The sequence below is a fragment of the Ischnura elegans genome, chromosome 10 (genome assembly GCF_921293095.1).
Source record: "Ischnura elegans chromosome 10, ioIscEleg1.1, whole genome shotgun sequence".
Taxonomy (NCBI): Eukaryota; Metazoa; Arthropoda; class Insecta; order Odonata; family Coenagrionidae; genus Ischnura; species Ischnura elegans.
The window spans coordinates 104,041,471-104,113,559 of record NC_060255.1 but is presented as its reverse complement, the minus strand read 5'-3'; the positions used below and the strand labels follow the sequence as shown (position 1 = coordinate 104,113,559).

The 72,089-nt window shown below is 41.2% G+C and overlaps 2 protein-coding genes across 3 annotated transcripts; one reads left to right on the top strand and one right to left on the bottom strand.

Annotated features, from left to right (window-relative positions):
• The first annotated feature begins 30,363 nt into the window (after positions 1–30,363).
• On the top strand, positions 30,364–32,945 carry LOC124167057. Of its 2 annotated transcripts, XM_046544836.1 has the most exons (3): positions 30,364–30,625; positions 30,985–31,313; positions 32,508–32,945. In XM_046544836.1, exons 1-3 carry the CDS (start codon positions 30,385–30,387, stop codon positions 32,526–32,528), a joined length of 591 nt encoding a protein of 196 aa, XP_046400792.1. In that variant the 5' UTR covers positions 30,364–30,384; the 3' UTR covers positions 32,529–32,945. The 2 variants fall into 2 exon arrangements, with proteins under 2 accessions (XP_046400792.1, XP_046400791.1); XM_046544835.1 differs by lacking the exon at positions 32,508–32,945 and having other exon boundaries at positions 30,985–32,062.
• Positions 32,946–34,151: 1,206 nt separating this feature from the next.
• Positions 34,152–36,611, bottom strand: LOC124166500 (putative nuclease HARBI1). The gene is made up of 6 exons (XM_046544030.1): positions 36,351–36,611; positions 36,211–36,267; positions 35,889–36,107; positions 35,504–35,712; positions 35,112–35,403; positions 34,152–34,747 (listed from the first exon to the last, which is right to left on the bottom strand). Exons 1-6 carry the CDS (start codon positions 36,609–36,611, stop codon positions 34,715–34,717), a joined length of 1,071 nt encoding a protein of 356 aa, XP_046399986.1. The 3' UTR covers positions 34,152–34,714.
• Positions 36,612–72,089: the final 35,478 nt, after the last annotated feature.

Genomic DNA, 72,089 nt, shown 5'->3' with positions numbered 1-72,089 from the left:
AGATTCAGCAGTAAGAACAAGAAGAGAATCGCGCTAGCAACGGAGGCGTTTATGAACAGGAAGGAGCTCATGAGAGGATCGTTATGTAATAATTAAAAGGAAAGATTATGGATACTGAAGTGTAGTGCTTTACGGCGCGGAAACATAAGACTCTTAGGAAGGAGGACGAGAGGCGTTCGAGACGTGGGTGTGGAAAAGAATGGAGAAAGTGAAATGGACGGAGAGGACGAGGAACGAAGAAGTGCAGGACATGGTGGGTGAGGAAAGGCAGCTTCTTGGTGAGACATGTAGGAGACAGAAAGTAATACAGTGAGATACGGAGGAGACAGGAGGTATGTTTGGTGGGAGTACTTAGCGGGGAGGGGATGTTGAAAATGGTGTTAGAGGGTAGAATGTTTGGTAAACGAGGGAGGGGAAGTAAGGGGAAGGGGTAATTAGATAGAATGAAAGGTTGCTAGCCCTAGGGATTCAGTCCTGTGCATAGAAGGGACATGTCTAATTAATTCGTAGAATGTTCCGCGTAAACTCATCTTAACTGGCGAAATACTTTAATAATTGGATGATGACTTCGCATAAGTGGAGAATTAACTTGGTATCGATATGATAAAAAATAACAATGCTCAAAAGGCATTTACTATGTGATCAATAATTTACAAGTAAATTTTGGTGTTATCTACGTTCTATATACGACTTTGAAGATGGATGCATATTTGTGAGAAATATCCGAGAATCCTAATCTCCGATTCGGATGGATTTAAGTAGGCACATCAATCTATCGCGGTATCTATTCTCGCGTGATAGGTCGACACTGGAGGAGCACTGAGCGAGTGAGTGTGTCTGCGGATTCGTGTGCAGTTTGAGTCGAAGAGCAATTAGGCGTCTGGGCGATTACCACAACCCCTCTTCAACCCCCTCCCCCTCCCAATTCCCCCACCCCCGAGTGCTGCCGAGGGGAGCGAATGCGATTTAATGTTCCTTAAAGAAATGCGCATAAAAAGAGGCGGGGGTCTTTTTTTATGGACAATGTGATTCAGGAGGGAACTCCCCTTAGCCCTGGACACTCCCCCTCTCCTCCTATGTCTCTCTAGTCTCGTCTATCTCTCTATTTTAAATCTACGTGATACCCCGCGAGTCGCCTCGGCCGGCGTTTGGCGGGAGGTCCTTCCGAAGTGATTTACCTCGATGCACGGAATGGGAGGTTGTGATTTCACACTTGTTTTCTGTCCGCGGAGTAAACGCCCTCATGCGCTGTTTTCGAGCATTTGAAAATAAGCAATTGAGCGAAAATTTGGTGGCGTTGTGAGGAGATTGGACGGCCTGTTTTCGGTTTACATATTGATCGGCATTCGTTAATGTCATCAATTGTTCTAGGAAAATGGCAGCTACACGTGGCTCAAATGCCACAAGGTATTAGACTGAACTCTGAACGATAAGAAATAAAGTTGTGCGTACTTGTTGAACGCGCTTTCTAATTAAAGCTTTGAAATGCTTTAAGGCTTTAAAATGCGCCACAAATTAAGCGACTCCCATGATATAATCTCTTCGGTATTGATAAAACTGTTTTTCTGAATGTTTTAAGTATATATTCATTGATTATGCATCCCAGAAGTTTCTATGATTCTATCTACAGTCAACATTTGCTTGCGTTGAGCGTTTTGATGCTCTGTGAGCTTTCTATGACGATGGTTGCTAATGCACTGCATCACCTCCAAGGGTATTTTTTCAACGAAATCGCAGAATCCGCGTGATTTGTTCTTTATGAGAATTTTAGCGAATACCTACTTTTATCGCCTGAAAAATCTCAACTCCATCAAATCGGAGAATCTCTGAAACAATGACAGTAAATTGCAATTTTAACTGAGTCGCACATTTAATTTTATGGTACAAAAATTCTATGACTTCTTTAAGTCAATAATTAAAATATTTTGACGATTGTGTCATTGTTGATGATTTGCATTTTGTAGCGACTTGGACTCACCTCAAGTGAAAGATTTTTTTCCATTCAAAGTGAATTTGCATTAGATTTAATTTAAAATGGTGACGCAAATGGTTATTTAGGTAATAATTATTACAATTTAAAATATCTGGTGCATCTGATTATTTTTGGACCTCTTAATACGATATTTTTTTAATACATTGGTTCTTGATCATGCCAGTCACAAATTATTTTCTTTTTCGGAGCTATAATGTGTTAAATTTAAAATGTGAAAGTTTTTTTCAGTTATAACGGAGCCTCCGGCCATGTACGATGATCGCTTAACGGAAAAATGGCATTAATTTGACCTACCAGTTTTCCTCCCCAAAGATAAAAGTAGTCTTAGATGTTATCGGACCAAGCGAACTCATGACTAGGTGATATTTCCCTCCTTAAAGAAGTACTCTTAACTTCAGGAGATAAATGATAATTTAAAATGTGAAGGAACGTGTTGTGCTGCACCTCATAAGTATATACACTCGCACGCGCTGTCGTATGGAGAAAGTTGGTAGATGGTGTGGGGAATTGAAGAAAGGGAGGCTATGAGTAGATGAGGCAGTCTGTGTTTCATGGAACGCTGGTTAGCAAAGCGTACTCGGTGCGGCCAGGGACAGGATTTGCAGGAAGACGGGAAGAATGGACAGCAGCATTAACAGTCATTTAAAGGTAGTGTTGTAATATTGTCTCCCAACTGTTCAGGGAAATCCAAGATCTTCCCCCAACCCCTTTCCTTACGTGTACCCCACAATCCTTCAGATATTGTCCGTAAGAAGCAACCGTGTCAACGTCTGCGCGGAGCACCCCGGGCGGAATGGAAAGGTTACTTAGTTAACTCGAATGCAAGGCGAATAGTTGATTGCGTTGGTGGTACTTCAATTTGATGTAATATATTGTCCCTCGGCAACATCTGGGCCGCACATCACTTGAGATTGAATTGACGACAGTAGCCAATATTATGCTTTAAATTATATATTAATGTGTGCAAGGAGTGCTTTATATTGTGATACTTGTCCTTCAATTCATCAAAACGATTGCTGATGACAATTATGTCTTTCCAATCCGGGGTATCGATGACAGCAAAGAACGATAAAAGCGGCTGATTGATGAATCTGCGAAATACTAGGCCAGATGATCAGTCTTTCACTCAAAAATATGATTATTTTGAGAACAATTCAGAAAAGCTGTTAAATAGGTAACGAGGTTGTTCGCTTTGTTCACTTGCGGCTAAAAATGGACATTCCCACGAACCTCGTCTAAAATCATGTGTTGTTCGTCATTTGTTATTTTAAGGCACAGAAACGAATTTAGTTTTCATCGCACATCTTAAAAGCATAAAAAACTTGTCATTGTTTCAATAGAACTCAGGTGTTCATAAAAATATGAAAAACAAAAGGTTATCTCATAAGTGAGAATCTCTTCGTAGCTACCCATCCCACTCTCCCTCAACCTAAGGGTTTCTGTCAAGAAACCAGCAATTCCCATTGGTTGTATGCCCAGATGATCGAATCCATTGACGAGAGTCAAATGCTTCGCCTGTGGACTCGAGGCGACAGTCCGGCCGCCCCGTTTGACGGTCGGCCACCACCTCAGACCGAACGAAGAGCAATGGAACATTCAGAATTGCCCTCAGCACTATATTTGCGGCGGAATCCCTTGGGCTCATTTCACGATTCGCTGTCATAATTCGTGAGCAATGAAAGTGCCTCCATTGAAGTTCTACCTTTCGCTACGAGTTGGCGGCACTGCTCAGACTGGAGGTGGAGTGATCCTCAGGAAGAGCGCCCGCGATTCGACGCCGGGACCTCCGATGGCGGCGTATCAGCAGTGCTTCCCAGGTCGAGCCTCGTTCTTCCCCTATGCCGAGGTCAGAGGTCACGTGAGTGCCCCGCGCATGCGCAGGCTCTGCAATGGCATCACCCTTGGCCATGGGACCGATGAAAATATTTCGCTTTAAAGGGAAAACCGTGTCCCGTCGTTTTTATAGGGCCCGGACTCGCCCCCCCTTCCATAGCTATCGCAGTTTCCGTTTCCGTATGACAAGGAGAATAATGTAATATAGGAGCACATCCACTTTGCTCCAACGACCTCCCTCCCTCCCCCCATCCAAGGGAGGAATATTAAAAAGAGGGCCCATCGCATCATCCCCCCCCCATAGCAGTCTGCCGATTATTATTTCTCGGAACAAGTGAAGCGCGCCGGGCCAAGCACCACTCTCTGCTGATGCGAGTGCCTCCTAGCGGGAGAGCTGATTTACGGGCGCCAGAGGGAGCCCACGCCGAAGAGATGGGCTCGCCGCCATTCCGGAAGTGCGCGGGATCACTAATCGCGGAGCACTGACTTTCGGCGCCGAAGAGGACATTATTTCCATTGAAAATTGGCATAAGTGGTAGTGGTACTAATTTCAATGGTCTTCACGGAGTAAATAAAGCTGCGAGATTCGCCAAAAACTTCTAAGAACGGACAGAAAGTTTTTCACGGCTTTTGCGTGAATTAGGCTGGATGCCGCAAGAGAATCGGAGGCTGCGCGCTGGCCTTAAATTGCTTGAGAAACTGAGAATAGATATCTTTCAGAGAGACGGGGAGAATATCATCTTAGAGCCTCGCTTCATTTCCCGGTCAGACTGGAACGATAAACTAAGAGAGGAATTTTACCGAACAAAGAGATAAGGGAATCCCTTGTCCCTTCGAACACCAAGGACGACTTTGGGCGTAAGAGTCTAATTTCACCGAAATCTCCTCTTCTCCTTTTTTTACGTTTCTTTCGTTGATGGCCGCTGACCTAACACCCTCCTTCACTCACCAATTTGTTCGGGGTAGTTTTTGCATGTAGAGGAATGTCTGGTCTAAAATGGCACGTGATCCAGGGGACGGACGTCATGAGACGTGAGCCTTAATGCATTGCTTATCTCAAATGCAAGCCTTTCGAAAAAGATTCCAAATGAAAGCTTGGACGGTAACAGTTGTATTCCGATAACATGTTTCGCAGTCGGTACTTGTATTTTCGTTGAGTTTTTTTCTTTTTTTTCAAAATTTATGCATCCAAATTTTACGATTGACTTATTTTACTCCTCTATGACTCTGCCCTCTCTATGACTCAGTAACAAAATATTCAATTTTTGGAACCAGATTAAGCGACTTGGGACCAGCGAAGTAATGATGACATCCGATGCCAAAGAGAACTCACAATGGAGATTTTTCCATTGAGGGGTAGTTACCTACGTGCATTTGCACTAATTGTAAGTGTCATTAGTGGCACCAAGCCTTCTTAATTCCAATGGGACGTGATCCATAAGACGGATGCCAGAAGATGTGATCCTTAATTGACTGCTAATCTCCGGTGGGAGACCTAAGCCTTGGCACAAAAATTTGTCGAACAAATATGGAAGAGTGGAACTCTGATTAAATGTATGCCGCTCGAAACGTCCGTTTGTTGTCATCCTGTTCTTCTCGCTCTCTACTGACGTTCCCTGTTTTTTATTTTCCAAATATTATATAATTTCAAACGCAAAATGCGCCTACTTTTTAAATATTTTCAACCTCGTCGAGCGAGATGGGACAAGGAAGGCTGGTGCAGTTATGTCATCTAAAGAGTAAATTCGTTTTCCAAAACTCACCGTTTCACCAGAGTGCGTATAGTGGCTTCACGCCTGCCTCACCAGCGACAAACGTCTACGTTTACAAGTAATAATAGCCTGCTGCAGTGAGCCACCTGTAGGATGTGTGGCAGGGGATGAGTAGTACTTGCACTCAGCTGCGTTAGTGTGCTACAACAATTGCACGTGGAAGGGCGTGGCCAAGTATGTATGTGTCACTCATTCATTGCGCTGCCAACGATAACACTTGGGCTCACAAGGACGTGCATCTGATGCTTAGTTCATTTTCTTTGTTCTCTAAAAAATCTATCCATCCCGAAGACGTCCTGAATCACTCTCCTGCTAAAAGACAAATGTCAACGAGAAGTACCCCTTAAAGTCTTCAATGGACCAGAACACTCACGCATCGCAAGTTCTTCGCCGTCATGGTAGCGAACGAGGTACCAAAGGATTTAAAGGACTAGCATTCAACCTGTATTCAATCAAATACAAATATTTTGTCCTTATATTCAGCCAAAAATGCTATTAATAATTAGTGTTAAGCAGAAAAGTTATCTGTTTTTGTTCTGACGATGCTATGGAATCGGTTTTCCTAACTTTTCCACAGTGACATTTAAATGCGCAATATTTGTCCAGTGATTGTACATTTTCACACAAATGCTCTATTTATAGGGTAATTATGCAATTTAATTGTATCTATGGTATTACTGTAGCTATGTCTGATGAATTGTACCTTCCTTTAAGGTTTTTTAATCTAAAGGTATGAAGACTTCATCAGCAGTTATCAGTCCTAGTATTGGTCTTCACTCAATTCTTCAATCCGCTAATCTTAGATCACCAACATAGTTCTTCTTTTAAAAATCCTTTATAACCTAGTATATATATCTCATACGAGGCGTACCCTTGCTGTTCTTTCCTTCCACCCGTCTTCAATAGAATACATAAAAGAGGATGTCTGTTTGTCTGTCCGCTATGCATTTCCATACGGCTGTAAGGATTGCAGCCAAAGTTATGCCATATATGTATATCAAGCTCCCAAAGCCCTTAGTACCACTTTAGGTTGTGTCCGACGTGTCCTTCCCGTCGTTTTTTCAACACCGTTTTTACTACACGTCATACAACTTCTGCAGTTAGGCATCCTGCCAGGTAGGCACACCTCTTGACACGCTCAATGCGAAACCATAGTTCAAAGTATTCTACACTTAACTACAAGTCCTCTCGGTGCAATCCTTTTCACTTGGTTAATGCGTTCACAGGACGTTTGTGGTCTGCGCACGTATGGACGCACATGACGACGACCAGTGTTGTACCCGGGTGCGGAAATAATATTTTCTATTTTTTACTGTTTCGTATGCATACCTGCTTAGTTCCTTTACCTAAAAATCCTGACCATGAATTCCTAGTAACAAGCTTCCTACTTACCTGGGTACTATCCTTCCCGAGCAACGCCGGGAGGCCTGCTAGTTCAATGATCATTTCCTTCAGATAAGTTGTATCTCATGTTCACTGTGTCACGAAGTTCTTCTTTCCAAAGTTTCCAAGACTCTCCTCTCGTCCCCCTTTCAGAACTTCCACATTACTCGCACGATCTATCCATTCGATTTTCATCATTCTTCTGTGACACCGCATTTCTAAACCTTCCTACCGCTGATTTCACCGCTGCTCTCATGCCATTTAGAACCATGTTCCAAATCTAAGTCCTGTAATATTATTCAAAACTTAAGGCATTCAAGAGAAGCTGCGTTCAAGCAACAAATCGCAAGTGGCAGTCCCCCTGCATCTCTTCTTTATGGTTATTTCTCTCTTTTAAGTCTGCTTTCGATGGAAATACCGCCCTCTTCTCGAGACTCCTTCGCTCCAATGATGTTTGACGCTCCGTCGAATCTCTCCCCAGCACCCTTCGTTTTATGGCCACCAGCCGACTACGAATGATGATCGCATCGCATCCATTCATGCCCAGTCAAAATGCGGCATGGGCCGTGGTTTATTCGATTGAATTCTGCGTGAATTCGAAGGGAAAATCGTGCAATTGGTGGCGCGCGCTTGTATTGTTATTGTGCGACAACAACCATCGCCGCGAAAACGGTAGAACGTTGAACTTTAAGCATTTGAATGGAATTCTGCCGAAGCTCCAGCTGGGGGGGGGGGGGGGGGGCGTAATATATCGTTTCACTCATTGTTCATTCGACTACAGCAACGAATCATTAAATATTGTTTAAAAGTAAATGTTTAGCTTCTAGGGTCAAAAGAGTGAAGGTGAACACGCGAAAAACTATGAAAACGGCGAAAAGGTCGTCTTCTTGATCATGGGCTTCCATCATCTTAGTACTCATGGGAGAAATATTTGATTCGTGCATTTTATCGTATTTAATATAGAGAGGGCGACATCTTCGCATTACAATTAGCTTTCAAAATTAAATTTTACCCATTCTTTGAATTTTTAAATGGCCAAAAGATAGTTTTCATTTTCCCAAGATGTAGAAAAGTACATGAATATCGAAGTTACGTGTGCTATATGGAAAATATATTTCCAAACTTTCAGTGTAAGGAAATTCTGATATTGTTCCCCTGACTAAAAATACACCAAAACGACGAAATTCGCCCCGTGGCAACACACGCTGCCAAAATGGCGATTTTCGTTCTCAGAGAGAGAGAGTCTCTCTCGTCCGACAAACATTTTGCGAGTGCTCCTTTTCCTTTGTCTCTACGTGAAGTCGTCTCGTTATTCATTTATTTAATCTAAGTGCATCGCAAGAAGCGTGTGGGCCAGAGCAAAGGAAGGTTTCTTGTGCATAAACCCCCCCCCCCCGAAATCATGGTAAATCTAAGCGTCCTGGTACCGCAACTGGTAGAGCATCCGACCGGCAACCGGGGGGTTCTGGGTTCGATTCCAGAGTATTGTCATAGGTAGCGGAATGAATGTTTGATGAGAGCTAAACCCTGTCATGTGGTTGCATGTACAAATGTACATATGTGGTTGCATGTTGAGGAAATAGTACTCACTCGCCCCCTTCCGCAGAGCCCTAGATATGGCTTACTTCAGGGCAGGGATGGGAATCGAAACTAAATGAAAGTCGAGACCAGTAAAATTTCAATAGTTTGGTTCCCGGGAGCGAAATGTGGAAACGAAACGAAGAAGAACTAAATCCGAAGAGTTAACATCAGGGTCGAAACGAAATCGGAGTCATAAGTACATCGGGTCGAAACTAAACTAAACCTGTGGGACGAAACGAAACACAGATAATGTTTCGCACCGGATAAATTTTCGTTTCGTTTCACTTGCCATACTTGCCTTACATACACTTGCCTTCAGGGTATCATGTAGATCTATACGTAGATGAAAAGTAAAAGCACCGTTTTATCCTGTATTTTGCCATGAAATCTTAATTATGTATTGTATGCATGGATGTACCTACCTATTGTTACATTATCAAACATATGAACCCATTGTATATAATCTCACAAGTGGTCTTGGTTCGAAAAGCGAGTCTCAGAATTCAATCAATCTGTGAGTGTATAATAGTCCATCCGGCTGTGCCCTTGAATCACTCTCCATATGAGGTTACATGACCAATAGTTAAACAAAAATCGAATGTAAACATTTACAGATCAAATGTACTCGCTTAAGAACCACTTCAGGCCCTTGTGATAGTGGTCTAGTGGTCATGGCGACCAATTGTCATGCAGATGTCCTAAGGTCAAGTCTATCCATGGTCAATATTTTTCGTCATTCCATTTTGATTTTTCTTTTGCAGAAGCCCCCGATTCATCATTATTTCACATGCGGCGTCTGATGTATTTTCATTTTCATTCGGAAGCGTCCTTGGATTTTTTAGGAAAGGAAAAATGCAACCAAAAAGCTATATGTTGTCCCAATAAGAATCGGCAATTCTCTTGCTGGGAGAAGTAAAAGCAAAATACTCGTAAAAGTCGCTTATCGTGATCGTCTTGTTTCTGCTTTAAAATCAATCCGATCCGAAAAATATGCTTGAATTGTAAGTATATGAGTCCAGAATGTCATTTTACAGCATAAGAGGAAACCATTACAGGTTGCTTATTTTTTCATTTACTACTTGTTACGGGTCAAGGGTAAGCCAAACATTGATTTACTTTTCTCTCAAGTACTTTTCCTTCGCAACTGCCGCTTCTTTTGTTTTCCAACCTCTGCCATCCAAAGGTTAAATTGAGTGAAGTGAGTCATTGCAACATTGAAGTTTACTTCGGCATATAAACCTTACTCTCGACCACTTGCGCTGTCTTTGCAATTGCAATCCCTTTTCTGCGATACGATGCGATCGTCCGTCGGAAAGAGTGAGTGTGAGCACGCATTAAAACGCTTCCTTTGAAGCAGAAGACTGCTCTTGCACCCACGCCTCCACCCTCCCTCAACTGCTGCCTCCGCCTGCCCCCGGGGGTGGGGGGGGGGCAGAGGGGCGGGGGCTCGCGTCGGAATGCGGCCTCTGGGCCCTCCTGGGTCAAACAGGTTCACGGCGCCCCCTCTCCCCCCCTCTGACCCGGCACACCTTCCGAGGAGAAGAGCTCTGCTCTGCCTCCGCCGTCGTGTGCGTCTGCAGAGAATGAGTGCGCACAGCCGAGCGAAATGACGGACCGTGTGAGTGTGATGCGGCAGTGTCCGCCGCTGCTATGCTCAAAGGGACCAGGAAACGAACGGTTCGTGAAAACATTCGTGTGGGCACTCAATGGTGCATGAGATTGGAGCATGGGAAAAAGTGATCAGAAAAGAAGCCTTCGTGATCTGGTGCTGAAGATGAAAAGAACGGATGATATGCTGAGAAATGAGAACATGTGCTATAGAAGAATATGAGAAGAGAGGACACTTTGGATGAATGAAGAAGAACATGGTGGATTGGCAAAACACGCGATGAGGAACAGTATATTAACACGTGGGATACTTAATGGGAGGAAAAATTGACGGAAATGTCCCCAATGACAAGTAACAAGGGATGAGCATCAATGAGACAGACATATGAAGAAGGATACCAAATAATTTCAACAGATGCAGGCGTTATATGGATAGTGAAATGAAAAAAGAGCCTCAGGGGGAGTTTTAAACCTCAACCGGTGTCGTGCGCTCTGCGAGATCGTTGCGTTTCTAAAATTATGAATATTTTTAAAATGATTATTTGAAAATGTCCATAATTCTCGCCGGCTACTTATTTTTGTATAATAAAGATTACAGTTTCTTCTCCTGACCTTCCTTATTATTACAACAATGTAGTGTTATGATCTTGGAGTATAGGTCATGATTTAAATTAAATACACATTTGGCCAACGTTTCTGAGATTTATTCTCCTTCCTCAGGGCTCTTAATTATAATGAATGTTTACAAAGAAAATAAAGAAAATAAATTAATTAAGTGGTTACAAAAATTTTGAATACAATTGTGCAGTACAAATTCATTGGTAAATTAAAAATTGTGAACAGAATTAAACAACATACCTGTGATAGAAAAGTTTCGTTACTTATAATTTCGTCATTATAATTAAGAGCCCTGAGGAAGGAGAATAAATCTCAGAAACGTTGGCCAAATGTGTATTTAATTTAAATCATGACCTATACTCCAAGATCATAACATTACATTGTTGTAATTATAAAGTAACGAAACTTTTCTATCACAGGTATGTTGTTTAATTCTGTTCACAATTTTTAATTTACCAATGAATTTGTACTGCACAATTGTATTCAAAATTTTTGTAACCACTTAATTAATTTATTTTCTTTATTTTCTTTGTAAACATTCATTATAATTAAGAGCCCTGAGGAAGGAGAATAAATCTCAGAAACGTTGGCCAAATGTGTATTTAATTTAAATCATGACCTATACTCCAAGATCATAACACTACATTGTTATAATAAAGATGTTACACTCTTCTAATTTAACGTTTTCATTATTTATTTCTGTGAATTTGCATTTGAATTTGATAAGCGGTCTGAGAGACCTCAGGTCACTAAATTGGAAAAGTCAATTACCCTAATGCTGTTGGACATGATTCAAAAAGTTGTTGAAAACAATTCCTAGTGATTTTTTTAAGGAAAAAAATAATTAATAACCTGTTAAAAAGTATTTTTAGTTACCCAACGTGATTATTAAACTACTTAATTTTTCTATAATACATTATGTATTAATAAATAACAATTCCAGTCGTTGCTGAAGGCAAACGCATAACCATTGAAATCGGTTTTTGTTGGAAATATCACCCATTTTGTTTGTAAATAGTAAGCTACTCATAGATTTTATAAATAATTAAATATAACAGCGGTTAATTTTTCGTAATCTTTCCAGGCATTACGCATGTAATTTATTTTATAATTTGGAATCAATTGAACGCCGAAATTCTGCGCGTCCTCGTCCGGAGTGGAACATTCATTTGTGTCTATCTCTTGGTTGTTGCTCCCTTTAAGTATTTGGGGACAGAAAATCTAAGCATCTAGCTTGACTACCGCAAGAAATAAAAAGGGCCTGGGAAACACCGAGATTAAAATGTTGAAATGCAAGTGCCGCTACGTCTACATTTGTGAGAAGGGTTCTTTTGACTATTTTTCATGAATATTTTTATAAAGCTACCAGAAAACTCTCAAGAGCGTAGTTTTTGAAGTTGTCTGAAAATCTGTCGACACATGCCGAAAAATACAACTGAAAGCGGAGGGAGGGAGCACAGAAGATGACGGAAGTGAAGCAGTAAAAGTTCTCCCCGGGCAAGGACAGTTCTTTTACTGGAGAAATTTCAGTGAGAGGTCATCAAATGAGCCAAAGAGGATAATTCGTGCACCCTTCCATAATATCGTCACTCAGAAACTTGGTGTGAAGAAAATATTATGAAAGTATCAACGATACCCTTCGTAAATGTAATAACCCATAGTTTCCCTGACTCTATATCGTCAATCATCCTGCAGTGCATTGATGAAACTAAGCAAGCAGCCTTATTCCTTTTGGGGATACTAGAGTCATGTTGGCCGAGAACCTGTAAATTGAAGAGCCCCTTTGGATGGCGCAAAATCATTAGGTATTTCCCTTTTTTTCATAGCAATGAAGATTGGCGTTTCACATCACAGGTAAGCCTATATTGAGCCTCTTGTCAATTGATCTCTTGATCTCGGTATTTTTGGTGAAGGAATTTTTTAATTGATTTTGCACTGGACGAACACGAATCTTGAAGCAATGAGAGAGAAGTACAAAAGTGGTAGCTGGCCGGAGCTACGAAACGTTGATTTGATGGTTTGGAAACGTTGATTTGATGGATTTGATTTATATCGATTTGAAAGGCCTTACGTGGTATTTTGGTCTGTTATGCGATTTTCAAATCTCATGATGAAGACATTTGTAGAATATTTGCCATAGATGTCACTGGCAGGGAAATTTACCGATTATTAATGTCAGGACGGTGGCTTACTGTACTTCTTACGATTCTCGGTTTTGATAGCCCTGAGGATTGAATGGCCCGATACAAAGCTGACCCAGTGTCTTCAATTTCTGAGTTATTTTGCTCTCTAGTAAAAAAAAACTTCAAACGCTGCTATTTATTGGGAACGGTAACTTGAATTAATGTTATGATGGTTGAACTTGAAATGTTAATGCCATTAGGAGCGGATGCCGTTTCAAAAGGCATTCCTAGCAGGCCATCAAGTATGGCTTGAAAATAATGTGTTTGACTAAAACCGAAAACCGAAACGCCGAAAACAGTTATCTGTTTAACGCATATTTGTACGCAGAAAAAATAGGGCTGTTTGTTTAGTTTCATCAATGCTCTGCAGGATGATTGGCGATATAGAGTCAGGGAAACCAGAGGTAATTGCATTTTAAAACGCAACTAAGAGTGGCGTAGATACTTTAGACAAAATGTGCTTTAGCTACACATCCGGCCGAAGGAGAAGGAGGTGGCCAATGGCAGTGTTTTTCAGAGTATTAGATATTCCCTTTGTCAACTCCTTTGTGGTTCAGCAGTTTGCGAAAGATAAGGCAATTAATTTAATTTCATTAAATTGATAGCTGTAGATCTTGTTAGAGCCCATGTGAGAAAGAGAATGTCAAATCTTACACTCCCGAGACAGTTACGATTAAGTATTGCGCAAATTCTCCGTCTATCGTTGGAAGAGGTTGAAGGAGTTGTAAGGCTCGAGACGCGGATAGCTTTGGAATGCACGAAGAAATTTTGTAAACACTTTGTGGAAACGGAGATGAGAGAGCTATTGTGAAAAAAATGCAATATTAATCGTCTGCAGAGTGCATCCAGAAAAGCAATAAGTGAGTTTAATTCAATTGTTTCCTATTATTTTATATTAATTAATAAATATTTATACTTACAAACGATAATAACAACTGAAGTGTTTTTACATTAGTTTGTTGATCATGTTTCAAACAGCAATTTTTACTGAAAAATTGGTTCGTATTAGTAATTCATAAAATTAAATATAAGTTTAAGAATAGCTAAGCATTTGAATAAACATTGAACGAAGCAATAAAAATGGCGTTACAAGGTTTTATGAATATTCAATTTATTGCGGTCTCCCAGATTGGTCGAGGATTTTGGTTAAGGATTAAAGGAGAGGAGAAATAGGGAGAAAAGGAGGGATGCATTATGTACACCAGTCTTAGAATTGTGATAGCATGTATGAATATAAGTATATATGTATAGAAGAAGCATACCACTCCAAAAGCCGCCTCTATAAGGGTTGCTCTAATCCGTGAGTTAGGATAAATAGAGGGCGCGTGACAACACTACCATGGTCCCAATGTTGCCTCCGAGATTTAAGGGACGGAACAACCGAATTTTGGTTGTCATTTGTTTGAAATATTTGAGTTTGCATTTTTGTATGTCCTTAAGGGGATGCTATGAAAATTTTCGTGCATAACTTTATTTTGGCCGATAAAATTTGTTAGTAGAGTAAATTTCTTAATAACAATAGGAATAATAATAATAGTTATCAAGCAATTGCAATTGATAGGTCATTAAGAGTTCTAATCATTTTATCCAGTATATTTGGGCGTCGTTAAGAAGATGAAGAAAAATCGATGAGAATGTTTTTATATACCATTTCTACGGTTATTTGTTCACTAGCATACAATATTGCATTGGTATTTTAAATAAAGGATAGTTGGCCCATTCAATAAACCTTGCGATATTATGTAATTTTTTCTTAAACTGTGCCATAAAAGTACTGTGGGAAGCAACGAAATATTTTGTTGTTTCCTCGTAATGGTTGAGTGAAATGCCGTCTTAGAGAGTGTTAATATTTTCCCTGGTGCATACCTATATAATAGAATGAATTTTATTGGATTGGCACTAAGATACATTATGGAATTTGCACTTAATCGGACTCTGCCATAAGAATGTCTACCATTGGAATGAGCGCATTGGCGGTGGCCGTAGTCTGGATGAAAGTGGAGAATGCAGAGAGTATTCCGGCCTGCCAATGTCTCGTGCACCTCGCTCACGGTGCACGCAGAGCGTCTCATTCGAAACGTGGCGCCATCTGAGTCACGTGACTTGCGTCCCACGAGAATATGGCACACGATTGGCATTGGCATTCAGGTGCCATCATTCAAGGGAAGCTCAGTGACCTTTCATTGGTGAACAAAGTTACAAATATTACAATGCATTGTATTTAATTTGGATATGTGCCTAATGTTTCCCACGTAGTCATTGATTTGTCAACCATAATCAAATAGTAAAGTGACTCTTTCAGCTTGTTTCTTCGTGGTAATATATGTAGCTTAGAACAAGATGTACATATTACCCACAATAGTTTTTAATTGAGTGGCCTAGGCTTCCATCCATTTTTTTAACCAGGACATCTAGGAAAGGGAGACAACCTCCTTCTTCAAGTTTTTCTGTGAATTTGATGTCTGGATGGATTGTATTTAGATGTTCGTAGAAAGCCTCCAGTTTTTCTTTCCCATGTGGCCAGATCACAAAAGTGTCATCCACACATGTTAGCCAGCATGATGGTTTGTATTCACTCGCGTCAAGTGTCTTCTTCTCAAAAGAGATACAAGACTTACAAAATAGATAAAATAAGCTGAGAAAATCTTGAAACAAAAATTAATTCAAGTAATTCTTCTCTGTGAAATAAGTGAAAGATCTCAATGGTTACACGGCCTCCATGCTGAGTAAAGAGAGTTTCTATTACTTTTTTCTCACAGAAATTTGGGGCTCGAACGGAAGTAGACTCGATTTTTTCCCATTCAGGAGAACTCTTTTGCTCTCTGCGTCTTTTCCCTGAGCGTGCGCGTATACTGGATGATAGTTATTTAGATTGTGCTGGAGTAAACTGTGACTTGCCTTGTACCGCGTTTGGATGTATTTCAAAAGTCCCAGAAATGTCCGAAGGCATGGGTCATTTATGACTATCTTCCCATCGTCGATATTTTCTTCGTCGGTGAGTACACAAACTTCAGGGGGGAATACCACCGCATCGACTTCATCACTTCCCTCGCTAAGTTCCACCACTGCATCCAGTACTTTATCAGTATGCAGTTGTGCAGTACCAGTGCATCCAGTATTTTACCGGCCGTGGAGTACCTGCCTCCTGAAATCATCCATATCTGTAATACCGAAAAGATGCAATCTTCATAGCAGTTCCCAAGTTTAGAAACACCAAGTCTCTCGATAGTTAATATTCTTCAGTTATCCTTCTTCATGCTTCTTCCAAAGAACACTTCTGAGGTGTAAAAATGAGTAGTCATTTTTTTCTCACTTTTCCACTCCGATTACACCCCGGAATGATTTTTTACAACAAGTCGAGCGAAAAATATAGCAGTACTAATAATATAATTAATGGAAGAGAGATAAGGAGTCATTTCAAAGGACTATTTAATTGATATCTATCCAATTGAAGCTAGATTATTAGCCTCACATCACCAAAGGGCTATAAGAAAGAATAGCAAGCAATTACGATTGCACTGGTGTGAGCAAACTCCAAGAGGCGATTAGAGGAACACTTCCCCTCCTGTCATAACCCTGCTTCAAATAATCTCTCATTCTATCGTCTCTAAAAGTGAATACATCGAATGCTGAATTCGGTGTCCATCAAGTAGCACTTCCAATCAACGACATGGCAATGATCTTGCATTTCCGTATGTGCGCGCAACAGTTTGACTCTACTTATTGTAAGTAACAATGTGGTGAATCTAAAATTATTACAGATGACCATCATGGATTTCCAAATGCCTGTCACTAATTACTTTGTTCATTCACAACTTATAAGCACAAAATATGAAGCTAAACTGTCACCTGAAGCTACGTTGCCTACTTTAGAAACTTTACTTTGTCTACTGCCATATTGACGAGCTGCTTTATGCTTAGGGAAAAACCTCGAGTTCTACCAGAGAACTCCCATCGTTGCGTAAACGCAACATTATTTACAAAAGCCAGCTTTATACAACTAACACTGAAAGATGACGAAAATAACCATGATAAATAACAAAACTTAGAACAAAGAGAAAACATTATGGATAGAGAGATTCCAGTGGAAATCTCAGCGAAACATAGTTTACAATTTTAAGTGCTTCAATGCTATGAAAAAGGCAAGTTTCAACCTTAAAAAATGATTATTATCAAAATTAAAATGTTGGCAAAGATAACATGATGAGAACTGCAGATATTTCAATAAGTCAGCAAACAAAAGAAGTCAAGGTTTTTTCTGTGAATTACTATTCAATAAAGTTGCGTAAATGCAACGCTGGGCTGGGCTGTGGGTAAATGGGCTGAGACGTGAAAATCTAGTCTCGCTCTGTGCCACTTATTGACAAATGGCGCAGCTTTTATTTGCATTTCATTAAGTTTACGGACTCGGTCTTTCTGCGCCAGATCCCGTTTTCTCGCCACGCACAGTATGCCGTCCGTCACATTTATTTGATTTGCTCGAAAGGCTTCAGCTCTTCGAGAGGTTTTTGCCTGGATTGACAGAACACTTAAGAACTGATATCTTTCAGAGAGACACAGTCAACCTCACTATATTCTTGGGTTAGACAGAAAAAAATCAAACGAGAGAGATATTTTCGCGAGTAGAAGAGTGGTTATTGGAGACCCCGAACAAGAAGTCTGCGATCGTAATGATCAGGAATGAGATGGTGCATCTCAGCCGTCAAAACACTCGAATGCAAACCACCTCACTCTCTCCTTTTAGAAATGTCCTAGCACCCCCTGCCACACGCCTGAGGAGGTGGGTTGGGCGGTAGTGTGTAGTTGCAGATATCAATCACTCCCGCTCTTTCTTAGTGACCCATCACTTTTTTAAAACTTACCCGTATCATCCTTTGATTTTCTGATTATATAGAGTAAATCCTCATCAATATTTACCCTCATGTATCTCGAATATGACAATAATTACCTCAGTATTTTATTGAAGGCACATGCTTTTGCTTGAAGTATAGATTTATGTTAAAATGGTGTTTTATGGTCGTTGTCATTGATATGCGCTCTCGTGGACCAGTGGATAGGCACTGCATTAATCCATGAATATCGGAAGAAGATGAAGGAGGAGGATTTCGTCGCTGTCCCATCGTCCCTTTTTTCGAATGTGATGCTGGAAAATTACTCATTTCTGTTTTTTTTGTTCGCTAATGGCTGGAGCGTGGTTGTTCAGTGCAATCAGAGGCATTTGATGTCTTCGCAAAGTGATGTCTTCGCAAAGTCCTTTGCGATGGAGCGAAAAGCACTCATTATCATCCCCCGTCCCTTCCTGCTGTGTTGTGTTGGGGGACTTTTTCGCTATATTTATAAAAAGGAGGAACTTCACTCCCCCGTGTCCAAATTACACGCGCACTCTCTCTCTCCCGGCACGCACTCTGAGGGACACCACAGTCGTAATTCTCTTCTCACGAAAATGAGGATGTTTTTCTCAAACGATGTGAATAGTATCCTTCGTATACCGTCGTACGACATACAATGGTAGCCGGTATCACGAGGAGAAGATGAAGGGAAAAGACTTCACAGCATGAAGGCCTGGTTACGCGGTACATAAGAATATACAAGATATTGTGAGAATGTATGAATCTCAGAATGATCGCGAAAATTCACCATGTAACCACGCCAAAATGTACGAATGTATCGGAACAGAAAATGGAACCTGTTCTAATTTCGTTCGACAATCGTACTAGTTGAACTCATAACAAGGTCACCTGGTAGCAGACTACGCAAACGACACATTGTGTTGATCTAGCTTGTAATGGGGACTCCTTTGTTTACGTGCGGCTCCGTTTGTTACTTTGATTTTGATCTCTGGCTTGTCTTGGATTTTTGGCCGATGGGTTGTGGGTTGCGGAAGGTAGGAACAGAAGAAGCGGGGGCAGGGGTCAAATCAGGAGAGTTAAGGACCAAATGAAGGAAAGGTCAAACCAGTAGTGTAATGTGAAAGACGAGCAAGAGGTCAAAATAAAAAAAAAACATGCAAGCACACGTAATTTAAAAAAACTACCAACACAAGCAAGATGACAACTGAATGCGTTGTTTCTAATGCCTACCACCAGGTGGAAATAATATGGACATAATCTATGCAGCTTTCGTCTGTTTACCAAAATTCGACGGCTTTCCTGCGTTTAGATTGGTTTATATCACACGGCTAAGGTTAAAATAATGAGGGAAAACGAAAGATAACACTAAATGCGCATTTGAAAATGTTCGAAAACTTGTCGGAATTAATGCGTCGTGTAACCACTTATACGCGGATTTCCTCCGTGAGACTGTACAAGAATCTGTACAGGAAACCATTCAGAAAAATGTACACAATCTTGTACATTCTAGTCTACCCTGTAACTAGCCCATAAGATATTTAATATGTCATTCTTTCCTAGCACTATCAGGTTAGTCACGGCTTCTCGATTAATGAAATCACTGGTGGCACTCGCTATAACGACTCATTGCACACTTACTATTTTCCATTTGCGCTCTCATTGTGCTGACTACATTGTCTTCTCCGTAATTTTCTTTTTCTTCATCATATTATTTTTGAGTGCTGTTTGGCCTATTCTTACTTCTTCACCGTAGACACTCACACTGCATTTCTATAGCCATGCATTGATATACGCATATTTATTATTAATCTTTTTGCAAACATAGGCTATCTGAGTAAGTGTATCTGTGTTGTGATTTCATGGGGAGATTCGCGTCAGATGAGAGCTCTCGCCACCGCCATTAATATGCGCGGGTTCATTTTTATCATTGTACATTTTTTATGACTATGCAGTGTGCGTGTGGGGGACCTATTGCATTCTGGCACTTAATTGGTCATCCCCTCCCAAACACCCTAGGGTATCTAAATGGTATTTCGCCGCACTAGGAATGTGGCGGGGGGTATTAGGGTGCCTAGCATTTATCAAAGTCCTTCATTGTTGTTGGGGAAAACGAATTCCCATTCTATCGTAAATATCTGCCTTATTTTCTTGTTTCTGTTGCACCTGGATACGAAGTGAGGTTCTGATATGGCGTTCTCCGAGGCGCTCGGAAGGTTCACTATTCTAAGTTGATCAGGCAATCTAAGCCTCGGTGGATGCAGATGAAGGGGCGTGCTGCTTGCTTTCTGGCCATTTGATGTCCTCGCGAACTCATCCATCCCCCTTTGCGGTGGAACGAAAAGCACTCATCATTATCCTCCTTCCTTCCTCTTGTTTTGTGTTGGGGGACTTTTTTCGCGATATTTATAAAAAGGAGGAACTTCCCTCCCCCCCCCACCCGTGTCCAAATTACACGCACTCTGGGCGCACGAGAGAGACATCACGGCCGTGCTTTGCGCGAGACTAGGAGGAGGAACACGCGCGCGCTTCTTGAAAGTGAGTTGGGGGGGTGGATGCTGTGTGGCTGGTCCATTGTTGTGCCGTGAGCAGATTCTTTATCCGCTCCCTCTATTTCCGCTCAATTCCCCTCCGATGAGCTTTCCTCCCCCACTGCTCCCCCAGCCACAACCCCACGCGATGGATGCAACCGTGGCTGCTTACGAACCCACTGACGGTCCACTCGGACAAGTATTCATTGTAACAGCTGCAATTATTAGTGGGCCCACTCCGAATTCCAACGATATTCATGGCTACACTTTAAATGAAAGCCCAATAGCTTTAAAATGTGTTTCGCATGATATTAATACTAACATATTTTTCCTTTAGTATATCGTAGGTAGCAGTAGTACCCTTGAAAAAAATATCGATAACTGAAATATATATGCTATCACCTATTTTAAAATGCGTGGTGGTGAATTGATAGCTACAATTGTAGTCTATAAAAAAGCGGTTACAGCATATTACAGAGGCAAAGGAAAAAATAAGAATGTCATAAAGGTAGCATGAACGGGGAGATTCTGAAATGTGAACTCGTATAATTGAGGCAGTCGAAACGGTAACTCCATCCAACAAATTCCAAGTGAATTATTTTTCGAAAATATTGGTATTCCTTGCGTATTACAACGTCCTGAAGTCGATTATGGTAGCAAAACCATCGTGTCACGCACAGAGTTAGCATAAGTCTTGATAGCACGGAGATAAAACGCAAGAGGAAAAGCGGATTTCAATGGGAAGATTTTCTGTATCGCACTGCGAGGACCTCAAGGAAGTGGAAACGTTTATCGCTAGAGCCGACGAATTTTCGCAAATAGATTTTACAAGTGAAGTTCATTTTCAACTATTTTCGTAGCCCATAGTTGTAATGAAACGTGAAAATTATGCCTAACGAGTATTCATAACATTTCACGGAGTCACGGCAAAAATCGTTTTTACTGAACACTAAGATCTCGCTATTCGCGAAAATTCGATGACTGTAATAATCGCTGGCGTCATAGAGCGCTTATTGATAACTGCGTCCTTATATCACTCGATCCATGTTGTGTGGAGGGTTTAGTTAAGAATAAATTGGGAATTATTGGCGTATCGAAACAGTGAAAGAATTCCATAATGCATTTTTGCCTGCTTATGTGAATTACTGCTGACAAGGGGCGTCAGCTAATTTATCATACTTACAGCATGCTCCGCCGGCATTTGGATAATGCTTCTGTAACGGAATGGACAATGGCATATTTATGTGCACATTGTTCCATAGGTATGCTCGAATCTACGACTATCACTGTTTATTTGTTACTGGGAGTTTTGGATTTGCATTCAATGGAGATGCTCTGGTTGCAAATATCAATATTTAAACTTGGATTTTATTTTATTGACCTGGTTGTGAAATTCAATGATTTATCTCATGTAAATAAATCTGCTGAAAAAATGCTATCGATGAGAAGAGTGAGGTGTGGACTGTGATAGCATCGGAAAATAATCGAGAAGATAGAAGCATTCGAAATGTGGCGCTGCAGAAGAATCATGAGAATACGATGGAGCGACCGAGTGAGGAAGTCCTAAGGAGATTAGGGCAGAAGGGATGTCTCGTGAAAATCTTGATGGGAAGCCGAAGAAAATCGGCCACATTTGGAGGCATAATGGCCTGATGAAGACAATTGTGGAGAGATAAGTGAAGGGAGAAGAAAGGCCTCGAAAGAGATGAATGGAAAAGGTAAAGATGAACGTGAAAGAGAAGAATGTGAAGAGATTAGCGATTCGATTGTGAAGGATTGAGTGGAGAGCTGCTTCAAGCCATTCTTAAGACCATTCGCCGTGACCGGGATTCGAACCCGGATCTCCCGATTCCCGGTCGAGTGCTTTAGCCAGTTAAGCTACCGAGGCGTGGACTGTGGAAATTCTTTTCCCTCTGTGGAAATTTGTGGAGTGTCCTGGATAAGAATCGAATCCCGGTCAAGGCGAATGATTTTCTTTTTCCCTGTGTTATTATTCGCGCAATTAGTGCATAGCGGGTGACTACATTGCGTTTCGCCGTGACTAGCCCCGGTACACTTGCATCAATCTTAGGATTACTGGATGGCTGTTGATGATGATCAATGAATACGTGAGGATTCTTGCAAGATAAGCACAAATTCTTTTTGAGGCTTAACCATCGAAAGAGAATGAACTCCACCAGTAATGGCGATGCGAATCGAGTGGTCAGTGATGCCGTGAGTTCTTGGAGAATTAATGCATTTTACGTCGCGAGGCTCATTTTTCGCGTTAATTCATTCAAAGGGACTGGGTCGCGTAAGAGTACGAGGGCAGTTTTTTTTGTCATCGGCTGATCGCTCGGTTTAAACGCTGTGACGTGCGGGTTGTGTGCGCGGCAGGATACTGTGCGAATCACACGTTCGATGTCGTTTTCGGGAATGAGATTTGAGTCCAAGCGGTGCGGCGGTTCCATCGACTGAACTGCCTCAATTGGAACACCCAATTAATTGCCAAGTGCGGCGACCGCATTACTGACCGAATGGCTGCAGCAACGACAGTCCTTGACCCTCATGGCGATAAAACTGTAACATTTTTCTAATCCTCTGTAGCTGGGGTGAGATAAATTCAACAAGACACACCGCAAAAAAAGAAAAAACAAAAAAAAAAAAATGGATGCAACAGAAACCACCGAGTAAAGCAAGAGAATTCAGGTGATCCTTCAGTTATCGAATGGTTATGCTAAGTGTTTTGGGATTGAAAAGATTTTTTTGTTGGAAGATTACTTGGAGGCGAGGACAGCATCTTATTAGACAGTATTATCGTCAGGTTATCTTAACGAAAACAGTGGAAATTAATTTTCTTTGTGGATAGATTACACAAAGTGAGCCTGAGTGATGCGAGTTTTAAACTGTATGAATCATATTTTTTAAAGATTTATTTTGGGATATAGATTATTAAGCGTGTTCACGAAGTTTGCTCGAATCTGCATATTGCCAGAGACACTTTACTGAATGAAATAACATATCGGTAAAATAAATAAATTCCAATGCTGTACTTCTCGATCTCTGGCATTTATCTCGATTTTAAATGAAATACAGAGGAACACGACAGAATCTGTTTCAGGCGAGGAGAACACGTTACACAGGTTTTACGTGTGAATTAGGCTTTGAAGCCGCTCGAGACTCGGAGGCTACACCATTTAGTGGGCTTAGAACGCTCCGGCAACTGAAAATAGAAATCTTTCAGGGCGAAACGGAGAAGATCATCTCAGAAGCTCACGGCATTCCCATGTCCGACAGAAACGATAAAATGAGAGAGATATTCGCCAAGCGGATAGCCAAAGGCATTCATTATCCTTCGATCAAGTGCGGATGAATATAAATAGTGAGTGCAACGCACTTCGGAGCGAAATCATTGCAACGCGCGCCTGCACTGCCAGCGATTGGTGTCGCAACACAAGCAGTGCCTACTCAGGCGAATTATGAACTGGTAAAGCCGTGACGTCATAGGTCGCTAGCCAACTCATTATTTTTCCAAGCAACCCTCTGCTGCCAATCTCAAGGCATTGGGTGAAATTATAACCGTTTTGGCAACGTAATTGCATGTCGAGAAATAAATGGTTTTAATGAACACTTTTTTAATTTCAATGTATATCACTACTTTTTATTGACTGTTGAGGGATTTGTATCGAATGATTTTTACTTGAGGCATTGATTTTTTCATATTACAAATGATTAATCTGCATTCAAAATCAACTCTACCCTGCATCATGGCTTCTGAGAAGTTATTGCATATGAAACTTTAATGAATAACATAACACTTACATTTCAAATTGAATAATGTACGTATTTTTATTATGAAATTGGATTTTTTAACCCCTCTCATCTGACCATTTGTATAACTTATGAAAAGACTGAATTGTGTTAATAATGTGTCACAGATTTTATGCTCGTTTGGAAGAGGGCGTGAGATCATAAAATAAATGCATTATTTATCTCTTAGTTTATCTCTTTTGGAGATGATTTCAGTTAAAAGACTAATTTTAAGTTCTAATTTGTTCATCAGAGCGCAAATGAAGCGAGGGAGTGGCCGACTCATTCTGACTCGTAAGTGGACCACTACCGCCCCTGGCGGCGGCCCTTGCTGTTGCGCCCTCCGCTGAGCCTAGTCTAATGAGGGCCGGGCCCGTAATGGCCCCACTAACAAACGCATGGCGCCAATTAAGAGTTCCGCCGCATGGATCTCATCATCAACGGCGGCTACCTCACAGCGAACGAGTCTACATATCGCCGATTGCGATACGCTGTGACTATTATGACGACGCGCAGAAGAAGGAGAGTGCGTGGTTGCTGTGCTCGTCTCATTGACGAAATTCCCGAATGGATGTTCCTCATCACAGGGATGCCTTAAAGGGAAGAATAAGTAACGAAATGTTCCTCATTCAGCCACTCTCATTATTTTAAAATAAGCAAAAATGCTCAAGAGAGGCACTATTTTTGTAGTGAAGAACGACGAACCATCCAAAACTAATGCACGAGGCCGTGGGATAGCTGAGACGCGGTTACCCGCTCGTAAGGAGTCGGCAACGTCATCAACTTATTAGCGAGAAGCGGTCGATTTTTAGCCGCGAATAGTTCGAGAAGAAGGCGAGAGATCCGGTAAATGGGAAAATGCGAGTCTTTTTTTTTAACAATCGACGATAGATAATATTTGTTAAGGAAGCCATTCAATCTAGAAGAGTTGTTGGCACTCTACGTCGGATGTTCGCATTGAAGATCCGAGGTAGATTTCTTGCTGAAAAAATATTTCCGTAGTTGATAAAGTTGTGAGTTGTGCTGATTCTTGATGTCTACGATACCCCTACCATCAAATTTTCTGGGTAACGTGCTCCTCTCTATATTCGATTTTTTTATGGAGCATGTTTTTCTCTGTCATTTGGGACCGAATATTTCATTGTAGGTCGTCTAGATCTGTTTGTGACCATTTGATTATACCAAAGGAGTATGTCAGGAGAGTGATGGCAAATATATTAATTGAATTAGTGAGGTTTTTGCTGTTTAATTCAGTGCGAATAAGTTTCTTGATTCTATTTTAGAATTCGGTTGTAAGTTTTTGCTTTATCGTAGAGTGGTCTAGTCGTCTTGCTTGTTGGAATCCTAGGTATTTATAGGTATCTCCTTTATCCTTGGCCTCTATTATTTGCCCAACTTGCAGTGGAATATCATTAATTTGTACTTTACCTCGGACGATTGTGATAATTTTACATTTATCTATTCCAAATCCCATGTTTATATCCTTAGAAAGCATTTCAATTACACGGAATAATGATTTATATTATCATTAGATCCTGCATACAGCTTGAGATCGACCATTTAGAAAAAATGTGATAGAGTATGGCATCTTGGTTCTTTTCCTTTTATTTTGACTCCATATTGAGTATTATTCTGGAGGTTTGATAAAGGGTTTAGCGCAAGGCAGAACCATAACGCACTCAAAGAGTCACCTTGAAATATTCCACTTTTGATTTTGATATTATTTGTCTTTAAAAGACCCTCATCAGTTTTTTATGTGCAAGATAGTGCTCCATTTTTTCATCACGGTATGGAGGCATTTGATAACTTCTAGTTGAATTTTATAGATGCTTAGTACTTCTATAAGCCAGGAATGGGGAACAGAGTTAAAAGTTTTTTTTTGTAATCTATGTAGCAACTGTGTAGGTTCCTCTTCTTTTCTTGTATTTGTTTAAGAATTATTGAATCAATTATCAACTGTTTATTGCACCCTTTGCTTCCTCTGCGACACCCCTTTTGTTCTTGCGTTAAAATGTGGTTCTCATCTATATGGTTGTTGATTACTTCCGTTATGCAAGAGGTTAAAATTTTATAAAATGTTTGCCGACAAGTTTTCGGTCTATATTTTGATGGATCGTTAGATGGGACTTATTTTGGTAGTAAATATGTTTTACCTTCCATTAAAAAAGCTGGAATATTTTCTGGAAACTTCAAAAATTCGTTTATATATTTTAGTAGATGTTTATGGCAGATGGTGAATTTTTTGTACCAAAAGTTGTGTACATTATCACTTCATGGGCTTTTCCAGTTATGGGTTCGGCTTAGAATTTTTTCCAGAATTTCAATTGTAATCAAGGGGAGAATCATACTTTCTGTGTTTTCCACTGATGCTCTTTCATTTCTCATCCAGGTCGCATTTCCATTATGGGATGTATCATTCGATCATATATTTGACCAAAACTTCTTCACTTCCTGAGAGTAAACATAACTCGGGTTTTTATTTTCACAATAAATGGATTTCATCTTTTTGTTTTTACCAAATGCTCTGTAAAAAATTCGTTGATTATTTTCAAATAAGGAATTCTGTTGTTTTCTTCTTGTGCATTTATTATATCTGTGGAGTCTCATTTTTGTGGCTGCAAGTTTTTGCTTGAGGGTGTCAATAATTTCTTTTATACTCTCATTTGATCTGTCGTATTGAGTGCGGGAGCGATATTTTATAAATAGCTCCTCAACTTTTTTTGCAGCGATGGACTGAGATTACCAGTGGAAACCTGGATTAAACGAGCAAGGTCTTGTCTTATTGCATCCTTTTCCGTTCTAACCGGATTCTGCTTCTTGGTTTTTGCTGAATGCGTTCTGCCCAATTGTTGTTATTATTATTTTTAGTCGGGATCATCTTACCACCATTGCATAAAACAGCTGTGGCTGCTCCGCAGTATATATAGTCGTGTAGATCTTGAAATGTGTTTTCATCGTTGAAATATACCGGAAATAATATTTCATTTATCATATTAATAATTTTTGCAAGCTCAACAGGTGTTTGTTGCTTGGGTATTCTTGGTTTTCTTGTGGGGTGGACTTTATACTTGATCCGACAAGTGTTGAATACATCTTCCACATGTTTTTCTAGTGCCTCTTCATAAATTGAAGCTTGGTGTTCTGTGGTACCCATCTCGAAATTATCCTGTTGTTCGCTCTTAATGCTGATCTCACCGACGGCCGCGTTTGCTGTCTCGCATTCAAGATGATTTCCTATTGCTGTGCTTATGTCACGTGAACTATTATCTGTAGCTAGAGAGTCGTAGACTTCTCGTTTTATTTTACTAAGCATGGGGTTCGAGATGAGGTTATTTCTGAATGTTGTTCTAATTTGGTCGGATAATCTTTGAGGTGTTACATTACAGATGGGGTACATTTCTTTGAATTTTTCATGCAGCTTTCCTCGATATGCTGTCATTAATAATAATAATAATAATAATAACATCGTTTATTTTCGTAGGCACTGGGGCCCATGAGAAAATATAAGTACATCTTTCTACATTTCTCATTGAGATAGATAAATAAAAGAAAAAGTAAATAAATATATATACGTATACAGTCAAATGTGAGCAGTGCATATCGCCTAGTACATGAAAGAAACAATACAATATTTTCGACAAAAAAAAATAATAAATAATCGCACTTCGATATAACACACTAATTACAAAATTTAAGGTGACAAACAAAAGAAATATGAACTAGAGATATGAACATAAGAAAGTGAATATAAACAAGAAATATGAACATAAGAAAGTGAATATAAACAAGAAATATGAGCATAAGAAAGTGAATATAAACATGAAATATGAACATAAGAAAGTGAATATAAACAAGAAATATGAACATAAGAAAGTGAATATAAACAAAAGAAATTTAACTTGGGGATAAGGAGGCATTCTTCAGAAACCCATATGTGCTGTGTTTGAACCTATTGATATTTGTACTGCTTCTTATTTGGGCTGGGAGAGAGTTCCATATTTGTGAGGCGGTTACTATGAATGATTTGTTCATATGAGGCGTGTGATGTTTTGGAATATGGAGGTCAATGTTATGATTTCGGGTAGGTATATCATGAACCTCAGATTTTCTAATGAATTTCTCATACAAGTATGGCGGGTAACCGGTCGTTAAGATACTAAAGGCTAGAGTTATTATGTGAAGGGTGCGTCGCTCTTTATACTTAAGCCAGTTGAGGTGATTGTAATAGTTACTGATATGGTCCCATTTTTTTAAATCGTAAATAAACCTTACAGCTGAATTCATGGCCAATTGTAGTTTATTATTGTTTGCGTCGTCTTGGTTAGTGAATAAGGCTGTGCAATAATCCAAGTGAGGGAAGACTAGTGTTTTAACTAATGAAATTCGTATGTCGGGTGTAAGTATTTCTCTGGCTCTGACAAGTTGATGTAGTGATCCCAAAATTTTACGCCTCGCATAGTTTGTTTGAGGCTTCCAGCTAAGGGTTCGATCGAATATGACTCCAAGGTTTTTTACTGTTTCCTCATAAGGTATATTGTGGCTACCGAGTCTTATTTTAGGTAGATTTTCATGGTCTAATTGGGAAAAGAAATAATTGCTCCCTATAATTATTGCTGTTGTTTTCTTGTCATTGAGAACCAAATGATTAGCCTGCGCCCAACTGTTAATTCTCTCGATGTCCTCATTGATAAGTGCGATTGAATTAATAATATTGGACGGCGATGAATGACGATAAATTTGAAAATCGTCGGCGTAAAGGTGGTAGTCACAATGCATGAGGACATCAGGGAGGTCGTTTATAAAGAGAGAAAAAAGAAGTGGGCTAAGAACTGAGCCTTGTACCATCCCCACGGGATTAGGGATCCAGTTTGACTGTAGGTTACTACTGACCACCACCGCTTGAGTGCGACCGCTGAGGTCATTGTTATTATTATATCGATATGCTGTTATTGTTATTATTATTGTCATTATTATTATAACCTACATTCCTTAGAAGCACCAAAAAACGTTGGAATGCGCCAAGGAGAGGTGTACAATGCATCCTTCTTCTTTCGACACAACCAATCCACACTTCCGTTTACTCGCCAATATGCATATTGTGGTCCAAAGCATGTCTCTGTTTGCAACGAGGACTGTCGGTGAACTTTAAGATTTAGCGACACTCTGGGCCGTATTTTTAAACGAATCTCTTTCTCTTACTCTTCGCCGGAGTGGGGAGAGTTAGAGATGTATCTCCACCTACTATTCGCAGTCAAAAACGTTCCTACAACGAAAGCAATCTCTTCCTCTTCGAAGTAGTGAGTGTTGAGCTGCTCGCTGAAATTCTCATATCCACGTCACGCGTCCTTGACGTTTCGTGTGACGTTTGCTGCCCACAGTTCTTTGCGCGAAACAGAAACAGACAGAAATATGGAGGACCGACGTATGGTTCGGCTCACAAGGGAAGAGACGAAGTTGTTGGTTGACATCATAGTTAAGCATCAGGAGGTTTTGGAGAGCAAGAAGACGGATGCATTATCAAATGCGAAGAAAGCGAAAGCCTGGTTGGATGTGCAGGAAGAATTTAATTCTAATGAATTTGTGCGGAAGGTAAGTAACTTTGGAAGTATGATGGTTATGAATGTATTGTGCGATTGTAGGAAAGGTTCTGCATAACTCGTATAACTCTGTTCAGAAGAAGGACTTTTTTGAACGCTACTTAAGTTCCTGGATCATTCATTGGCTTCGGGGTTTAGAATTGGTTGATAAAACTTTGAAGTTTGTTTTCCATTCTTTGCTGGAATCCTTAAGTGCATTTTGGTAGTAGATTGCAAAAAACCTTTGTGATTAAGTTGCTGTCAGAGATTTTACTTGTAACGTATTTCCCTTCATTAGCAATGCAAGATGAAATATGATTCACGCCATGCAATACAAATAAATGTTACTTTCCAACGCCGAGACCAAAAGCTTCACAATAATAATTCCATGTTATGGAATGCTATTGGAATTATTGTTGTGAGCTTTTGGTATCGGCGTGGTAGCGGTAATGATTACAACTACTCCACAATGGTGGCGGAGTAGTTGTAATTGTTAAAGTAAGTAATTTTTTAATAAACGTAGCATCATAAATTGTGGCTGTATTGATGGATATTGATTTTTAGTTTGTCCAGTAATTTATTTTGTGTCGTAAACCTCAATGTTAGCGATAATTTCTCGCCATTATAGCGCACCGCCAAGCAATTGAAGAAGAGTTGGGATAACCTGAAGATGAGAAAGAGGAAAGAGCTGGCTGATGAAAGGCAGGAGAGGATGAGGACTGGTGGCGGACCTATGCCGTCCACCAGCAGGGAAGATTTGCCACCAGAGATGGAAATTGCCATGTCGTCCATCTCCTACTCACCGCCGAATGCTGGAGACTGCGATGCATTGCCGGTCCCCAGCGTTTCCACGGTGGGTAGGGTTGGGACCTCGGAGTGTTTGCTTCCTCCCAACGTTTCTGAGATATCAGGTAAGTTGATTGAAAATAAGGATTATGTACCTATCATTAATGAAGGGAATTCCATAGTGTCACACTGAGATTAACAACAATCAAAAAAGTATCACATATAACATCTGCCAGCCAAAAATTAGTAGTGGTGTACAGTATCATGATTTTCCATGAAAGAATAACACTTCTTTAAAGAGAAATTTTACTGTATCGTACTAGCCTTTGTGTATTATGTTCTTATTTTCCTGCGACTTATGGAAGTTGTTATTGGATATCAAATATAATCAAGTTTAAGTTGAGTTTCTTGATACCATTTCCAGGAATGTTAAGTATCTCATGTTTTTCATTAATCAATGGTGTATTTTATGATGTTTCCTCAGATTGTGACGAAAGACCGGTAGAGGAAGCATACACTCCGAGGATTCAAGGTGCAGGGACCTCTTCCAGTTCGAAAAGGGCACAATTTACCAGGGAAGCGGCCATTGAGAAGGAGATGGAAGCTAGGCTGGAGCACATGGCATCTTATAATGAAAAGGAGGATGCCATCCAGCGGATCCGGAAGAGAGAAGCAGAGATCGCATGCGCAATCAAGGAACAGGAGCTAGCCAACGCCAAGGCTGCTGGAAAGACCATCCAGATGGAGGAGGAATTTAAGAGGCGTATCTTAAGTATACAGCTTCAAACGGAGGAGGCGAAGCGGAAGCGTGTGGTACTTGTTATGATATATTACTATGCTGAAGATGAAACAAGTTTAGTAACAGCCAAATACATGAGTAGAATCTTAAATGTGAACGTGAGGCAATAATCATTCCTATTGTGAGTTCATAATGCATCAGTGTTCATTCCAAAATTTTTAATACACCTCTTGATGAATAACATTTCTGCAAATAGCTAACTTACAATAAGCATAGCATTCCTTTTAATTTCTAGGACATTCCATTGTTCTTTATCTTGTTGTTTGATGATGTGCTTGGAATAGTGATAAATGAAACATCTACAGCATGAAATAATATCTCTACCAGTGGCAGACTGCTTTTGGAGGGAATACCTCCAGTTCTTCATGAACACATTTCTGTTTCCACTCATTCCATTTGCCTGTTATTGAAGTTTTTTATTATCCCCCATTATAAGATTAAATTCATTAAGGTATGAAGTACTTCCTTTAATTTGGTTTTATTTAAAATTTCACTGAAGTGTGTATTGACAGGAATTGACAATGAAGCTTAAGGTACTTTCTCATTGGTTCTTGAATAATGCATGTCATGGTCACACATCTTTTTTATTTTTTGATTTCTCTATTTTCTCTTAATAGCTTTTAATTATAGGACTGGCATGTCTTTATTTTTCAATAACTTTAAAATACTGGAAAATAAAAAAGTTATTTCTTACTGGATTCATTACTTGGTTACTCATTATCCCTAATATGTGCGTTCTTTCACCTAGGTAAAGGTGTTGCCAGCGTCTTCCTTGTTAAAATTCTCCATTATCTTGTTATCTGTTAAGTTATTTGCTTATGATTCTAATCCAATGGCTATTCAGGAAAGTACATTCATTAAAATCAGCCAATTTTAGGGATAATGAAAACAAAATATATGTATGTTAAGTTTGATGCATGTTTCAGTTTTCTGCAGAATTGGCATATTAGTTGTGGGAACTCAAACTTTCAAATGCATAGCCAACTTTTCATTGTATGAAGTCTTGCAGTTATGAAACCCAGCATGATAACATTTAATCCATGCAATGCTCCCTTAAATGAATGATTGTAAATAAAAGCATGTGAATGACCATTGTATTTGCATATTGATATGAAGTTGTAATGCATGATTTGAGGGGCCAAATTACATCTGTATTGTTGTGTGGAGTTTGTATGCATCATATGCTTATATGCCAACTTCTTTGTAAGCTTTCAGATACACCTCTATGAATTCCTCCTCTATCTTGGCGTTGGTGTGCTTCCTGTTCCTGCTTCTCTCTCCCGGACTGCTGGATGCGTCTGTGTCATTTAAGATGCCATTACTCCCGCCTGCTTCCATGCCTTCTCATGGACCATTTCCCCTGGTGATGGTGCCCTTTTTGTAACTGGAAAGAGATCCTCTGCACCTGCATGACTATTTTCCATCCTGCTTGACTCCTGCCTTTCATTAGCCATATCCCAACTCTTCCTCATGTAATTCTGCACATCCAACCAGCAATTTTGCCTTCTTTGCATTTGATTTTGCATCGTCTTCTTGCTCTCAGAAATATGTTTGGTCTGTCAACCAACAACTTCGTCCTTCCTTTGTAATTATTTTGTATTTATTTATTTATTTTTAAATTTTAAATAAAGTTTAATTCAATTGAACATGGATAATGTTATTTAGCTGCATTTCCCATTCCTTTAATTACTCTTTCTTTCAATCTGTTCAGGTAATTCGGTGACGTAGGTAAAAGCAATACGTAATGTAATAATTATATTTAATTTTATGCATTCCTTTCTCACCATGAGTGGTCACCATTAAAGGTGTAGTTTTGTGGTTTAATACAAAGCAGTTTTTGGATCACTTTAACATGTTGCTGAAGGTAACACAAACTATTCATTGGAAAAACTTTCGTTTAGCAAATTGAGTGAGTAATATTTATGTTGACATGTCAGTCATTAATGCATCATGGTTAACCATAGTGACTCTAGCATATAGTTGCTTCCATGTGAACGATCTCTCTTAATACCTCCCATGAATGAAAATAATTTAATGCTAATGAAATACTATGCTTACACAACTCCCCTAATTAGTAATTTCACTGCTGTGCAAGGTATTGCTGCCTTTGTAGGAGGCTTTTTTTAGATTTCATTTGATATTCTATGTAGTTTATCACATCTGTCATTAATATGAAGGTTGATTGAGTATAGCTCTTGATTCAATTCTCCAATGTACTAGTGGTCCATTGCTGACATCAAGTTCCTGCTTTACATTTTTTATTACCTTCTCCTTGTTGTTAGATATGTTAGCAGCATAGAATATGGAAAGTGGGTAGATCTTGAATAACCCTCCCCTGTTGCTCTTCCCTATGATCAGTCTTACCATCATACAGTCATGTTTCATTATGGGGACTGACTACCTCTTCAGGTTTTAATGAAAAGTAATTTTGCTAAGGTTTTCTTTAAATGATGCTAATTTCAATACAGAATTGTTTAATTTTATTAATTTCCTGAAATTTAATTGTCAAAGCCCATCTTTTGTCATATTATCTGATTACTTATTCATCGTTCATGATTATTTTTCCATGACATTGTATTTCCTCACAAATATGAAATGGACAAATTGAAAGGGCATAACATGGTCCGATGGTCCATGGATGTGCCTGCTAGATAAATTTTAGTATGGATAATACATAAAACATTAAATTAATTTCCACGCAGATAGAGGCCTGAAATTAGGGTTATAGCCATGAGAAGTAATTATAGCTCTTTTCATATGCTTCATTTTGCTATCCATATTCATGCATTGCAAGGAACATGCAAAACTTGTGGGAGCCTAGAGCAAAAAGGGAAATGAAGGAACTACATACATGGTTTTAAATCAGAATAACATAATTTATTTATTAAGATCCATTGAAATTGAACAATTCACTATGAAAGTACGTGATGGCAGACACGTGCATTTATGTTGGAAGAATACACAAAAGGGATTGGCAGAATCCCATTAATTCAGAAGTAGAATTCCTCAGCAACCGCGGTTTGCCTCATCCGGATATTTTCAAACCATAATTTGCCTCGAGATGAAGTTGCCAATTTCAGCATACGATACTGCGCAATGCAAGCAGTCCTGGAGTTGTGGATTGCACTGCAACCATGCTCCCTACTCGGCGAATTGTACAGAGATGTTTTACCCAATAATAGAAATAATGGATATGTTTACAAATGACAAGTTGAAGCTCATGATGCAAAATTTTCCAAAAAAGATGGCATGCATAGACCAATGAGACAAATGATATCCTTGGAGTCAGTAAGTATCCTCTATACCTTAGGTCTGCTTCCTGGGACAAGGTGCCATGCCACATGAAGTTATTTACTTCACACAAGATTTTTGGGGTCGTGAAGTTCTTCTCATTGTGTTTATGCAGAATCAAATCCTATGCCACGTTCTGAGGTTCAAGAACATTGACCTATTTAAAAGAAAAATGACATTGTATGATTTCGTTAGAACATGCATAGGTACCTTACAATTTCAGGGCTACATATAATGAGTAATCTAAGTCAATAGTACATTGTTGTTAGATCTGAAGATTAACATGGTGAATTCTAAATGGAGTACACTGAATATAATCTTAAATCAAATCGAATCATATTTTATCAGTGAGCTTTCAAAATAAATGAAATTATGGAAGTTAAAATTGAAATCTTTCCAGCCATTGTCATACATATCTCAATTTCTGCATATCATTTCCTTCTTTGATATCACATAAAGTAAGCCAAATGGAGTTGAAATGGTAATTTTCATATCATATTAATTTTCCCAAAAATAATTACCTCTTCACCAAAATGCCTCTCTATGAATGCCGCCCGGATGGCATTTGGGCGACCGTGAACAGGTTGGAGTCTTTGTACAGGGACTTCCAACCTGGGCATAGCTGGCATACGATCAGGCATAGGATCATGATTCTGCATAGCCACATTGCGAAGAACTGCACAAGCCAAAATGACCTTCTGTGCAGTAAATAACTTCACGCGGAGCTTCATACTGATGCATGGAAATCTACGTTTCCACACCCAAAATGTACGCTCCACTGTGCACCTTGTCCTAATGTGGGAGATGTTGTACCTGAAAGGTTAGTTTTCATAAATCACCATACTTAAGGCATTGAGGTGCTATAACTTTTGTCAAAATTACAGCGTGAATCACAAATTCTCTCTTTATTTACCTCCTCTCAGAAGCAGACACTGGTCTTAAAACTGGTGTGAAAAGATATGGCAATAGAGGATACCCACTATCTCCTAGCAGGATGCCCTTCACCTCATTGGTCTCAAATTTCAGCTTAAGGCGACTATTGTGGAAAATTCTAGCATCATGAGCTGAACCTTGCCATCTGCAAACTATATCCATTATTTCCATACTTGGACCGGCAACGACCTAAATTAAAATGAAATTATAAGATTCCACTTTAGCACTTGTTGACATAAAAACAATGAAATTGCATTCTAAATAGTAGTGCAGAAGAAACTTGAATAAATAGTAGTGTAACATCGAGAAATCTAACAACTTGGTGCAACATGATGACGATAAATTGGTAAATAAAATATACATACCTGCACATTTAGGGAAAACCACCCCTTCCGGTTTCTGTACAACTCGCCAAACTCCCCCCCCGGACTCACAATCGGAACATGGGTGCAGTCGATACAACCCACCACTCCAGGAAATTGACCTTTTTCGTAAAAAGATCTCTTGCATCGAGCAGTATCTTCATCTGAACTTGGAAACTTCATGTGCCGAGGTAATACTGCCACCAGGTCATTACTGATGCTCTGTAATGATTACCAAATATTTGTCATGAAACGCCTTATAACTCTCCCCCCACAAATGGAAATTTTACGCTCATACAAGTACCAAACTAAGGAGAAAGCATACCTTAATAATTTTGCACACCGTCCCCTGAGTAACCCCGGCCAGATCGCCGCAAACTAACTACAAAAGGGATTTGAATATGTATTACATGATCAACGCGACAAAAAAACATTTATAAATATTACGTAAAAGATACCACATACCTGGAATGACCCGGTGGCGTAAAACCTCAAGGCAATTAGCAGCTTCAAAATATCCGGAATCGGCAAACCACGGTTGCTTAAACGCTCACTCCTCACATAAGGTAATAAAACGTCTGAGACCGTTCTCTTCGAGAAACGATACCTCTGGAGGAATTCCGCTTCTGAATAAAACTCAATGGGATTCTGCCTATCCCTTAGGTGCATTCTTCCAACATAAATATACGGCTCTTCCATCACGTACCTTGCAAATGCTGCGTCCATGTTGATGCAATGTTTGTTTACCTCATTGCTATTACGGACTTCACTTTTTCGTTCTTTTTATACGTTTCCTTATAACAGGCATATATGATGAAATAAATAAACATCAACCGGTTAAAGAAGCGACATTTTAACTACATTATGATCGCATATTGCCACATGTGTCTAAAAAAAAATGCCAAAATCCGGAGGTGATCAACGCATTCCGCCATGTTAGGCCTTGAAACCGTTCCTACAATTTAGTAGCATGGTCTGAGCCATGCTCAAATTAGTAGGGAGACAATCGGTATGCTTGTAGATAGAGTTGGTCCTACAAACGAAGAGGTACGTTTAAAAAACGCTTAGAGGTTGACTTCCCCCTAGTAACGCGTCATACGGGAAGAGTCGTTCCTCTAGGAACGTCTTAAAATACGGCCCTCTCTATCTGTCCAGGAACAAAACGGACGAAGCAGCGGGCGGCGGTTCCGTTGCCTTCGCCAAGCGACGGAAGCGCGGAAAGCGACAGAAGCGGAGGCGGTGATTGGAGTGACCGAGTCAATTGCCACCGATGTAAAATGGAGCTGAAGCAGGCTGCTCAATTTTCTGTTCCATCGCGTTCTACTCGGAGCGGGTGAGTCTCGACATCAGGATCGTTCATAAATTGTGTCCGATACAGCTCAATTGCACGCATAGTCCGTCAAATGGATTGAAAAGGCTATTTGTGTGAAGAATGCTGAGTAATGGTCAGGCGTCTTATAGGAAACTGGTCAGAAGAGACGCTCGTGGCATTAAGTGAAGAGAAAGGAAGCACAAGAGGAGAGCTTCAGAAAAGAGCGAGAGATGAGGACTTAAATGGACGTATTGCATAAAATATCTGATACCGAGGAATGGACACAATGAAAGTCCTTTGGGAATAATGTGGTAGGTTATTGTTTTGAATCATAAAAAATATTTACGCAATTTTTTTACCACTGATATTTAGGAGTGAAGTAGCTTATTTATCAGTGATCCATAGCGTTCTTTCATATCCAATTCTCCTATATATACCTATCCTAGTTGGAAGAGCGTTTGATCGGAGAGTCCCAGGTTCGAATGTAAAGGTTTCGCACACCTCTTGTGCATTCACGTTTTGACGAAGTTTTAGAAAAGCTTCATCTTCCTGGCTGGAGCCACCTTCCCTCTTAATTTTCATGGCGTTTCACTGAGGTGGCGCTTATCGCCACGGCGGCGCCACAGTCACGTGTCCCTCTTCATGCAATATTCAGTTGAGTGTTGCGAGTGCATCTGCGGAAACCGCGTGCGTTGGATCTGCCAACCTCGTGATGGATGGGAGAGGTATTGAAGCGACGATCGGCCGGCCCTGTCTGCGACACCCCTCATTCCTTCATTCGTCACCTTCAATCAATCCCCCCCCCCCCCGCACACAAATGCGTTGAATTGGCCAAGTGGATCGAAGGCGAAAGTCGTTTCTTTTGCATTCAACTTTGAACAATGGAGCGCTGCTATCTCCTTCCTAACATAGTGCGCATTTGGCCATCTTGAGATGGACCTCTGGAATTGCGTTCATTTAAATACTTTATGAGGAATCACGTGAATTTGAAATTTTTCCTCTCTGCTCATTCATATCGGATGACGTTGTGGCTTGGGAGATTGCGACTTACTTGCATCCCATTCAAAAATGCGTTGGCCTCAAAATGTATTGTTCATTCAGTGGAATGCTGAGCATATGATATGATGACACGAAAGTCGGTCGTGTTTGGAGGCAGCGGGCGGAATTCAGCGAGGCACCTTTAACTGCCCCCACGATGCATCGAGACCAAACTGCCATTGTTTTACAGTTCGGCGACTTTTTGCTCCATAAGTCTGCTCTTTATTACTAAAGTCGACCAAAAATAGGCTTTAATCATTTACGACCTTGCGAACCCGTCCACTTTGCGACCGCGGCTTATTTTATTACTAGTATTGTTAACAGTGCTTCACCAAGCGCTTGTGTTGCAATACGTGCCAAAGTACAAAAACAACATAGCTTATTATTTTATGCGCAGGACGTGCAATTCATGTGCATGGAGGATGTGCTCACATTTTGCATGGATGTCAGGAGGGGAGAGGATTTTCAATGGGCTACACCCTCTCGTGCGATGATCTCAAAGAGTGCTGTGAACTAGATGAGATTGGTCAACGGTCAACGAAGGTGGCATGTAATTTCTTAGCTATAGAGCCTCTGTAAATAATGCAGGAAACATGTGATGCATTCCCGAAACTAGCTAACTGCTGATGGGCTTGTAACGTCGACGGTCGACTGTCTCGACGTTTCCAATGCCTCGGAAAACTCTCACACGCAAAAGCACTCTGCAAAAGCTCTCTTTTTTCTCGATTTCATAATCATAAGACTGTGGAGTAATTTCCCTCTTTATCATACTCACTAAGTGGGATTATATGAATCAAGACATTTATTTACTCTAAACTCCACTGATATAAAAATAAATCCATAGGCATGGCTAACACAAATTTTTCCTTAGTGTTTTTTCCAGAACAAAAGAGGATCGGTTTCGTGCCGTGGTTAGAGGGTTGGCTTCCCATCCTGTGAGTCCGGCTTCAGGTCCCGCCGGTCCCGACGGAAGCTTTTCAGAGACCTCCCGATTCCTACTTGGGTGCTTTGTTGAGGACATTCACAAGCACAGCACTCCGTCCGTCGAATGGGACGTTGAGACGTGGTCCCCTTGGCGCCTTTCGTCTATAGGAGATTAATGCCGACGCCGGGTTTCTCTCCACCCCCATCCACTGCCCTTCCCTTCGGCACAAACGAACTGATCTATCGCTCGCCTCCTCCAAATGCCAGCACACCCCGACAAAGCTTTCCATGCCTTTTTCCAAATGGTCTTCTAATCGTAATTCCTTACATAATAGAGATGCACGAGCGATTGAAATACGCTTGTTCGTTTAGTTGGGACGATAAAAGACCACACTTCAGCGATATTTGCACTCCTTTACCCTCATCATACTTAACATCGATTGGTTTCTCCTCCCAGACCTTTACCTTGGCAACGGATCCCTGTTTACTGCCTTCTCTTGACCACTTACCTACACATCTTTTTCAATTTGGGTCTTCTTCAATTCACTTCATTTCTGCGCATTCATATCTTCGATCTTTTCCGTATTTACCTTGTGTAGTTTCGAACTCACGGCAGAATAAGTAACTCATACGTATTGGAGACTACGTCAATTCCATAATAGTTTAAATGCGGTATAATCTCGACCGATTTCAACTCTTTCGTGTCATTATCGAGACTAATTGAGGCGTTTGCTATTAAAATGATGCTTTGTCGTCAAGAACCAAATCCATAGAGGTTTAAATTAAATTAGAGAATGCAAATATCTATGTGAATAATTCAATAGTAATATTTTAATGAAATATATATTTTTCCAGTGGAGCATAAGGGAGCGCCATTTTTATCTACCCAACGTGCTTTGAGGTCCTCTCGACAGTGACGCGAGTGGAGCTGCCGCGGACTGCGCGCGGAAAAAAAACATCGATTTTGTTTTGGCTGATGCAAACGACCGCTGTTATTATCTTTGGATGGACACTCCAAAACTTTTGATGTTATTATAAATATCTCGAAGAGACTCGGTGATTCTTTTCTTTTAATGCCAAATAAACACAAAATTTCGACGAAAAACAGAGTCCTCTAACTTGTATCGTATCGACGATAAATATCGAAAGACAGCAAAGAAATTAGGTTTTATGAAATATAAAATAAATGTGGCACTAAATACATTATATCTTATGCACAATCACTTGCTAAAAGATTCACTTTCCAACGTCCGTCGAGCACGGTAATCCCCGTAGCCAGCAGCTACCTCCGAACTGTGCCGCACGTTGGAAAAATCGATCTTAATTACGGCGTCGCCGGTGGTCGCATTTCTTCTTCTGGTGTCATACTCTATAGGTTTTTTTCTATATGTGGTGTAAATATCTCGAGGTAACTCGGTGATCCTTTTTTTATAATCGTACATGAACACACAATTTCGACAGAAAACAGGTCCGCCATTTTGTATCGTATCGGCCACAAATAATACAACTGAGTCGTGAAAGTTGCCAATAATTAACAATTATAAACCGCATAATAATATTGTAAATTTTTATTTCTCTTGAATAACTACAGAAGGTGTGGAATTAGTTTTAACATGCTGAATTTCGAAAAAAATTCAATGCGGGCAATTTTTTGCGAAATTTGTTCAACTTTGAGGCCAAGTAATTGATTTTAAAAGTAACCTATGAAAAACGGTTTTCGTCAAAAAATGCACTAACGTATTGACAACAATTGTGCAAAGTTTCAAATTCCACACTCAAAAAAAAATCGTTTTTGAGGTTTTGTCAAGCTTTTTTCGATTTCAGCCCACTGTGCGGCCGCGGTCTAAATGATTGAAGCTGTGTGTAATTGGGAAAGTTTTCAGCGGGGATATTTATTCTTTGCACGTCTACACGTGCACTTCGTGAACGCGCTTATCTTAAATGGCGAGGAAGTCACGATGATCACCGTTTAAATGTGCCCAAATGTTTAAAGAAACGAACCGAATGGATTTTTTCTCTATGCTGGCGGTGACGCGCAAATAGTCTGAGAAGTGGATCAAGTTTTGGGTTTGGGCCCTCGTGTCCGGTGCGGTGCGCTTCTGGGGTAATCGGGGTTTTTTTCATGTGATCCCCTTCGCGTGACCCTGGCTCAGTCTCTCTTTGAGGGTCAGCCAATCTCCCGGGGTCCCCCCCCCCCAATACTCCTCAGGGGGATCCGCATCGAGGTCATATTGAAGGGGTCAGATTGGATGAATGCATATCGGGGGGGGGGGGGGGGGGGGTGAGGGGGGTCCCTCGTAATTACGCCAAGGGTCGCCCACTCCCACCACCGGACCACCCACCTCATCCTCGACCTGCCTGCCATCTAGCGGGGTACGGCGTAGGTATATCGATGCTCTCGTGGGAATCAGAGCTGTCTTTTCATTTATAGCCATTTACTGAAGTGCTAAAGCCAAAATCTAAGAGCCACTAGTGGCACTTTAAAGTGGATAAATCACAGGGAAATAAATAAGCAACAATATGACAGAGAAACGAGAGGAAATAAAAAAAAGTAGTGGTTCCATGCGTGGAATGCAGATTGTCATGGTGGAAATGTTGAACATTTACCTATTATGGTATACTATTTGACGATTCTTCATTTAAACAAAGAATCGTTTATTTCGCAGCAATCCATCCCTTATCTTAATCGACAACATCTCTCACCTTTAAGCCCCCGGGCGCTAGGCAGCGCACATGAATATCCCACGGTGAGGTGAAACGCGTTGTGCTAGATAAAATACATTTCTCTGGAAAACACAGAGTTTAGATTGATCTATAATGGACAGCGGTTTCCTCTACATCGATAAATATGGAGGTCAAGCCACTCAAACAATGAGAGGAAGGAGTATTTTTTATGTGCGGGAGATAGAAGAGTGAAATGATCGGAGGAGTGAAGAGTGTGTGTGTGTGTGTGAGGTGAAAGTGCGTTTGTTCGGAAGTCCGAAAGAGTGAAGAGAGTGAAGGAGAGATCGTCTCTTCATCGTGCAAAGACAAGGGACGCCATAAGAATGAAGAGTGTCGTCGGAAGGGAAATTAGCGTAGCGTTTTGGAGATCCTCTTCCCGTTTAAAAGCAATCGCGCATTTCCAACGATATTGGGCCGAAAATGACCCTCGGTGAGAATATTATTGGAGAGGGAAAATTTTCGCTTCTTTTTTCACGATTCTCTTTATTACGTGACTAATTTATTGATAAAATCCAGTACGGCCCATGGAACAAGTATCCAATCCCATTTGCGAATGCAGAACCTTTCTGACTCGTACACGCTCACTTAAACACGTTGTTAAAGACTCAAGTGCATGGAATCTTTATAGTTTTAACGGTGAGTTATTTGCTTTGGCCCCTAGATAAGGTAATTTCATAAATAAATTCCATTGTTTTACATTTTTAAATATGCAAAATTAATTTTAATATATCTGGATATTCAATATTGAAATATTTTTTTTAATTTGTAGCTAAGTGATTAGTATTGGTAATGTATTGATATTTATGTTTCCTATGTTAGGAATCATTAATTACGCAAAATAAAATAGATTTTAAATTTACAGAATATCTAGAAGGTCACTAAATAAAATAGCATCCAAAGTGTTATTTTTCGCGTTCGCAATGCGTTTGGTGCATTTCATTCCAAAATTTAAAATCGTAAATCGTGGGATCTCAAAGTGAAATACTGCTTATAATTTTTTTTCGTTTTTCTCTGATTAAGGAGCCTGGACATAAGCTAAAGAGTAAATTTAGAAACAGACAACCACAGGTGAGTTAATCACTGAGTAATAGCTGTTGGCTCTATGGAACAATTATCCTTAAGGATATTCAATGCACGGAAAAACCGGGTTAGATTTTGGTATTTATCGCTTTCCAGCTTTATAATGTTTGTTATTGAAGTGATGCCCTCGAATTCAACCGATCTGTAACTGTAAATCTCTTGCTATTGTAATAACATGACATTGTCATGGTAGCTTGATCAATGAAATGTCCCTTTAAGGTATTACTGGGCTATTAACTGGTATATATGTTGAATTTTTGATTTCCTATTTTAACGATGTTTGTTCTTGAAGAGATGACATGCAATGCATCCCATATATAGCTAAACATTTCTTCTAATTCCAAGAATAAAATAATATCATTGATGACGAATATGTCACCTTCCCATGAATTTGTCTTTAATACAACGGCCTTCTTTAGTTAATTGATCGATATTTGTATATCCAAGTGCAATGCTTGCACTACGCTTATGGGGGGATATTTAATATTTCCCAGAATTTTCCCACAAACAAGAAAATATTTTTTCAGAGACAGTCATTTTAAAGATAATTTTGATCTTCAAATTGAATCGAGTCTTATCCCTTTTATACCATTTTTGTGTCCCATTTATTATCATGTCTCGTTCACGAAATATATGATTCTTCTGCATTCTTAATGATTCTTCTGCATTCTTAATGATTCTTCTGCATTCTTAATGCATTTCCCTCATATGCTCATGCAATCAAATTCATTATTGGCTAATGCTGGCTCTTGTACCGATTATGTCGGAATATCCGCGTATTTGCAATGTGACGACATTCATGCCAGACACCTGGCGGGACCTTTAGGGAACGAGGGGCCTTGCACGAGCTAGGGACTTTCGCCAAGAACTATTCTGCTGACATAAAATATTTATGATTCAATAATGTAGTAGGTTAGTAGTAACAATGACTGTGGATTCATGGGTTAACCATCGGTTAAACATGTTTTGCGGCTGTTTGATTTTGATTATTAATTCGATAAGAAAAGTATTAGCTAAATGATTATCCGCTGCAGGGTCTTTATTTTCCTCTTAAATTATGTCAAATCATTCTAAATTATGTTTAGACTAGCTGACCCGACGAACTTCGTACCGCCTTACAATCAATGAACTTACAGTTTAGTTAGGTACACAATTTGTAAATCAAGAGTGGTTGTATCGTTTTTAATCATGTTTAATTAATTATAATAAAATAAGGATACAAATTCAATAAAGCTACCTAAATGAGTATCAAAATTGCAGAAAGACATTGTCTTTACTGAATATTTATTTTTTTTATTTAATAGGGTGGATCGGAGCACGTTAACGCGGATTTTTTTCAATGAATTTTCTTACCTTTTAGCTTAAGAAATTTTGGGTTTGTGGTTTTATAAAGCAGTTAATGAAATAAAAATTATGCGGATTCAGTTTTTGGCTATTTGTGTTATTAACCGTAAAAAAATGTTTTTAGGTCCAAGTCCGTTGCATAAACTTGGCCCGTTCACGGGGCAGGTCAACGCAACGCCAGACCGACGCTTGACTGATGCTCAAAATCGAGTAAGAAAAGCCCCTATGAAGCAGCATTCGCATCAAATGACTTAAGGCGCGCCAGTTATAGTATCTCTGTTTGGAAAAAATTCACTGCGTAATCATGCTGCATGCGTAAACGCACCACGGTGTGCCCTACACATTCGGGTTTAATGTCTTGCGTCAAGCACCTTCTGATAAACAGCAGTTTTTGTTTTGTAATCAGGCGCAAGATAAAGCGGATGAAGCTAAATACATATAGCGAAGCGAAGCAGTGACGCAGTGAGGGGGTATTTTGGGGGTTGAAACCCCCCAAGAGCTCAGAGAACTTTTTTTTTTTTAACTTTTGTTACTAATATTAGGGGGACGGTTGAATAACAAACAAAACATATTTAACTATTCACACAGCCTCAAAACCCACTATTTTGGACCATTTATCTTAAAAAATGTCTGGGGGAAGTGCCCCCACACTTCCCGCTTACCTTAGCGAGTTTTCTATACCCTACAGACCCGTAGTATTAGCTGCGCCTAAAACCCCCAATCCTTAATTCCTAGCTGCGCCCTTGAAGCAAAAGAAGAAATACAGCGGATGGTTTACCGACTCGTAAACATAGCACGTTTAATTGACCATGACTAATTAATGGGTTTTCATTAGCACATGAGTACAAACATCACAAAAACTGAAAGACTGACCATGCGATTTGTTAATCGTTATCACGAATGCAACACGAATTAGAAATTGAATACGTTTAAGATCAACCGGACATATAAGTTGGGATCATGGAATCTTCGGAATGAGAACTTCCTAATCTTTGAGTTTTCCTTTGAGAAAAGTCGCGTGAATCACAATCATTACCAATTTTTTTAAATAACCAAACGCGTTCCGTTGGATAGTTATGGTTGGTTTAGGTTTCGAAAGATCATGAACACAGAGCCAACATTTAGCTGTAATTCGTGGTAAGCCAGGTACGTCCAAGGACTTTAAATATTCAGATAGATAGTTGGTGACTTCGTCTTCGTCAATCAAACGGCTCGATTCCTCGACAGGAACACAAACATTACCGTTGGTCAACAATTGCTTGGAGATTTGTTTACAAACACGGTAGTGAAGTGTCAACTCGAGCTGGGCCACGGCTGGGCTTACAATCAGCTCGAATTAAATTTTTTAAATGTAATTTCAATTTAATAAATATTTTGAATATATTTAGTAATTAAAATGTTATATTGATACTAAATTCAGTTATTAAAGTGGTAAAAACAAAACAAATTATTTAATTTGTAGTTTTGACCGACTTATCAATTGTTGTGTTACTATAACTCCTAAAAGCATGCCCATAGGAAAGAGATGAATTTTTTTTGTGAAATTATCCTTTTTTTAATGGCCTATATGTTAACCCCGCCTGAGACGAATCCAAAGAACCAAATCTCATTGAAATCGGTGCAGCCGTTCTCGAGTTATAAGTATCTCGCGTGCCAGCAGCGAATGAGGATGGGCCGCGGACTATTTGCAAGTCCTCGCGTCGCCCACCGCTCTGCATTCTGGGAACGAATGAGCATCGACCTCTGCTCTCGAGTGTTGATGGAGGAGAGAGAGACAGACACATCGCCTTCCCCTTCCAGAGGGGGGCGTGTCTGTCTCTGCGTGCCACGCGCGTGATCGCGTTGCGGCAGGTCGCGGTCCCTCCTCACGAATCGCACGCACGCACGCGAGCCGCCCGATCGAAAAAATCACATCTGCGAGGCCATCAATTTCCGCTTCCGCAGTGGGCGTGTGGCAGTGGCTGCCATACTCGGGCCAGGTTTATCAGTAGGAAGATATTCGGATGAACAGGCGAATCAGAGATGATATTTCGCCGCACCTTGAATACGCAGCGAACAGACGGGACAAATGCGGCGCTAAAAGATATAATTCGTGGACTCCAGTGGCGTAATTAAGCATATACTTTGGGGGGGGGGGGGGGGGGGATGGGATAGCCTGGGGTGGCGACCCCCACCCCCTGGCAATAGGGGTTCCCGGGAAATGTTTTGAAAAACGACACGCCTGGAAATACATTTTACCTCATTTTGGCGCTTAATATTTAACTTTAAGCAGATGCAGTTATTATATAGTATGTCAAAACTAGACAATAGTTTTTAATACTTTTTTGTCCGAGGCTTTAGGGGGGATCTATCCCCTCATACCCCCCCCCATAGTTACGTCACTGGTGGACTCCAAAACTCGGAGGCTACGTCATATGCTTCGATTGCTTGAGCTATGTTAAGAGAACGGATATGTCACAGAACGACACAGAGATCGCCATCTTGGGACTTCACTATATTTACAGATAGGATATAGACGATTAAAAAAGATAATTATTTTGCCGAGCGGCTTGGTGTAGGAATTCGCACTTCCTATCAAGATCGAAAATTTTATCTCTAGAGGTTTCATAATGAATTTACCAGACTAGATCACATATCTGTCGACAGTTACTCATACAGAGGAGCTATTACTTTTAACGCATGCGCAGAGAGGGGGAAATCAATGCACAGATCTGCCATCTCAGGAATTACTTGTAGACGTCCGTCTTCCAAGATTTTCTCCACTTGTTATTCGCATACAACCGAGAATTTTCAAACTACATTTTCCATGTACCATAAAAATTCAATCGCATGCGTCGCAATGTGTTATCACGTAAAAGGTGCGAATTAATCCTCAAATTTTCCTAACTATACTTTCGCCCACGTATAACCTAAAATTGAGTTTAATCTCGCCGGGATTTCTGTGAACACAACCGACATTTTGGACATTGAAACTGCTTTGGAGAATAGTTGTTTCTGATGAAAAACTTTGCTGTTTCTACAAATTGTAGAAACAGCAAAGTTTTTCATTCACAAATCAGTAAGATGGATTTCTACAACGTGAAGGCCACTACTATTCAGTGCAATAGTTGTTCCGATTCCGGTGTTAGTGGGTGGAGTATCATGCAGTGGAGCAGAGGTTGTACGGATTAAATCTGGGTGACAAGTGGCGTAGCGAAGGGGAGGTTCGGGGGGTCCGGACCCTCCCCCAAAAAACGAAAAGCACACTTGCCTACTTTGCATCACAAAATGAAACCAAATATTGAAAAATCATGAATGTACAAAACATTTCTTTCAAAAATGAAGTTTTCTTTCTCTCATGAAAAGTGCTAAAAGTAGTTGGAAACCCTCTCATTATTAGTGCCCTGTTTTTCAAAATCCCCCCCCCCCCTGGGTTAGGATGAAATTCTCCCCGAACGAAATTCCTGGCTACGCCGCTGTGGGTGACAGATGATTTGGGTCTGCACTCCTTCAATGGGAACATTTCTCTGATCTGTGAAACCTCGTATGAGTTCCAGAATATGTCGCATGATTATCGAATTTTTTAGAATCTCTTTTTTGATGATGTTCAACTCCAATCTTGTATTGCCATTGGGGCCGTTAGCTGTCGAGGGAATTTTGACTACCTATTCCGCGTCTTCCAGCCCCGCTTCAGTCCTCCTAACCATTAGCCTCATGTGCGATGTGTTACGACATTTCCGCTCATTTCCACTGATCCCAGTTCCCTATTGACCAATTCACCTAAAAGACTTTTTACCTAATGCCTTTCTTCCGTGGTAATTCTCCCGCATGGCCATTTTCCCTAATTAATATTTTCCCGATGTATATTTCTTCGAATGGAAAAGAGTTCCATGGCAGTGGTTGTTCATTTATTTGGTTATTTCGGTTTGTTTAATTTCATTTCTTATTTAGCGTAGTTTAGTTTACTTTATACTACATTATGGCTTTTGTGGCTCACACGTAGGCTGCTCTTTCCTTCGTTACCACGGATGAAGTACAGGAAACCTCAAACCTTTGCAAGCTGATATCCCGAATGAAATCGATTTATGGAATATTTTTCCGAATTTTATGCCTTCGGTAGCAGAGGACGAGGAAGAAGTCAATATCCATTCATCAAAGAAAACGAAAGGCATTGATTGCGATTCGTTGCCCACCATTTAATAAAAACTCATAACAAACAAATTATTTGGTTTTAGAAATGCCAGTTTAGACGAATGTTAATGATGTTAATGGTCAATTTTAACCTCATTTGAAAAAGGCCAGATTGGCGTCCATGCGATGCCACTACACGTGACGTCGCAGGGACCTAGATGCTATACGAGTAGATAAGAGTTTTACATCGTCTGAGATTACCAATGCATGCATGAGGCACAGAGCTCAGGGAGACATCTCTTAACAATCACCAATTAAAACTGCATATGGTCGGAAAGTTTCCTTCGTTTGATAGGGTATTAATAATCCTTATTTAAGCCAAGCGCTATCTGCTAGCAGGGTACTCAACGCTACCGCCATGCTCGGCAGCAATCAGCCTGCATCGTTGCGGCGTTCGTATCCTCACACCCAGGTGGCCTCATAAAGCGGCAGCCAGACGTCACGTGGGATTTTCTCAGCATTCATACTTAGCCGTCGCGTTTTCGCGCGCTTGAAATTTTTCCCTTTTCATTTGATCGCGAAATATGCATATCGTCATTTAAAAATCTAAAAGCGTGAAATACGCACTCGAGGAGTAATAATCTTTCGATTTAGACAGTTAAAATATAATAGGAAACCACCCCATTCCAGGATTCCCTGATCCACTGCGGAATCAGTAGGAGGCGACGTCAGAAGAGGGCAGCACCGATCCAACAACACAAGCGAGGTTGGCACAACCGGATTCGCTTGGTAGTTAGTAAAAACCACCCCGATTTATATTCAGGTATAAATGAATTCCAGAATGAACAATTGGACACATATTTACAATTTGGAGAGCTATTTCGGGAAAAGTCTTAAAAGCAGCACCCTCAAACAAATGGTCACAGATTAAACAGCGAATCTCAAATATTGCTGAAAATATGAGAATTATCCGCAGCTCAAGTATCTTAATACGATTGCCCATAGTTTGTGATTTATTCGATTTTTGAATGAATTATTTGATTTTTTGAAAATAAATACGCTAGGGTTTTTAAACATTCGGCAAACAGTCTTTTAGGGAAAATGGTCAGTCACAAGGGAATCGGGAAGATGTCCGGGAAAGCTATCTCGGCCTCTGCTCCCACGCGCATTTCAATGGAAAATACCACTAAACTGGGCGACCTTTAAATTTAATGACAATATGCAATAACCAACCGCTTAATGATATTGCAAATTTTTGCTGCTATTCAATTACAAAAAAGTGTGCCTTATGCCTTGTCTACACTACAGACTTAACTAAAGTGACTTCACTTAAATATAATCTTAAATGTGGTGCGGTAGCTACACTTGAGCTTTAAGTTGACTTCAGCACCGTGATTGTCTATATCGGGAAACAGTTATGTTGACAGATGAAGGTCTGAGAGAGCAATTAGTGATTCTTTGATCCAAAGCGACTGTTATTTGAGATAAACTTCCAAACTCCGTGAATTAACCATTTTGGATTTAGAAGGTTAAAAGGAAAGACCGATTTCAGTTCCTGAGGCAGCGCTATATGGCGAGAGGTGATGGAGCCAGAGGATTTAGAATTATTAAGCGTGACTTCGTGGAATGACATATTCATAACGTAAACGAAAACACTTATTGCTAGTCAAATTCCATTGCTTTATTAAAACCATTGATGTTAATTTTCAACCTTTAATTCCTCCCACGTCCAATGACATCGCCATATCTTATCTCCTTCGGCATCCCTAGGACTAAAATTGAAGCCCTATGCAATAGTTTCAATAACAGTGTGTGGGATGTTACGGAGTGCATTCGTTTACGTTATTTTCGATTATGACACCATGGAAAATTAACTGTTTCACCGGATCCTCTGCCGTCGTCTCATTGTCAGTCTTAAAATTCCTTAAAACGTTTCTAACTTTTATAAATCGATTAGTTTTCACGGAAATAAAACCAACAATAAGATGAGAAACACCACAAAATAAATTCGTCGAATTAATAACCCCAACACTAGAAATTAACTAACGAAATAGAACGCTCAATAACCACATCACAGAATACAGCACAACTTAGAACAAAACCAACGGGATGATTCAGGAGTGAGATGGGTATTTTGCGCCATTTACAACACTTGAAGAGCTTCAACCGTGCGGAAACAGTTGCCTACGCAATTTAAGTTGGGTTCTAAGATGACTTAAGTGGAGGTGTACTTAAATGAAGCTGGTGACACCTACACTACCAACTTAAATACAGAGCCAACTCAAGTAGTCACTTAAGTTACTAGTGTAGACCCGGCATTAATTTTAACATGCTGAATATTGCTAAATTAAATGCGGGCATTTTTTGTGAAATTTGTTCCACTTTGAGGCCATATCTTTTGTCGAAAAAAGAAACCTATGAAAAACGGTATGCCTCAAAATATGCACTAATGTATTGGCAACAACTGCGCATAGTTACAACTTCTATACACAAAAATCCATTTTTGAGGTTTAGGCTGGCAATTTTTGACTTCATCTTTTTCTGCGCGGCCGGGTTCGAACTAATGGCGCGCAGTTGTGCGTGTATGACTCGCGGCGAGTGCACTTGCGGCTATCTGATTGGCACTCTCTTAAAACTACACACTCTTGTTTCCACTACACTCCTAAGACTGGCCTTTCATTTTTGCATCTCCCAAACAACTTCATCCCAGTTTCCTCCAACGCCCTTTTTCCTTGTGTCCTCATTTATCCCAAACATTTCCTCTTGGACTTTCTGGGGGGATTTTCCTCTGATGTATCCCTCTCGTATTGGGGCCATTTACTCTGATGGAAATCGCAATTTATTGAAGACATTCGGAGAGGGAGAGATGGGCCAACACGAAATCAAAATCTTCCTCATTGAGCCGTTTTCTCGCTTTAAAGTTTGAAATGCAAAAGAAGCGAAAGTTGGCGCCTCTATCCATGAGTTGGCCGAATTGACATCTACGTATTATCCTGCAAACCGCCTCAATTGTGTCCGTGGAGGGCGCCTGCCGTCACAGGTCACAGCCTTTAATGATAACAGAATGGCAAAGCTACGTAGCAGCATGAGTTAGAAATTGATCAGTCGTCAACCCAGACCACTGTTTTTATTTTAACCTGAGGAGCCCATTCATGACTTGGTTCTCGGCCTGCCGCTTCATTCTGCGCATGCGTGAGACCCGAGCCACGCTCCTCGCGAGCAAGGTGATAATTTCTATCACCTTGCCTCGCGAGGACGCTTTCATGTTGAGAGCGACACTTTTTCTCCAAGCGACTCGATGCATCGACTGTTGGCACGTGATCTCTTGCGTCACAAGGTGTCGCAACGCACTACGGCGAGCGGAAGCTGCTGCATGAATATTCAATCGCTTCAATTGCGCTCACCACTCTTCGGATATTTTTTCCCGCGACGATACTCGGAGAGAAAAACAGTCCTTCATTGCCTCTCCTCTCTCTCTCTCTCTCCATCGCAAGTGACTGAGAAAACACCAACAGCCGCCCATTTATTCTAATCTAAAGTGTATTGCTCCACATAATTTCTCTGTCATACACAAAATGAAACAAGTAATTGGACCTATCGCACCGACACACAATCGGAACACATTTTCATGCCGCAAAGAAAACCCTGCGATATTTCCGTCAACATCATATTTATGAAAAACCGATGTATTGCTTTCTTTCAAATTGCGTAATGGAAAGGCATATAAATGTTCACTCTCCCCGATTAGAATTGTGGACTCCGAACGATATTTTATCCAAACGGTTACGAACAATCACTCGAGAATGAAACTTTCAATAGGGTCAGAATATTCATGGCCATTTATTTTAATTTTAGAAAACATTTGAATTAGTTGCATTGCGTAGTCGCAGTTCTGCAACGTTTTAAACAAGATCAAGTCGTTAATTTGGACGATTTAACTTAACCGTGTTTTCTTTGATTTAGGGGCGGCTATCGTCAAAAATACGTATCGAATCGAGACAGTGAGTATTTCAATGTGGAAAGAAATAAAAATCATTTCAAAGGATGCAAAACTTGTCAAAATAACTGCGCTCAGAATTAGCGTGGACCACGTCCACAGTCATACTTATCTTTACGGCGACAATGGATGTCCTCCGAGGCAAACGTCTTAATTGTGGGCCGAAAATTAACGATGGATGGCTTCTGAACAGCTGTTCATAAATAAAAGAGCGACAAATTATCACTCTCAGGAAGCAGAGAGGATGAGATTGGAGTATATTTCCAGCGCATCTCGTGTCTCCGAAACAACTCTGCTCAACGCCATTTCGCCAGCATGCTATGAGGCGTTGCTTTTACCCACGCGGGAGTCGAGCGGTGGTCCTCAGTGACAAGGGACACAAGAACGCATTTCCTCGGAATACTTGTGTAATCTCATTCGCATTCCAACTTGCGCGGGAAACAGAGTGGATGGAAGGGACGCACGTCATCATGCGGAGGAGAGCGAATGTTATGACACGCGAAGATGACGTTAATCGGATGAAAACACATTTCCATTCGACCTATTCTCTATATTTGTTGAGATCGCCATGATCTAACGATGACTCCCTCTTTTTTGTGTATTCCTAGAACGCGGTGTTTCAATGGATCCCACTGATTCTTCCTTAGAGGATAGATGCTAATGAAAAGGTAAGCAGAACGGCTGACTGACGATCGACGGGTCAATTTTTTATGCTGGCAATTGTTTTAATACTCCCGTGTCTGGGCTTGCGCTACATAAACAGGGGATATTGCAATTGCGTGTCTCCCGTACTCGGCATGATCAACACACATGGGTACCCTAATGTCAAATGCACGCGAAATAAAAATGCAAAATTGAGAGCAACAAGAATTCCCGAAAATCTATGCGCTACCCCGCACAACATGCTACAATTTTTCAGATATCATTCTTCCCAAATTAAGTGTAAATTTTGGAATAAATGTTTAGTAAAAATGACATGTGGAAGCATGTCTCTATGGCTGCGGGGTCCAATCATTGCCTGCCAAACCAAAGGTCGTCGTTTCGAGTCACGGCTGGGTAGATTGTCCCTAAGCAGGGCGCGGAGGTTTGTGGTAGTCTATTGTTATTTGTTGAAGGCCCCCTTTTGTGTGAAGGCAGAACAGTTATGTATTCTAGCTGATGCATTTAAATAAAAAAATACAATTTAAGCAGATAAATTTAAAAAATGCTACTTAAGTCTATCTTAATATCTAAAACGCTATAAAAGGAAGTGATGATTTTGCGTTTTTTAAATTTAATTACGAGAGAAATGCTGCGTGGTTATGATTTTTTTCGATGAAACATATCTTTCCCTTCCATCTTTTTCCGAATTATTTCAACAAATTTCGATTTGGACTGCATTAAATAAAAAAAATTAAAATTAGAGTGCGCGTAAGAGCTGCGAGAGATTGTTCCAAGAGACATGGGATTTGTAAGTGCCCTCTGAGTTGGTGCTCTTGTTTGAGGAAAATCGTGTGAAGGACACCGAGAGCAAAGTTACGACGAGTGTCGCTCACGAGAGCCACCAAAGGCTCAGAGAACAAGGCATCACACGAGATAATATTCTGGTGCGTGCATAACCGGTCGTCTCAATATATTTTTACGCAAAGAGAGGGAAATTGTGTCGTGTTAACCCGTAGATTTTGAAATGAAGAATTCTAGCAGTCGGTCGTAAATATGTTTGAGGACTTGCTTCATGAAAAACCAAACAGTGGATAATATGGATTGGTAGTCAACTTAATTATGGCAATTTAAAACCAGAATGTCTGCAGCTAATGATGGAAGGTAGGGGTTATGTAGGCAATGCAGTGGGATTAGCGCGACCTTAGGATGCTAGCCATTCGGCGTAATTTATTTATTTATTGAGTTTTACGTTATCCCAATGAAGAAGTTACGGGACTATGTCATTAAGAATCATGGATCGATGTTATTTCGGGTAAAATGCAAGTATCATCTCCTACAGTAGCACATTTTTACACTAAGGATTCCATACTTCACAACCGTACTCCACTTCACATCTTAAAAAGGAATAGTAGAAAATTTTCAGTGATTTCTATGAATTCGGTTTAGAAAGTCAAATAAATTTTAAGGTGATGAAGCCACAAAGTCAAAGATGCGTGGAGCGAAAGGCAGTAACGAATCGAACTTTATAACTCCTTTAAGAAATGGCCCTAACTCTGAATGGGGCTCACTCCATTCCATGAGATTCCACTGGACTACATGTTTTCAAGTGGATTGGCCTGATTGGAGTAATCCTGCATCGGACACGGCTGACAAATTTACGATTTCTCTTAGACAAAGAGCGCATCTCTCGCAAGTGACTGGCAATGAGGAGTTGGAGTGGCGCCAGGCACTTGTAAGTGCGTCTTCGCGAGACTCCTTGGAGGGGGCGTGGTCGTCGTCTGCTGCGCGTCGTCTTACAAGGAAGAGGCGGTCCCTCCCCGCTTCAGAAGACCCCGCTATCTCCTTGCGCTGAGACCACCAATGGCTCACGTCCAAAAGACATCTCCACGCCGCACGAAGAATTATTGTTGTCCATAGTGATAGTGGTAACTTGTATTTTATTAATTTTAAAACGTTTAAGCAACGAATGCAAAAAATCTGTTCAAAAAATTTCATGGAACGAACAACATTCACGGAAATATGCGTCCTCTACTGATATGTGCCTTCATACCCTCCACCACTGAGGCAGTTGGTTCTAGCATCGACAGTTACCACTGACGTCACGATAATTGTATTACTAACTGAGGAGCTCATTCGTGACTTGGCTATTATGCAGTTGTTTCGTGTTTGGTGTGTGACGTGAGTGTCTCCGAGCAAGCTCCTCATGACTCATCTTTTTTATTACGCAAGATTCATTACTCATTGGCAATAAAAAACGAATGATGAACCCATTATTTCTTATAGAAATCCTACTTTGTTAAATGATATTTTCGTAAAATATTAATGCTAGGCTGCATCGAATCCATATTTCTCAGAGAATGTACCTTTACACAGTTAATTTCTTATTGCAAAGTTATTCACACCCTATCATCGAGAAAGTTGACTCTAGCTCCAACAGTTACCACTGATGTCATGCTATATTAATTTCCACCTGAGGATCCCATTCATGACATGGTTACATTACGTGGCTGTTTTGGGCTGCGCGATTCAAAAGACGAGCTCCTCATGACTAGACCAGAAGGTGTTTTAGTGTTGGGATCACTCGAGAGAAGACCTTCCACTCGTTACCTGCATCTTCGAACATTGCCTCTGAAAGCAGAGTGCTACCTTCCTGCCCTCGAAATTTCGGCCGATGATAAAGACTCGAGATTGTGCGGAGAAAGAGCAGATATGTTGAAGAGGGAAAGTCACGCGGAAGAAAAGGACGAGGAAGCTGGTCGAGGCTTGGGGAGAAGAAATGCGAAAGCCACACGTCATTCGCATCGAAGAGGAAGCGGAGTCCACGCGGAGAAGGGTTCCCTATAGCCGTGGGATGGATTTTTAGAACGATAATCTTATCTAGAAAGGACAAGGAATGGCAAATACTTCAGCAGTAATCAGAAATCACTGATAACTCAATTCGGAACGGCATTTGTAAGGAATCAATGGGTTGATATTTGACGAAATGAAAGCACTTGGGTGTCTCCACAGTTCTTTACTTCGGTACGTTATTATTATAGCATTCTACCGATTAAAAGTAGGTTTCCATGGAGTACTTGAGAGGCATTTTGGGAAAATCCCCTTTCTTCAAGCGCTTTCTTCCCTCTTCAATTCAGAATTAGATCTCCTCCCTTTCATTCCATATAAATAACACATTCTCTTCCTTCCTCTCCCTCGTTTATCCAACATACATTCTTCCCTCTAACACTGTTTTCAACATCCAATCCCCGCTAAGTACTCGCCCCATCCATACCTTCTGTCTCCTCCGTATCTCATCTAAAAGCTGCCTCTCCTCACCCACCATATCCAGCACTTCTTCGATCCTCTTCCTTTCCGTCCACTTCACCTTCTCCATTCTTCTGCAAACCCACATCTCTAATGCCTTCAGTCTTCTCTCGTTCTCCTTCCTTAGTGTCCACGTTTCTGCACCGTAAAGCGCTACACTCCATATCAGACTCTATCTCTCCATATCATATCACTAACCTTTTCTTTAACTTTTTACATAGCTAACCTCTCAGAAGCTCCCTCCTGTTCATGAACGCCTCCGGCGCGCCGGAGGCGTTCATGAACAGGCGGAGGCGCCGCGGCGGTAAAGACAGCCTTGCCTCACTCCTCGGCTAATGCTTGCCCACCCAGATTCTCCGTCCGCTACCCTCACTTGCGCAGTCTGGGCCATATACAGATTACGACTCAGTCATCTATCCCTCCAATCTACACCTATTTTCTTGAGAGTATTCATTAACTTCACCCAGTTTTCTATATCAAATGTTTTTTTTAATTCACGAATCAGGCGTACATGTCCTGTTTATATTCTAGGTTCTTCCCCACCAAGGACCTCATTATTGCTATTGCATCACGAGTTGACTTCCCTTTTCTAAAACCAAACTGATCTTCGCCCAAATACTCGTTTTCCCTCGCCTCCATTCGTCTGTACAATATCCTCAGAACCACTTTCGCCGCGTGCGATATTAGGCTAATAGTCATATAATCTTTGCATTCCACAGCTTTCATCTTTTTCGGTAGCCAACATCCCTCCTCATAGATCCTACGCACTAGTTCGAAAAGCATTCTCTTACTATCCCTCCCTAGCTTCTTCAGAAGCTCACATGGGGTATTGCCAACGCCCACTGCTTTCCTAGCCTTCATATCAGAAATGGCTGATATGGCAGGAAACTTTCTCCTCTAAAGTCAATCTCTGTCTTATTCCATCCGTCATACAGGTCCTCCACGTATTCCTTCCATCTACTCTGTACCTCTTCTCGCTCGGTTAGCATCCTTCCATATATAGCCTTAATTTTCGAAATGGCTTGCCCTCTTTTTCCGCCCAATAGCGACTTACCCTTCATCTAACTCTCCATTCTTCTGAAGATTTTCTATTTCCTCACACTGCCTTTTCCACCAAGCCTCCCTTGCCCTCTTATTTTCAAGTAGTGATCGGTTGTTTATTTCCCTATACATTTTTTCCCTGCTCTGTGTCCACGTTCTTCCACTTCCTTATCTCCTCCATTTCTTTTACCATTGCCTCCGTAATCCACGGCTTCTTTATCCTTCTCCTGTCAACGTAGCCAATTGACTTCGCCGCTTTGACTATTCCCAATTTAATTTTATTCCACCCTTCCTCTACAGTCGGTGTACTTCCAATCTCCCTTATACTATTTTCAACATGTGCCTGATATTCTCTCCCCATACTCCTTTTCAGAGCTTCTACAGTACATTTCTTCGCCCTCCTACCTTTCATTTCACAAGTCTTTTGAATTTTACGATGCATTTCATAAGTACTAGGTTGTAGTCTGAATCCGCATCCGCTGCAGGGAAACTGCGCGAGTTTCTCACACTGTTCTTAAACCTCTGTCTTACAAAGGCCTTTGCGGACGGGTCCCGTTCGATGAGATTCCGAGGCTCATTTGGTTGTACTCCATGTTTTCAGGGAAGAGATAGTTGGTAGGGGTTCCCACTTCCATTCCAACAGTGTTCTTCACGTGACACCATCACGTGGACTACCTTTCGTCTGGCTCTTACCCTTCGACCTATCTGACATGGGTGGCCCCATCGGGAATAATTTAGAATTAATCCCGCCAGTGCAGCTCTAGGGGTCATAGGAACGCGCAAGCCTTTCAAGATAAATGAACCCATTTTGATTTCGTAAAAATACCTTACTTTATAAATAATAAAACAAAGCATTTTGTGTCTAAGCATTTAAAAATTACATTCGTAGAAGCAAATTCAATCCGTTTGGTCGGGTTTGATATTCGTTTAAGTTTTCATAAATATCGCAGTTTAAATTCTTTTAAGTTTTACTGTCAGGATGGAGAGCCTCGTCAGCACTCGGATGAGTCCTCGGTTCGATTCCTGGGTGAAGCACCTCGGATACCTTAAAAAAATCTCCGAAGTGGTCGTGGGAAGGAAATCGGCCCCCATACCCCGAATGTGTGGTATTCACACGCTTGTGGCTTAGTGTAGGGTGAGCCCTATCCAAACCAACCTTCGCGTTTAATCGCATAGTGAGTGAGTGTTATTTGAAACGGGTACTATTCCACAACTCAGAACTCCCTTATTCAAACGATGGATATTTTCGATCCGTTTCGCCGCTGCGCGTCGTCCCTTCCGTGACGTCACGCGTTCGTTTCCACTCAATGCGTGCTCACGCGGTGTGAGAAATGGCGCTGGTGACTGGACGGAGCGCGACCGAACTAATTGCCGTATCAGGGCCCATTAAGTCGACGGAAGAAGCATTTGAGAGTGAGTGGGCGTAATTAGTTGGCGAATTAGTTGCACCAGGGCCAGCAAGAGGAATGGATTTAATTGGGGGGAGATAGATAGAGCAAGAGCGGCTAGGATTATGAGGGAAGGGGGCGTGCGCGCGCCAGCCATCTTGAACGGCCGCAATTAATTGTACGTATAATACTACGACACGTCCTCACTACATCTCCTCCCCCCCCCCTCTATACACGCGCAGTCGCATTTGCTAATCTCGCGGAATCGCTCTTCCATTTAATTAACACGACGGCTTTATGGCCTCGGAATTGAGTTGAGAGTGCTGATGGCGCGGTTTGAATTAATGAATCTTAATATCGAATGGCGTGTTCCCGTGGAATGCGCCCCCCGCTCCTGCAGTGAGGAGGGCGCAGTCAGCGCTGCGATACGATTCACGGGAATCACGGCGGCTCACCTGCAGCGGAAGAAGCGAGCATTGGGATGACGGAGAATCCGGTTTCCATACCAAGTATGTCCACGATTGAGGTCAAAGGTCGATAATTTCAATTGGCGTTGCGAATCTATTGCAGCAAGGTGAACATAAATTAGAACCGATATCGCAATTGATGAAAAGAATTCGGTTGAAAAGAGAGAAAATATAGGTTAAACTAAAAAGAAAACATTTCTCCAGTCTTCCATTCCCTTGAAAGTTTAAAGAAAACGCGAAATTTACCCCGCTCTCCACGAGTTGTTGATGACATTTGAGTTCATTCATTGGGTCATTGAGGACGTTTCGCCACTGGAAGGGATCGCTCACTAGAGAGTGTGATCAGCAACCGAGAGCACGTGGTCCATTGCACAAGGACGCGGAAAAGAGGCCGCCCGCTCGGTATTATTGCGTGACGTCATCAACTTATCGGCGAAAGGGTTATTGCCGTCGATTTATATCCGCAAATAGCTTAAGCAATAGACGGTGGATAGTTGAACGGAAAATATGGGTCACTTTTTTCCAAACTCTGTATTAAAGGTGGCAGTAATAAAAAAGGTTTGCGAAACCATTTCTGAGTCAACACCAAGTTTATGAATTTTTTGGTATTTTATTTTTATGCGTGACACACCATGTATCAGTCACTTTGAATTATCCTTGGGTGAAGTTAAAGCGACTTTTAGTATTGCCTACAGTTACCATTATGCTTGATTTTAGCAGAAAATATGTTGAGTTTCGGAGAATTCTATCCGAAAACGCTGTCTTGCGTAAGTTATTTTATTTTTCTCGCGCTGCGTGTTTCGTGCGTCGCTTGTCTCCCGTGGGTGGGTGGTGTTCATTGGGTCCTCGGGCGCCACGCCCCTTCCCTGTACCCACAACCCCCTCCGCATGTTTCGTATTCCGTGTGGAGGGCACATCTTCCCGTCCTGTGCATGTCATCGGGGGAAGTCGAGCCACGTCGCGTCGCCTGAATTTCAGCGGCCGGGAAAAGGGGGCACCGGGCGAAATAGAGAGGCGTGCCTGGGTCGGCCTCGTCACCGACACCAAAGGCACCGCTTCAAATCCAGGAGAGTCATTTGCTTTTTGAGAGTGTTCAATTTTAACTATGCTCGCATTTGTCGGAGACTTCGTGATAAGGAAGGGTATGCTGCTGTTGGGACGGCTTCCACGCTGCTGTCTCGGACGTCTGCGATTCACACGCTAGCCATTTTTTATTTTAAACAAGTATAACCACATACAGCACAGAAGCTATTTCACAGTGTTTTCATTCATAGTATTGCAAACCTAAGAATGGTATGCACATTGCATTCCTCCATTCCTCCCTATCTTTCTCCCTCTCATGCTAGTTCAATAATACCTCTCAAAGACTCTTTTTTTCCCTTTAGTATCCTTCTTCATCTGTCTATTCCATTGATGCTCATCCCTTGTTACTTGTCATTGGGGACTTTTCCATCAATTTTTCCTCCTACTAAGTGTTCCATGTAGATGCTGTGCCTCATCGCGTGTTTTGCCAATCCACCGTGTTGAAGTGCTGGGTTCGACGGGTATCAAGGAACTTGACTTCGAGTAAGCAATGTATTTTAATTTCCTTTTTAAATACGTTTGATTAAAGATTGTTCGCATTCGTTGTTATTAGCAATTTGTCGTATAGTATTTTATTCCTGCTTAAAATCAGTTTCCCGTCTAGTCAGCATTTCCCTCCTGGAATTTGCGGCTGAACTTAAAGCCACCGAGTGCGTCCACCGGGTTGCGGATGTTGAGCAGAACTCTAGAGATCGAGGATAGCTACGAGATAAGCGACGTCTCTAGTCGAATAAGCAGTCATTAGTCCTTTGGCATCTCACCTGTCAAATATTTACCTTCACTAATGATTTTGTACATCTGGTTCAACGTCTTTTCTCCAGCATTTTTTATTAGCTCTGCGGGGATATCATCAATTCCAGATTCTTTATTCATCCGAACGTCTCTTACAGCCGCTTCAAATTCTGATCTTAAAATTGGGGCTCCCATATGATCCTCATCCTCTTCCTTCTCGTTTTCGATAGCATTCGTTCATAGGCTGCTTCCTTTGTACAAATCTTCCAGATATTCCTTCCATCTCTTCCCTTCGTCTTCGTTTTCGATCATTAATTTTTCATTTTTGTCTCTTAGGGTATTACGTCCCATTCCTTAAAGTGGTTCCTCATTATCCTACAGGTTGCCTCCACTTTTCCATACACCAGATTGGATTACACTAGTAATTCTTCAAAGATATGTTTTATCCACGCTTCTCTAGCCTTCTGCGCTTTACGACATCTCTCAATTCTTATTCTTATTCTCATGTAACTATTCTGTCCCTTCTTTGTTTTCGCACTGTTGTACTCTCTTCTATTTTCAATGAGATATAGGACTTCCTACGTGGTTCATGTTTTTTTTTTCAAAATAACTTTTTTCGACCGAGATTTTTTTCAGCTTCCGTCTGTAATCCATTACTAATGTTTTTCCAGCTCTCTTCAATGTATTTTTTGGCTGTATACTCCCCCATTCTCCTTTCTACAGCTTCTTTAATGCTGAACCTCCTTCAATTTCTCAACCTGCCACATGTTTTTCACGGTTTCTTCATCTTTTTGAATTTTTGATGGCATTTCATCACAACTTAGTTATAGTTACTGTCAATATCTGCCCCTGGGTAGTTTTTTAGTCCTTCCTTTGGTTCCTGAATCTTTGTTTCACTAGAATGTAGTCAATTTCGAATCTTCCTAGGTTTCCCAGCATTTTCCACCTGTATCTTCTTCGCATGGGATTATTGAATAATATGTTGGCAGCCAATAGCCTGTGTTCCTTGCAGAATTCAAGTAGCCTTTCTCCTCTTTCATTTCGGTTACCCAACCCATATTTCCCAGTTATTATTCCGTCTTGACCTTCGCCGACGACGGCGTTCCAGTCACCTAAAATAATAAGATTTTCTTCCCCTCTTACCTGCTTGATAACTTCCGCAATATCTTGGTAGACATCTTCTACTTCTTCGTCTTCATAATCTGACGTAGGCATGTAAACCTGTACCACTACAGTAGCTACGGGTTTAGTATCTGTCTTCACCATTACTATCCTTTCATTAAACTGCAGGTAGCTTTTAACACGCATCCCGGCGCTCTTTCTAAGCATTATGCCTACTCCAGCATTACCATTTAGCGATCCTGTGTGTATCATTCTATATCTTCCACTGCAAAAGTCTCCTTCATGAGACCATTTCGCTGATGTCTAATACGTCGAGGTTCATTCTTTGTATCCCCACCTTTACGTTCTCTAGACTTACGCTGGAACGAAGCGATCATAACATTCCATGTTCCTATCCTTAACATTCTATCACCTTTGACCGATGTACACTATCGAATAGTCCCCGCCCGGAGGTCCAAATGGGGGACTAGTTTACCTCCGGAATATTTTACTTGAGAGAATTCCATGATATTAAGTGAGTGGAGTAGCTGCGACTCCTCGGGATGATAATGTGGTGGTTTCCCCTTGCCTTCCACATCGCAGTACTACAGCCGTTAAAGTAAACGTTGCCACGCTCGTAGTGAAATATGTGTCGCTGTACCGATCAGTATGGTCTCCACCTTCGCACATGTGAAGAAGAGCTGCTGCCCTCTCCCCCGGGTGATGAGAGGCATTAATTGTTGGCGGCCCCCAGTCGCCAAGTCACGGTATCTTCACAGGTTTCGGTATCATTTAAATGGCCTTCCTTACCCGAGGATGGACCAATGCCCCCTCAGAACGCTGTCGCTTTTAGTCCGCGACAATCTATTCGACGGGATAACTCGCTTATCTCGCAGCTTACCTCTAAATGGAGAGGTGGACCCACCATCTGCAACCCGGTGGACGCACTCGGTGGCTTAAAGCTCAGCTGCGAAATTGAGTCCCTACACTCCAAAAAAATGGAATGAGGACCTCCATTTCCAAGTGAAATCAAAAGATTGTGCATCTGGCCATCTTGAGGAGAGCCTCTAGAATTGCGTCATTCCAATGCATGGGAAATCACGCGACTTTGATTTTTTACATATTTTTTATAATTCGTTTGTGATTACGACTTGAAGATGAATAACTTAGATGCCACACTTGATGCATATGTATTTCTTGCACTCCAGCATGCACTATTTTCAATCGACCATGGCGAATTTTTCCGTTTAAAATAATACATGGAGGTCGGCCCCGTTCGGAGTGCCCGATCGGACGACTTCAGCAGCTCCATAGCAACCTGCATTCTATTGTTTTCAGCTCGTAGTGTTGGAATCGTTTTCGACGCAACTGGTTTTATGTGCTGCTTGTAATTTGTTGTGCCTGCACGCATGCGCAGCAAAGTTTTATCACATTTCCAATGGCTGTGCAATGCTAAAAATACATTTTAAAAATGCTGTACGTAAGAACGTAAATGATAGATATTCTCTTTGAGATGCGGCACCCTTTCGCGGTGAAATGAAGTTTTTCGAACAATAATTTTGTGAGCGCTCGAGTCCATCAAGGCCTCGGGAAATGGTTCAAAGAGTGGCGGGGATGGATATTATTATTACTATTATTATTCAAGGTATTGTTTATCTTCTGACTGCGCCATATAAATATATATCGGAGAGGTCGTTTTGATCTGATGATATTTGAACATTCCTCCAGAGTAGGCCAACACGAAATGTGATTTTTTTCGAAAAACCTTTTCATCCAGCTCGTGCCGCTTCGATTCGAAGGCGAATGCGATGTAGCGTGTTGGCAAACCTTTTCTGCCTGCTTCTTCTGTATTCGTGGCGTCATTGTGCGAGCGCATACGTTTCGCCCGCCTTCCCTCCACGCTTCAATTAAGTCGAGAGCACTCCGCCGAGAACATCAATCGCGATCGGAAGGCTCGGATTCCGCGGCGAAGGCCTTCGCTTCCATTCAGATTCCGCCCGCACGCGGCAAAACGGAAAAGAAATGTGTCGCTCCACTCAAAGCGAAGAAGGGCTGTGTGGAAATCCATTGCTAAGAGGAGGAGGAGGGGTCGAGGCGCGAGAAAAGATGTGATCCGCGGCGCACGTATGGGGTTGGAAAGGGGGGATGCGAAACAGCGGAGGGGGGGGGTGTCTGGTAAGGGGGAATTCTTACACGGCAGCAGCCCCTTTAGGGCGACTTTCTTTCATAACATATAGTTTTCCGTAAAACATCACTAACTGTGTGAATTAGTTTTGCGGATATTCCCTATTAATAATTAAGTACTTATCTAGCCTGCGACTCGATCTGCTTTCACTCTTCAAATGGGTTTTCAAAAGTCGCCAATGACGACGCAACTACAGTGCACTCCGCATTTAAAGGAGGATTTTGCAATTAGGGCTCTGATCCGAAATTTATTTTCATTATGGTATCATCTGTCGATTTCATACCATATAAATGCTGTTGCTCACGACTATAGAATAATTACTTTAAATATACCACTATTTGTAATATTTACTAGGCATAATATGTATTTTATGTAGTAAATATTGAGAATGAGTGGATCGCTAAGCTTACGTCGATACGCTGTGGGCATTTTTTGAAACCTGCGTGCAGTGGCAACGTAAGTAAATAAATATTCGCAGTGAGGGATTGTGGGCCCTCGTCCATGACGTAACGCCGTTGGCACCTCCCCTGAATTCATCGCAGCCTCGCACTCATTTTTTGGAAATGCAAAAGACGTATCAAAAGATCGCAGCATTGAAGCAGATCCCATCTGGTGGATACAATGGTAATGCCTTGCGAAGGAGTGGTTTCCCGTCATGCCTTGCGATCGAATGGGACGACGTGTCTGAAGAGTCAACAGGCGCCCTCGAATCGCGATAAATCGATCCTTCTCGTCATGCCCCGCTTTCGCTTCCTTTCAGTCCACCGCTCTCGAGGGAATTCGCCTCCGTGCAAACAGTTGAATGTCGGTCGCGCGCGCGCCCCCTCCACCTTCTCCGATGCTGAATCTGCCGACAGATTCCGAATTCCGCGCTCAAAGCGAAAGAAAAGTGTCATCGGTTGAGGAGGAAGTGCAAAGGGGCGCATGTAAGTCTCACCGAGGAATTCCAAGTATACACAAAGTACTTAATCGAAAAAACGAAGGCAAGGATTGAGCTGAACCAGTTTGAAGTGGACGAATTCCCAAATTATTTGTCAATCATCAATTAAGTATTCTTACGGTTTAGGTAGTTTTACAGGCAGTATTTTTGAGAAGATTACGCGGGCCCGTCTCTCTTCCCAAATGGAGCTCACTTTGTGATTCACAATACGGCCTTTCATTCTCTGTCTATAATCCCTTCATCCTAACATTCTTCTCTCCTTTTTAACATTCCCGCCCAAATCCGCTGTCTCATCCGCATCTCACCCTCAACGGCTCTCTCCTCGCCCTCCGTGTCCGTTCCTTCTCCTCTACGTCCACTCAACCTCTCTCAACCATTCCTCTCCACATTCATATTCCGAACTCTTCCAGTCTTCTTCCGAATTTCCTCCTGAGTGTGCGCTGCAATGCGCTACACTCCATGAAATCAACATCAACGAGCCTTCTTTCAGAATCGTTCGAGATACTCTTCAATTTCGTTCAATTTCGTTGATATTAGAAATAATTACTACATCACATTTTTCATTTAGAGTTCAATAGAACTCTTCTTTATGCTCTGGACACAACACCCCTTCGAGAATGTGAGAGTTAGTGAGCATTTAGGAAATAACGCTAGAGTGTAATTAGGAGTATGTAGATGCACGTACAAAAGCAATTTCAGGCTTCGTTTCCACCCGCAGTGAACCACTTCATTGCCATTGCCCAGCCACTGTCAATTAAAAAGAAATCGAGAGTTTGAGGAGCTCTATCGGGTAAACGAAGAAATCAATTTCAATGCAACAAAAAGTAGAAGAGATACCGTTCACTTCTACGTTCACTTAATTGTTTATTTTAAAAAATCACCTGTTTTTTCACGTGTAAATTCACGTTTCCCATCTTTGAGCACTTCATATTTCTGTAGGTTTGGTTCCCATAACTTGCAGATATGGTGTTGAGAAGCTATTTTTCAGAAATAAAAGAAGAGATCTAGGAACTCTAAACCGTTTCAAAAATTTTTAACCGTTTACGGGAAAAAATTGTTCGTTCCAGAAAGTTTTAAGAAATAGTTGTAAACAACGAAAACGTCCTTGCCAAACATCTTTCGGGCTGCCACTGCGCTTCGGAATCTCTGTATTCACAAATGGAATGGAACTTCGACAGCCGAAGAGCGCATCTCGAAGGGTATTAAGTAAAACTGTCTCTTCAGAGAGATGTATCGCGATATATTTCAAATCTACGCAGGGTGGCGACATAATTCACCTTTCTTGCGATGAGCGTTGACTTTTTATGTTCTCTTACGTCCTTCAGTCCAGTGAACGAATTATTCTAATGGATTACTGACCATGAAACTGTCCGTATAAAACGCTGCACACATTTTTAATTCCGGATATCCTAGAATAAAAATGACAAAATATCTTTGATTTCATTTCATGGACAGTCAGCGTAGTTTTTATTTACAAGCGTAGCGTATTCTTGTAAGTGTCGCCTTAAAGAGAGTGACTAGCATGAAGATAGTACATTACCATATCATTCAATTAAATACCAACATATTTTTGCATGTTGATAATAATAAATATCACATAATTTTGTTGCTTACCAATAAAAGTTAACTTTGCTTACAGATTGACATTATCGAAAAAATCACGCTTTCCGACGTCAAGGACCAGATGTAATGTTTACAGGAAGAATTAAAGTTTAATTGTGTTGTGCTTTCCATTTCTGCGAGTTTAGTGAGTCTTAACTTGTAACTAAGTGCCTGTCTTCACGTGCAATGTGGACCATGTATTTTATGGATATTGGATCTCGCAGAATTGCGAATACCGCACATGTAACAGGGGCTAGACGATCCACACGTGGGCATTGCATGGAGGGCACTTCAAGTACAGCACTCCGTCCGTCGAATGGGACGTTGGACCGTTGTCCCCTTGGCGTCTCTCGTTTCGAGCTGGCTAACACTGACGCCGGGTTTCTCTCCACCCTTCCCTTATGGCGCCCAAGGCCTTGGCTCTCGGTGGCCTCTTCTGCACCGTACGCTTCAACCCCATCGATGAGGTATTGCTAGCCCACGCAGACTGCCAGCATCCTTCATACGATGAGCGTCGACTCGTCTTCAGTCCAGCGGGCGCACTTGCAAGCGGTCATGTTGGCAGCCGTGGCGCACGTGCGCGTCGTCCCTTTTCCCTGGATATTCGCTCTTCGGCTGTTTCCCACGACTCCCTCCCTGCCTCTCTGCACAGCCTGCGCCCTTTGCTTGCGACTGGGCGGGTGCACTTGTAAGTCATATCGCATCCATCGCACGCCGCGCCGTACACACAACTCCCACGCTCGCGTCCACCATTCGCTCTCGCAAGAAGCGAAATGGAAGCTATTCCTCATGCACATTTCCACTTGCGCCTGCATCGAGCTCCTCCACAACACAACGTCCACGATTTATTTAAACTAGTGTAAGATGTCGTTTTTTTACGCGGACAAAAGGGGCCTTGATACTTGCGATGGCAAACCGTATGAAAGTGAAATGGTTTCGTAATTAGAAAGAATGAAGAGGCGAAGAGCAAGACTTCTCCAAAATGGCTTCGATGAGCATAGCAGTGTAACTGAATTAACTATAAGTCTAGAATGGAAAGTCTTACCGATAGAGGGGACTATTTTAGATTATGTCTTTTGCAGAAATGAAGTAGAATGCTTTTGGACTCATATTCAAGATATTTCGAGAGAGCCTAATCATTATGGCTGAAACGATCTAAAGGATAAGGGAAATAGACTGCAGAACTGATAGATTATATTATTATGCCGTTTTTTCCACTTACAGTAAGACATCATGGTGTTTTCGATATTGTAGCTCAAGGATAGATTGACTCGGTCTAGGCTCTGCGTGTATAGTCAGTAGCTAATTATATTTGTCAATACGAGCTATCGGATTGCATTCCTTAGCATCTTATAACTCAAGCATGAATCTCTCACTAAGCTAAGTTTTCGTTTCCTATTACTAGCTAGTAGTTACATTAGCATGGCAGCATGCTCGTATCCTTAGGACTCCCCTAGTTTCGCGTCTGACTGCGTTTCGCTGTTCTGAGTACTTGGCCCGTGTCCGTCGAACGAACGCGGTTCTAATTTATTATGAGTGCTTCTGCATGCGTGGTGTAGAATCACCCCACCCCACACTACCTGGTGGTTGCTTGCATGGCACATGGTAGATGTACTCGATATCCTGCAGTAAGTCATCTCAAGGGCGTGTGGCAGCGGGTGAGTATTTATTCACCAGCATGCATTTTCTGCTACATTCAGGTGATACCAGAATCGCGAGTGGAATTACGTGGCAGGGATTGCTCCTTTCAAAGCACACCATTTATTCCGCTGCTGTCGAAAGCGCTTTGACTCAATTGGTCCTGCGTCAGAAACTCAGAAAGAAAGAGGTACGTAAGGATCGACCATTGGCACACGATTTGCTAATAATTAGTAATTAAATTACTTACTAAGTAAGTTTCTCATTACTAATCATTACTTACGCTGTCCAACCCAAATCCATTTTTTCACACCGTGGCAAATTCTTTGTTAGTGTTTTATGATTCTGTGGATGAAGAAATGTTCGATCCTCTCTATTCTCGAATATTTGTGTTCATCGTCCATTCTGCTGGAGTGCGGGGGTTCTCCCAAAATATCCTTCACTTTGTCTTGAAATATTCCATTCTGGAACTTATCAAAAGATCAATTCTAACATTAACCAAATTTCAGGTAGTGGTACTTACCTATCCTAATTGCTGTAGTGGATTCGTAGTTCTTTGCTTCGTTCCCATTCTGTGCTCCTTCACTTTTCTCGTCAGCATATTCTCTAGACGTCACAAGGGACTTATGAGCCTCAACCTCGCCCCAATAAAGACATTTTATCGGTATTTCTACACTGCAAAACTGTTAGAGTCGTTTGAGTAGGTGAGAATGAGATGAGGGCATTGACCACCACGCAATGAGGTGTGGGTCATGCAGTGTTTGATAGAGCGCTCCGTGACGGAGAGAGGTTGGGCGATTTGTGATTTATCATCGGTTTTTTACATCTTAAGAGAATCAATCGTGAATTAAATATTTTATTCTGTTCAAAGCTGCATTTTTTAGAATCAATATTGAAGGAGTAATAATGGTAAATATTGCACTTAGACAAGACAAGGGAGACAAACCAAACGAAGAACGGCCTCCAGCATTAAAAGCCATCCTGCCATACGTCTCCACGGTCTCGGGTAAGATAGCAAGGATTCTTGCTAAACACAATATTCGTAGCATTCACCTTCCTCCTGGCAAACTCCGGGACCAGATAGTCCGAGCCAAGGACCCTATTGGTCTCAAGACAGCCGGCATTTACCGCATTCCATGCGAATGTGGTAAAGTGTATATTGGAGAGACGGAGAGGACCATTGAGACGAGGGTGAAGGAGCATCGACGCCACCTCCGACTCGGACAGTTTGAAAAATCGGCCATTGCTGAACACTGTGTCCAGGAAAATCACAATATTCTCTGGGAAGAAACTGCCCAACTTGGAAGATCAAGACGTTATTGGGACCGTATAACTAAAGAAGCCGTGGAGATCCGTCTTCACCCCAACAACATCAATAGAGATCGAGGACTGCATCTAAGTAGCGCTTGGAACCTGGCATTAAATAGGACGAGAAAGGAGGAAAAATCCCGGACCAATCAGAGACCACCTAGGTGAAGGAGGAGGGTAAAAATATCGAAACACCGCGACATCGGCATCATCAGCCCTGAGGATGTTGGGAAAGTTTCCCAACGAAACGTCGGCCAACACCATGCAGACCCTGACCCGGTTGGAAACCCGAGAAGCTTTCATTCATTTAAATATTATTATTGCTTGTTTTTGCATAAATGAAAATGACAGTAATAAAGGCGTTGAGACAATGTCAAAGGCCTTTTTAAATTTATTCTTATTTAAATTTTGATTTGTGGCGCGAAGCAGATTTTCGTCTATCCTCATCATAATTACATGGCATTGTATACTGTCAGGACCCGACCACATTGCATGTAATGACGCGATTGCAAAACGTAGTGTTCACTACTAAAGGCACTAAAATACCGTAACTACGTACGAATCGAATAAAAAAGCCAAGCCCAGGAGAAAAAGAATTCAACATAGACTTTTTAATGCATAAAATAGTCTTTGCTTTTGTTTACAAATATTCTGCAATTACTTTATTATTTCAGCGGGTGATTTAACGCAATTTATGGCTTCCCTGGCCTTCGCAATTGAGAATAGTGCGTCTGAAACGATTTGTTTCCCATGTATTTTTAGTGTAACGTACGTCGAAATTCACGGAATGAAATTCTATTCGAGGAAAGAGGAAGTTGCCGAGAGAGGTTTTTTTGCTCAAAAAGACGAATGGAATGAATGCATCAGCCGCTTGCCTCGATTTGTTCTTTGAGAGTCATCTGTTGGCACACGTTTTGACTCGGTGCTTCCCATACGGTTAAGCTTTCGTTATTCTACACTTGTTTCCCTTGTCGTCGCTTTCAGCATTTCGATGAAAATATTTATCGACTTCAAATGAAACTGATAGCGATTCAAAGGCGTTTCATCGAACTTGAGGGCGGAGATGAGGGGCCCGAAGGAGAAGAACTCATGACATGGGCGTACCCAGCGAGGGGGATGGGGGGCAGCTGCTCCCCCCGCCCTCCCCCCAGACTCTTGTTACTCTTTTCAATTGGGATCGAGGTTGCAAAATAAAAGAGTACTCTATTTTCCTGTTTTTCTATCCGCCGCATTCTACCAGAGCTATTGTCAACGGGATGTCGATGGCCTTTCGCATCTAAGTTGGTGACATCACGAGCGTGCCCTCGCTCCTCAGTTTCTCCTTGGCCTTGGTTATGAGCTTCGCCGTGGGTCTTCGCTGTGCACACCCTTGTGAGCACTTCCTCCCTCAACGAGCGGGTCTCACTGTAAGAGTGAACAACTTACGCACTTATGGCGTCACCAACTCATGAAAAGTGTGCGGCAACTTTCGTGTTTTCTTTTTCTTCAATTTTAAACTTGATTGAGTGAAAGATTTATTTGGCATTGACTTGCGCTGCCGTTCCACACACCTTCTCATGCATCGACGAATATTTTCAGGTAAACAACTGATATCTTCGAATTCGGAGAATTACTCTGCCACCAAGAGCGAAAGCGAGAGTAAATTTAATGTGATATGGATTGCACATTTCAACCGAAAACGTTTCAACGCTTGACACATCGCTACCTCTCCTCTGAGCGCCATCCTCCTCCTCACGTGGTCCTTGGCTGAAATTGAGACGCCATCATTTTGAAATTTTCAGGGAACTTAGAATCAACATTTAATCTTAGGACAAATATAAAACTTTATCCCCGTTGTTATATGTACCCACCCTTAAAGTTTTAGGGAGAATTTAACCAAGCCGTAGTACGTTTTAAACAAATAATCACTGCGTAAAAAATGAAAAAAATGCTTCGCCGTGTGGACGCTGATATTCAATCAATGCCCAGTGAATGCGAGTTCAATGCAAACTACCCTTATGCAATGACGGAACAGCGGTGACGAAATGGTGATAACGCAGTGAGTTAAGCCACCTAGGGTTCGATTAGTCCGGGTTCGAAGCCTGGGATAATCAAATTATGCAATAAAAATAATACACACCGAGAAGTGAACCCCATTCAAATGCTAACGCCGCGCTTGGCGGTAAATACGATATAATTTCAATCCTACCAACTGAACGGCGCGCGGAAAAATTCACATAAATTGCCATGGGAATGAAATTCCGCT

What these genes read in the sequence shown, in the direction of transcription:
- LOC124167057 (XM_046544835.1), top strand. Translation starts at nt 30,385, where the DNA reads ATGAGAAAGAGGAAAGAGCTGGCTGATGAAAGGCAGGAGAGGATGAGG. An exon ending in CAACGTTTCTGAGATATCAG is followed by an intron (nt 30,626 to 30,984) that starts GTAAGTTGATTG and finishes ATGTTTCCTCAG; the next exon opens with ATTGTGACGAAAGACCGGTA.
- LOC124166500 (XM_046544030.1), bottom strand. Translation starts at nt 36,611, where the DNA reads ATGGACGCAGCATTTGCAAGGTACGTGATGGAAGAGCCGTATATTTAT. An exon ending in GGTTTTCCCTAAATGTGCAG is followed by an intron (nt 35,713 to 35,888) that starts GTATGTATATTT and finishes ATTTTAATTTAG; the next exon opens with GTCGTTGCCGGTCCAAGTAT. An exon ending in GTGTCTGCTTCTGAGAGGAG is followed by an intron (nt 35,404 to 35,503) that starts GTAAATAAAGAG and finishes CTAACCTTTCAG; the next exon opens with GTACAACATCTCCCACATTA.